We start from the raw sequence: 72,089 nt of genomic DNA on the forward strand, positions 1-72,089 counted from the left end.
ATATAACAACTAATTTGGATGAAATACTTTTCAGTTTGACAGGGTAAAAATCTGCCATTTAGGATTGAGTAACATATGCGTATCTAACTGGCAAATTTTCGTTACCGAAGCACAGTCAAAATGACTACTCAGTTAGGCACATTACCGCTGCATTTAGACTTGTTTAAGGAAGGAATAAAAATGCTGATTTTTACACGTATATTTTGAAAACTTAAAAAGTTGTATGTATGTATGTACTATTTAATTAAGTTGTTTTATTTGTCAATGAAATTAAAACCGTATTTACGTTTTATATCATTTCTTTTTCCTCTAAAAATATAATGGTTATTACATGACAATATAGACGTCCGACACAAGTACAAAGTAGTCCCAGATAGTCGATATCGTTACGTCGAACTTCGGATAGGTCGATGCAATTTTTACAGTCCCTTGGATATCGAGGTAACGGTATTCGACTGTAGTTGCTAATCGTCAAATAAGAATGAGTCAAACGGGTATGGCCTATTCGACAATGGGAAAGAACAACCTCCTCCTTGCGGACAGATCTGTTCCCTGGGTGCCATTCACCTTAAGTAGGTTGCTTTGATATCATGAAGTTTATTGAACGAAGCATTGTTCCATGACGATTGCCAATTAGATAAAATGTATTTGGTGATATTTGGCCTAAAGTCAATACATGTTATTTCAAATTTGATTTCATAATTGATTTATGAACCTGTAATATTTCACGAAAAGAGGATTATGAGGCAGAATCTCAAAACGATGTTTAATATATCTTCTGCTTCGTAGGAAAATATTTCAAAAGAAAGCCCTACTCATCGTTATTTTACCGTGTGAACCGTGTACAGATATTAATCAAGATTGTACCGGGTAGTGTGGAGTTAAGTCTAAACAAAGTATACTATCGATTTCCGGATTTGGAAAATCTTAATAGTGAGTGAAATTCTCCGTCTGTATATTGCTATTTTCTTTTATTAGGACATTTACCAAGCACAAAAACGAGGTATAAATTTATCAGCAATATCGTTACTTTCGTTTTCGTAGTATAATATAAAGCCAGTGTATCTACTTTCGTTTTCCTAGTATGATACAAAGGCAAATTTTGTACTTTCGCTTTCCTTGTATCTCCACTTTTGATATTGTCAAATAATATATTAGCAATTTAGCTACTTCCGATTACCTAATATGATTTATAAGCAATATATATACATACTTTTGTTTTCCTAGTATAATGCATAAGCAGTTTACCTACTTTCGTTTTGCTGGCATAATTAACTGCTCTTTAGTACATATTAAGCAGTTTACATATTTTCGTAAGCCTAGTATAAAACTGTAACAATTTACTTACTTTCAATGTTGTGGTATTGTACATAATTGTTTTATCTATTTTCGATGTTCACTGTATAGGTATTTCAGTGACATTTTAAGATAAAGATTTTTCATTTCAAAAATGATGCAGATGTATTCATTAACATTATATCTTTCATAATAATACAGTATTTTACCATTTAAATTGTTTTACAAAAAAAATATGGCACTTTTAACTCTCGCCTCCCATATTTAATAGGTTACATTTTTCATAAAAAAATGGTGTAACTAATTAATTTCAACAACAAATATTTTGATTCTTGTATTTTTCCTCTAATTATGTGTTTAGGTATTGAGCATGTCATGGTTTATCATTCCAAGAGTTAGCAGTTTCTCAGAAATTTTCATGTAGACGAAGAAGGAATTATTAGAAGTGGCCCATTTTTTCTAATTTTTAACTTATTTTGGATAAAAAGAATTTCTGCAAAGTTGCATCACCAAATTTAGAATATTATTAAGATTAATAAGCAAAGTGTTTTGGATGAATTTATTGATTCCTGACTGAGCTAAAGACACTTCCCACTTTAAAAACTATTGTTGACAGTAGGGGTCAAGGTCATTGAAATACCTACACTGTAGCAATTTACATATTTTCGCTATCCTTTTATAACACTGTAACAATTTACCTACTTTAAATTTCGTGGTATAGTACATAATTGTTTTATCTATTTTCGATTTCCTGGTGTAATACATTAGCAATTTACCTGTTTTTGTTGTCCTAGTAAAACTGTAACAGTTTACCTACTTTCGATTTCGTGGTGTAGTACATAATTGTTTTATCTATTTTCTGTGGAATACCATGATAGCTGTCTTATGATGTTGATTTAGCACTTTATGATGTACATACATTGTACATCAGTATATGAAGTGCCTCTACTTGTATGTGCAGTGCTTATACATGTATATGATGTGCATAACACTGTATAGGCGGTGCTTCCAACTGTATTTGCGGTAATTTTAACTGTGTTTACGGTTGTTTCAACTGTAAATGTGGTGCATTTAATTGTATATGCGGTGATTCCATCTGCATTTGTGGTCTTTTTAACTTTATATGCAGTTCCTTCTACTGTATATGCGGTGCATTCAATTGTATTTGTGGTGCTTTCAACTGCATATACTGTATTCATAACTCTATATCGAAATTTCTTTATGTGCGGTAATTATATATTTATATTCGGTGCCTTCAGCTTTATATGCGGTGCAAATAACATTATGCGTAAACCATTGTAAACTACATTATGAAAGTCCGTCTTAGCGAATACCATAATCCACCGCGCGATTGCTAATCTAAAAACAGCCAGGTTTCCCAAAGAGAAATGTAGCCAGTTTAAACCTTGGTATTGAATGCATATAGTAAATTGTCTTATTAATTCTGAAAGGATCGTTCAATCAACTAGTTAACATAACATGTTAAACCTACAACTATGAAGGTTTAAACAAAACACAACTGATAAGTGCTTCCAGTCAGCTATATTGTCCATGTTGTAGAATACGTATAGAAATCTAGATCTACTGGTAACTTACTATAAATCATCCTCTTTCTACGCAGGTATCTAGTATTGTAATTAAGTATAACTAATGACTTTCCATATCCATAGGATAAAATTACTATATCTAATGTATCGCCATCAATTATTTTTTCTAGCACATTCAACTTGTTTGGGTTTAAGAATACTTAATTGTGTGAGTTACTTTCTATATTAAGGCAAGTCAATGCATATTTTTTACAGAAATACCTAATTTTTGTAAATTCCATCTAGCAGCCGACAAAAATCAAAGCGCTGAAAGCACAGAAAGGTTGAAACCTTTCGATATGCTGTAAACAAATTATAATCTGAAGAAATACATGTTTTTTCTGGGAAGAAGTGTGTATGTAGCCTTCACTTTCAAAGGGACTGGTATTAAAGGAATGAAGGTAGTAATTCGCCGGATATGCCACCGTGGTCTACTCAACTGTAGTCCATATTAATATATAGTGCAATTTTCCCGACTAGTAAAGGCTATTTTTATGTCAAATATCTGCTTTATTGATGTTCGATTGTGAAGAAGAATTCTGTTGACGTTTTTAAGTTACGTAATATGCTTCAAAAAGTTAATCGAAGCTGTTTGGTAAAATGAAAGTAAAAGTATGTATTTCCTGATGTCTACCTACACAATATTAGCGTTTCCATCACGTGTATCTGTCACGTGACCATGGCTTGACTCCCATAAGTAGTCAGATATTTTTCTACACAAAGAGCTAGGTTTAACATGTAATGAAATAGTAGAATATATCTCCGATATCGATCTAGAATCTGAGTAGACGATGTAATGAGAAAAATAGAGGGTAAGTCAATGTCTGTCAATAATACTGTTCCAAACCATTTTGTTTTCCAAAATACACCTTATGTCCATTTTTGATATTTATCGGTATACCGTTATGAAAAGTACCCTTGTATGAAATCCTATGTCGGATGTTCGTAATAAACTGGATCTCTTTATGAGTGTCTACTGATCGTATATGTGTAATGGTATAAAATAAATTTAAATTCTAGATATAAAACACAAAGTATGGCTTATTTTCGCGAAAATAATCTCAGTCGGATGTTTTCGGAAATATTCGTTAACTTTCGTATAAATATTCCGATCTCATAATATACTTTGCACGTAATGTTATTTGCACCGCATATAAAGTTGAAAGCACCGGATATAAATATAAAGGTACAGCATATATATTTAAACTAACCGTATATACAGTTGAAAGCACCACATATACAATTGAATGCACCACATATACAGTAAAAAGAACTGCAAAAAAATGTTAAAAAGACCACAAATACAGATGGAATGACCACATATACTATTAAAAGCACCGCATACACAGTTAAAACAACAGTATACGCAGTTAAAATCACCGCAAATACAGATGGAAGCACCGTCTATACAGTGGTATGCACATCATATACATAAAATGCATAAAATGCTAAATCAACATCAGAAGACAGTCATGGCGTTCCATAACTCCATATACAGTTAAATCCGCATATAGTTAAATGCACAGCATATAACGATAAAGGCGAAGCATGTAAAGATGAAAGCACCGCATAAACAGATGAAACGATCGCATACAAAGTTAAATATACCGCACAATCAGATGAAAGCATTGCATATACATCTGAAAGGACCGCATATAAAACACCGCACATACTGATGAAAACACACTATATACAGTGATAAGCATATCATATACATGTATAAGCACTGCACTTACAAGTAGAAGCACGTCATATACAGATGTATGCACATCATTAAGTGCTAAATCAACATCATAAGGCAGCTATGACGTTCCATAATTTTCGATTTCCTAGTGTGTTACATAAGCAATTTGCATACTTTCGTTTTGCTAGTAAAAATATACATTAGCAATTTACTTTTTAATTTCCTGTTATAATACGTTTGCAATTAACCTATTTTCTGTTGATATTTTGTTTTATGAAGTGCTTGGGATGAGCTATTGTGTTCGATCACCGTCCGTAAATTCTGTCCGTCTGTGCGTCCGTCCGTCCACACTTTTCTGCAGACGACATCTCCTCTTAAACTTCTGACAAGAATTGCAACAAACTTGACCAGTAGCAGCCTGGCATGGTCCTTTGAAAAATTGGAACGTTTCAGCTTGGCCCCACCCTTTTAGGGACAATCACAGCTAAAAATAGGAAACCCTTTAAATGACTTCTTATTAAACGCTTATTGATTTTCATTAAACGGGGGCGCTTGTCTCCTTTAAGGAGCTTAGACGTTAAAGTAAAAATACATTTTTAAAATGAATTGTTCTCATGAACTACAAGAAGGATCTTCTTCAGACGTGATCTTCAGCATCATTATAAGGTCCTCTCTCCATTTTATTCAAATGAAGGCGCTTGGCCTCTTTCAGGGGCCGCAACAGGTAATGAAATACGAATATTTCTTATGAATCGCTTGATGGATCTTTATCAGAATTCATATTTAGCTAAATTTATTCAAAATTGGAATGATGGCACGTCACCCTGTTTAAGAGCCGCTAAAGCTAAAAATAGAAAAACATTTGAATGACTTTTTTTTTCATAGATCGCTTGCTGATTCGTCATAAACTTTTACCTGTAGCATTAATATAAGGTCCGCTTCCAAATCTATTCAGCTGAAGGGGAGGGTCTTGGCCCCTTTTAGATAGCACTAGAGCTCAAAATGGAAATACCTTTTAATGACTTCTTCTCATTAACAATTTGATGGATCTTCATCAGACTTGGTCTGTAGCATTATTGTAAGTTCTGCTCCCATATTTGTTCAAATTGGGGCATCTAACCCCTTTTAGGGCCACTCGAGCTAAATAAGGAAATATCTCTCAACACTTCACCAAGACTGGTTTGGTAGGTCTTTATCAAGCTTGGTCCGTAGCCTCATAATAAGGTTCCTCCCAAGTTTGTGCAAATGGGGGCACCTGTCCCTATCCGGAGGCCGCTACTGGTACTGATGATAAACCCGGACAGATGATAAAGTCGACCATCTTGGAAGTATTCAATTGCAATCAGTTATCTATAAAATTGAACACACCATCTAATAGTTTCTACTTACAACAGCAACTGATGTAAATAAAAACAAAATTGGTAAATATTCTGTAGAAATAAATGACTTACATTTACCTGTATAAAAATTATTTATCCAAAATTACTCGGGAATAGGGTGTTTTTTGTGCATGCTCACTGTCGCCATTTGAAGGCCTAACATTGGGTCACTTTTCACTATTTGATCAGGAATGACTGTTGCAGCTGTTTGAGGAAAGTTTTAATGTAATACTACGAAGAAAATTTTGTAAATGACAAAGTGGTCGAATTTATCATCAGTCAACCTTCGTACAGTCACCATTTTACATACCCCTTTCAGGGCCTCACTTCGTGTGAGTTTGCTATCTAAATATAAATTTGAATTATGTAAAGTTGTCAGCAAATGTTAAGCTTTATTTTGATACCGACCATTGATTACAAATTGCAGATAAAAAGTTAAAGGTAGGAAACTTCATTTTCTGTTCTGGTTTATCATCAGTACCAGTAGAGGTAAAATAAACAATTATAATTGTCGTTACAAAATAACACCAACCTGCTCAAGTTGTCTCTGTGTGTTTATTCCACCAACTTCTGAAGACCTAAGAACCAAATAGTGTTTGAACTGTTTGCCATCAGTCACACTGATTTATGTAATTTACTTCTACTGCCTCTGGAAATTGTGACACCTGGAGCTTATTATGCCCTCTTCCAAAGTTGTTGCGCATTCTCTAGCCTATTTAAGCTCTGGAATTCGGGTGAGTGATCTAGGGCCATGATACCCCCTTGATGAAGTCCGCAAACTATCAAAATATGTGAAAAGATCCTTCGGAAGCATAGAACGTAACCAAAACAAAATTATAGCAGACTCAGATTGATTGAGTTTCTTCATGAGTAATAATGACATGTGCACCACCTCTAACGCCACCTAACACCAGCTTAAGCGAAGTACTATTAAAACCAAAAATGAAAGTATGATTCCAAAGGACCAGAACATACAACAACATCGAGGCCAACCTTAACCATATTACAATTTTTTTATTTTTCCATATAAAATATTAAATTTAATGTGGTATTTAACGATACAAGTGAAGGCTGCAAATATTAATATTATGCGTTTCTCCATCCTTTCCATATATTCTTAACTCCTTAACACTGATGTAGCATGGCATACCAAAACAAGTTCATGATGCCATTTTTACGTTGCAGTTTTCATTTCGTCATTATAGCAGACTCGGTTTGATTGAGTTCGTTCATGAACGGTAATGAAATGTGCACCACCTCTAACACCACCTAGCACCAGCTTAAGTAAAGTTCTGTTACAGCATAAATGAAAGCACGCATTGGTCCCAAAGGACCAGAAAATACAACAACATCGAATTTCGTTTTGTAACCTTGCAATGAAATTAGCGGATGTAGTTGACAAGTTTTCACATTCACAATCATTCTTTTTAATTTTAAAAGTAGTTACATCTGCGAAATATATGAATCATAACATAAAACATCATTTGTTGGTCTTCATCACAAACAGTTCTTTGTATGTTGCTTTTTACTTAGTACAGAAATCTTTAAGTCACATCACCTATTTTTTCTGTTTGAGTTGCAAACAAAAAACCAAATTTATAGTTACATTCCTACTTATGCCTAACCAGTCTAGAAACGGACTACCGTTTTTTACTTAGTACATATATAAATAGATGTGGACATAAAAAAGACGACAATCTACGGCAGAGTGAACCCTTTTCTGTATGTCTTGCTACATCAGACGACAATGAGTACTTATCTTAATCTTCAGTCATAGAAATTAAAAATAAACAGAAAGGATAATTATGCACCTAGAAACATCCCGGAAAGTATCCGTTTTGTGCGGAAATTGAATTGTAAAACATGGTTACTATTTTGTTCGTCAGTTTGAACCGATACTGCATGTTCAATAGCTTTTCTTACAAACAAAGGTAAACATGTTGGTCCAAAAACTGAGTGAAGATAATTTGTTTGACCACAGACTGGGCGCCTTCGTTAATAATATACAAATAGTCAACATCGTACATTGACGTTTTTTATTAAACGACCGCTTCTACAAAAATGACCACACAAAACCGGCCCAGAAAATACAGTTATCTGCAAAACATACCTCTTAAATGATTGTGCGAAACTCCCCTTTAAGCATTCTAATTTGTGAATATGTTTGCACATGTATTCAGAAAATAGGCACCCAAAACAAACATCAGATTGTTTTTAAATGCCAACCAATAATAGGACAAAGAAAATCTCTAAATACTGTCATGAATCATTCGCAAATGGTTATCAAACGTAACATCTTTTATACGTACTGATTATGATATATTTCAGTTGTAGAACCGATCGTTTTGAGTGTATACCTGCCTGTTCTATATGGTCATTGATCGTCTTTGGTAAAAGCAAGAGAAAATTCGAGCTCTTGAGGTAATCTACCACAGAAACCGACTATAAGCTGTATTTATATTATTATGTTTAACGACCGGACATCAAAGTCGACTCGGTACATTGTTTTCGTTGTCACTTTGACATTGTAGAGACGTATGATAGATTTCAATGAAATGAAACTTGTTCAATATGTTTACAGTAACATTTTTGCAACTGAGGATGATCTGGTATTTAAGCAGATTATGTTAAAACACTATTCTATTAAGCAACCACATTTTGATAGTCCCTCTAATGGTCGTTTAATACAATATCTACTTTGATTACCACTGAAAATGTGCCCTCTAGTATGTCAAAAAGAAAACAAATATCACCATTTCGAACAGCAACTAACATTCGTCCCGCTTCAAAACAGCAGATGACAAAATAGCAAATTAGCCACAGTGTAGTTGTCAATATAGCTATTTTCGTTTTACTGGCCTAATGCATTAGCATAGTTGCAACTTTGGTATTCCTAGTAAACTGTGCATGTACATATCTGGAATTTCTCTCATTCTATAGACATACAACATGGCGACGGGTGGACAACTTGGGAGGTCTCAAATCGATGCATCTGACGCTTTGCATGATTTCTCCTGTACTCCATGTACTGAAGACGGCAAAAATACAGAAGCATTGTTTCAGTGTACTGATTGTCAGATCTTCTATTGCCAAAGATGTGTGTCGGGCCACAACAGGTTCACAAGAAACCATAAAGTTCTTGAAAAATCGTCGAAACTATTCGGACAAAGTCAAATACAACAAAAGTCATCTTCTACAAGTGAGCTACCGACGGATTTGTGCGAGGAACATCATGGAGAAGTAATCAAGATGTTTTGTGGACAACATGACATAGTTTGTTGTACTGTCTGCATTGCTGTTAAACATAGGTAATTATTGATAGTGCATACTAAATGCCCATCTAATAATTGTTTCCATATTGTTTCGTATAACAATTTCAGCTGCATTTATTTAGCTACATTTTGCCCGTAGTTAATTAGTATTTATTTGTTTATAAGACAAAATATACTCTCTTATTAAATAAAAGGCCTAGGAGAATTAGTAAATGCAACAAATATATAAATTTTGGTATTTATATAGTCTTTGTGTAGTGTGTAAAAATTATTCTTTCAACACCATAATTGTTCGATCACGGGTTCATATAATAGCACGCTCGATCCTAAAGATATATCTTCGGTCAATTCTCGATATATAGTGAAATAATACTCCTGATACAGTCAAAAATATTGAGCACCAAAACGCAAATGTCGAACTAATATGAATATTAACGTAGATTCTTCTATAAATTTAAAACCTTAAATATTATTTACGATTAATAAGAAAATTGATATTCCATTGAATTTTCATCTTTACTTTATTCATGTATTACTTAAATCTAATGCTTTTGTTAAAGTAATAAATAGGAGTTTCCATCACAAAAAGCAACAAAAGACCTTTACGCAAAAATTAAACATGTCAAATAGCAACTGTTTAAAAATCTGGCCTAAATTTCACAAAAAACAAACTTAAGTAATTACTAAGTTAAGTCTGTTATTTAACAAGAGCACCGCCTTGCGGGTGCTGACGCTCATCTGATTTTTTGTATAACAGAAATATTGTCCTACCCACGATTGTCCAAGTCTAAAAAGGGCCATCATTTTTGCAAAAAGCAGGATAGAGTTATGTTATGTTTCTTGATGTACAGCGTCCGCTTATGATGGTGAAAAACTGTTGCAAGTTTTAAAGCAATAGCTTTGATAGTTTATGAGAAACGCTGACTTAAACATAGACAACTGATTTTCTAAGTCCAAAAGGGGCAATAATTCTTGCAAAAAGCAGGATGGAGTGATGTTTCTTGATGTACAGGATCAGCATATGATGGTGAACAAGTGTTGCACGTTTCAAAGCAATAGCTTTGATAGTTTAAGAGAAAAAGTTGAACTAAACATAACACTTAACCAAAAAATCTGATATTTTCTAAGTCCAAAACGGGCCATAAATCTTGCAAAAAGCAGGACGGAGTTATGTTTCTTGCTGTACAGGGTCAGCTTATGATGGTAAACAAGTGTTGCAAGTTTTAAAGCAATAGCTTTGATAGTTTAGGAGAAAAGCTGACCTAAACATAAAACTTAACTAAGAAAACTGATTTTCTAAGTCCAAAAGGGGCAATAATTCTTGCAAAAAGCAGGATGGAGTTATGTTTCTTGATGTACAGGGTCAGCTTATGATGGTGAACAAATGTTGCACGTTTCAAAGCAATAGCTTTGATAGTTTAGGAGAAAAGTTGACCTAAACATAAAACTTAACCAAGAAATCTGATATTTTCTAAGTACAAAAGGGCCCATAAATCTTGCAAAAAGCAGGATGGAGTTATGTTTCTTGCTGTACAGGGTCACCTTATGATGGTGAACAAGTGTTGCAAGTTCAAAGCAATAGCTTTAATAGTTTAAGAGAAAAGCTGACCTAAACATAAAACTTAACCAGGCAACGCCGACGCCGAAACCGACGCCGACGTCGACGTGACGCCGATCAAGTGATGAGAAAAACTCATCATTTTTAAAAAAAAAACATCAGATGAGCTAAAAATCATGCAATCGCTTAAGTAATTGTTATTTAATAATAATTTTCTATAGCAATGTATTTATAGCTAAATTATGCAATGGGTAGTATTGCCTGTAGTACTTATTTCAGTCACGTAAATATGATATTTCTATTTAAGCACGATATAACGAACTTAAGTAATTACTTATATATATATATTTCTTCTTTCCGTACTTTCTTTTCTGTAAACTTCAGAATTTGTGTGTTTTGATTTATGAAAACTCAACATTGAAGACACATAAAGGGCAACAATAAGCATTTGAAGTAACAGCCTTAATTAAGCAATTATTCAAGTTTTTTCGTGAAATTAGGGCCTGGATATCTCGGCCGGGTTTTGAGAAGGAAAACAGCATATCATTTTTAAAACCGTGGCGTCTTCTGAAGTCTTCAATTACCTGTAAGCATGAAACGAGTACGGTTCAATTATGTGTGATGCCATTTATGTGAAATCTGGTACCATGACGTCAGAATGATATACGCCGACGTATACATGCAAATTAAGTGGTGGGAATATTCTCATTTGTATACTGCAGCGCCATGTGGTTTTCGCCGCGCACATGTATTGAACCTCAATATAATTTTAGAAACATTTTTTGTAAAGTTTGAAATTTAGACACAATATAGTGTGTGTGAAACAATTACAATCGGACTTCAGTAAATTTATTTATTCTAAGAGTGTGCTATTCACTGGGACAACCCTCGCATTTTCTGATTTTGTCTTGCTTTTCATTTAAAATTATATCCTAATATTTCTGATTATCTACTTGTACCGACAGTCTACTTGCTATTTCGTGTTTCTTTTGTTTCAGATCGTGTGAAGGTGTAGAATATATCCCAAATATTGCCAAAAGACTTCTGAAGAGTAAGGCAGGGGACAAAACTAAAACATCTTTAGAGAAAGTAAAAGATGAACTGCAAACTTTCAAGTCGAGAGTGCAAAATGAGCTGACAGAGTTGAGTGCGCAACGTGATGATATACTTGATCACATACAGAACTTGAAGAAAAGCATTATTTCAAGAATTGTAGAATTGGAGAAGAAGTCAGTTAACCTAGTGAAAGACAAGTATAAAGTTATAGCTGATGATATGTATACCAGTATCAAGAAAATCAATGGCATGCTGAAAGATGTTGAGCTGCAACTGGACAAACATGATCATACTGAAAATGACAATGAAGCTCAGATATTTGTAAATAAAAAATACGGTGAAAAACAAATTTTAGAGGCAAATGATTGCTTAAAGCAATCCAGTGGAAGACAGAAGAAAACTTTGGTATTTGAAGCGAACGAAAACCTACGGACTTGCTTCCGTGACGTACAATATATGGGAACAGTAAAAGATAGCACGTCAACCAGAATAGCTGAACCTGGTAAAATATTTAATAAAAATAAATTGATTGAGGGTATTTGTTTGTTTCAGTGTGTGATGAAAATATCTTTCATCCAAATGACACTGGTCAGCTGCAATATTCTCTCGAGTGGGAAGCCATGTAGACTTTGGTAGTTTGCCTTACTGTAAGGAATTTATTCAGTAATGTCTAAACAAACAGATCTCGTTAGTCAATACCGTATTGAAAGAATGCAAAACAAAAAATGATGACAATTCAAAACAGATTCAATAGATGAACAATGTTAATCTTTTATCAATTTATCTGCCTTAAAATTTCAATTCTTTTATTTTTGAGCCTCCAAAGTTTCAGTTCTATGATTTTACAGCCACTTACTAGAATAGTTAATTCAGGTTTCATAATCAAGAGTGGAGTTCTTTGGTAAATGTGTTATGGACTGAATGAGACTGCGTTAAACATCTGGTTGTCTTTAGTAGTCCGAACCTAAATCTACTTGTACTAATGAACTACCCTGTGCAGGGGATAAATATGTTCGAATAGTGGAAACACTAGCTTGGTAATGTGAAACATGATTTTTATTTGTCTGTTATAGAAGAACTTTAGCAAATTGCACAATGGAACTGTGGTATTTTCATTAGAGCTTTTTCTGCGGTTTTATTACAATTTTCAATTGTTAAAGGAATAGGGTTCAGCTGGACTAGCACAAATCGTAACATTGCGAGCAATGTACTTATTCTCTGATGCATCGTATTATTTTCAAACTTTCTAGAATAATGACGAAGATCTAACCAAAGAATATTTCCTTACAGAGAAAATTGTGCGAGATTTTTTTTTCTTCTTCTGTCATTTTACAACATTAGTTGTGCCCGGAGTCATGCTTATATGAATGCATGTTTTACTTGAACATATGTGTATCCACCCCGTTTTCGGTTGGTATTTTATATGAAGATAAATTTACTTTTTTCATGTACGAAATCATACCTGTCTTTCTATGCTGAAGTAAATAAGGTTTCCAATCATAAGTAATTCAGATATATCCACCGTGGTAATAAACCACCGAAAAGGAAAAGGACATAAGCAGCAGTTTAAAAATAACACAAGATCGCTTTTACTATAGAGATTATTATAAACATGTACTTACATTTTCTATCAGGATTCAGGTTCAGCTCTGTATACAGTTATGGTTACAGTTGTGGTGGCAGGGATAGTGGTTACAGTGGTGAAAAGGATAGTGGTTACAGTGGTGACAAGGATAGTGGTTTCAGTGCTGACAAGGATAGTGGTTTCAGTGGTGACAAGGATAGTGCTTCAAGAGGTGACAAGGATAGTGGTAACAGTGTCGACAAGGATAGTGGTAACAAGGGAGACAAGGATAGTGGATGCAGTGTCGACAAGGATAGTGGTTGCCGTGTCGACAAGGATAGTGGTTGCAGTGTCGACAAGGATAGTGGTAACAAGGGCGACAAGGATAGTGGTTGCCGTGTCGACAAGGATAGTGGTTGCAGTGGCGACAAGGATAGTGGCTGCAGTGTCGACAAGGATAGTGGTAACAGTGTCGACAAGGATAGTGGTAACAAGGGCGACAAGGATAGTGGTTGCCGTGTCGACAAGGATGGTGGTTGCAGTGGCGACAAGGATAGTGGTTGCCGTGTCGACGAGGATAGTGGTTGCAGTGTCGACAAGGATAGTGGCTGCAGTGATTACAAGGATAGTGGTTGCAGTGTCGACAAGGATAGTGGTTGCAGTGGTGACAAGGATATTAGTTGCAGTGTCGACAAAGATAGTGGTTGCAGTGGTGACAAGGATAGTGGTTACAGTGGTGACAAGGATAGTGGTTTCAGTGCTGACAAGGATAGTGGTTTCAGTGGTGACAAGGATAGTGCTTCAAGAGGTGACAAGGATAGTGGTAACAGTGTCGACAAGGATAGTGGTTGCCGTGTCGACAAGGATAGTGGATGCAGTGTTGACAAGGATAGTGGTTGCCGTGTCGACAAGGATAGTGGTTGCAGTAGCGACAAGGATAGAGGATGCAGTGTCGACAAGGATAGTGGTTGCAATGGCGACAAGGATAGTGGTTGCAGTGTAGACAAGGATAGTGGTTGCCGTGTCGACAAGGATAGTGGTTGCAGTGTCGACAAGGATAGTGGTAACAAGGGCGACAAGGATAGCGGTTGCCGTGTCGACAAGGATAGTGGTTGCAGTGGCGACAAGGATAGTGGCTGCAGTGTCGACAAGGATAGTGGTAACAGTGTCGACAAGGATAGTGGTAACAAGGGCGACAAGGATAGTGGTTGCCGTGTCGACAAGGATAGTGGTTGCAGTGGCGAGAAGGATAGTGGCTGCAGTGTCGACAAGGATAGTGGTAACAGTGTCGACAAGGATAGTGGTAACAAGGGCGACAAGGATAGTGGTTGCCGTGTCGACAAGGATAGTGGTTGCAGTGTCGACAAGGATAGTGGCTGCAGTGTACAAGATAGTGGTGACAGCGACAAGGATAGTGGTTGCAGTGTCGACAAGGAATAGTTGCAGTTGCGTACAAGGATAGTTGTTGCAGTGGTGGAAAGGATAGTGGTTACATTGGTGACAAGGATAGTGGTTACTGTGGTGCAATTATAGTGGTTACAGTTGTGACAATGTTACATGTTTACAGCAGTGTGTGTCAAGAAGGTGGTTTTACAGTAGTGGTGTGGTACAAGTAGTGGTTTTACAGCAGTGGTGATGGTCAAAGTAAGGGTTGTTTTTACAGCAGTGGTGTGGTCAAAGTAAGGGCGGTTTTTACAGCAGTGGTGATGGTCAAAGTAAGGGTGATTTTTACAGCAGTGGTGATGGTCAAAGTAAGGATGGTTTTTTCAGCAGTGGTGATGGTCAACGTAAGGGAGGTGTTTACAGCAGTGGTGATGGTCAAAGTAAGGGTGGTTTTTACAGTAGTGGTGATGGTCAAAGTAAGGGTGGTGTTTACAGCAGTGGTGATGGTCAAAGTAAGGGCGGTTTTTACAGCAGCGGTGATGGTCAAAGTAAGGGTGATTTTTACAGCAGTGGTATGGTCAAAGTAAGGGTGGTTTTTACAGCAGGGTGATGGTCAAGTAAGGGGTGTTTTACAGCAGTGGTGATGGTCAAAGTAAGGGTGGTTTTTACAGCAGTGGTGATGGTCAAAGTAAGGGTGGTTTTTACAGCAGCGGTGATGGTCAACGTAAGGGTGGTGTTTACAGCAGTGGTGATAGTCAAAGTAAGGGTGGTTTTTGCAGCAGCTGTGATGGTCAAAGTAAGGGTGGTTTTTACAGCAGTGGTGGTGGTCAAAGTAAGGGTGGTTTTTACAGCAGAGGTGATGGTCAAAGTAAGGGTGATTTTTACAGCAGTGGTGATGGTCAAAGTAAGGGTGGTTTTTACAGCAGTGGTGATGGTCAACGTAAGGGTGGTTTTTACAGCAGTGGAGGTGGTCAAAGTAAGGGTGGTGTTTACAGCAGTTGTGATGGTCAAAGTAAGGGTGGTTTTTACAGCAGTGCTGATGGGCAAAGTAAGGGTGGTCTTTACAGCAGTGGTGATGGTCAAAGTAAGGGTGGTTTTTACAGCAGTGGTGATGGTCAACGTAAGGGAGGTTTTTACAGCAGTGGTGGTGATCAAAGTAAGGGATGTTTTTACAGCAGCGGTGATGGTCAAAGTAAGGGTGGTTTTTACAGCAGTGGTGATGGTCAACGTAAGGGAGGTTTTTACAGTAGTGGTGGTGATCAAAGTAAGGGTGGTTTTTACAGCAGCGGTGATGGTCAAAGTAAGGGTGGTTTTTACAGCAGTGGTGATGGTCGAAGTAATGGCGGTTTTTACAGCAGCGGTTATGGTCGGAGTAAGGGTAATTGTTACGGTGGTGGTAATGGTCGGAGTAAGGGTAATGGTGTCGGTGGTGGTGATGGTTGGAGTTAGGATTTTGGTTACAGTAGGCGTTACAACAGCGATTTATGGTTACGGATCTTATAGTACCAATAGTGCCGGACAGATAAGTCCTGATAGCCTAGGATGTACATATCATTACAGAGCAAGCAAGGACAGGAAAGAAAAAATAAATAAACCAATTATCAAGTGAATACAGTGCAGCCATCATTATTTTTGTGATCATAATACTTATAACATGAAATCCATGAGTTTATGCATGGAATGCAATAAATTGTAGCAGGAATGTGATGCATAAATGAAATAATGAATAATATTATATTACTTCTGAATCGGCGTTCATTTATGTTATGCACGGTCCAATTATGTGTTGCCTTAGAGATACATGTATCTGTATGACATATATTTTTGTATATATTTAATTCGTTTTCTCTTTAAACAAAGAATTTAAATCGTTATCGTCATTATTATTATTATCATTATTGTAGGCTTTTTTGGACATCAAATGCAATCTTTCCCAGTATAAGAATTGCTTGTATGTACAATGAACGAATGTATATTTATATAATTGACTAGACTAGCTCATAGATTATGAAATCACGGGCATCTTGATAAGAAAGAGCTCTTGGGCCAAACTGTTTATTCTGTTAAAATGTAATATGTCGATTCAAACACAAACGCTTGTACGTGCAGCTATGAATAGTTGGGAAAATATGATATATTCTTTCGTATAATAATTATTATGGTTACATTTTTACGGCCGTTTTGAAAATGGCGGCCATTTTGATGTTTTGTTTTTAACAAACCTGTTTATTGCATTGACAATTTGACATATCTATCAAATTTCCAGTTAATTTCAGGTACATTTGGATAACTTTATCCCATCTGCACATATAATGTTGATCTTTATCATTTTGAATATGGCGGCATTTTTAACGAAGTTAGATATTGTATTGTAAACTGTAACGACTCTGTGATATATGTATATATTTGGAATAAACTGCGATGACTGAGCTAAATAATCTAAGAACATCGATCTTCCTAAGAGCAAACTCGACATATGGACCAAATCTAAAACAGGGAAGAAGGCATTTCAAAGAACAAGATATTTTTTTTAATTTAAAATTAAGTTATATATTGTAAATATTTATTAACGGGTTCTATGTAGGAAATCAGTAAGAAATTTCTATGTGTTAATAAATTTCGCTCTTTTTTGCTGATGGCCAGTCCATCCTAGTTCCGCCTCTTTCCATTGGAAACAAGTTAACAGATGAGGAGGTGATAGTAGTTTATATTTAGTCGAGAATTTACTTAAAATGTTTTGCGTAAAGTGTTTGCGGTATCCTTGCCAAATGATAAAGAGAAAAACTGATTAACAACGCGTGCTATTTCAGATTCCAGGCTGAATAGCGTACTCCAAGCAGATTCTCTAATTAGCCTAGGGGGTAAACGCTTATCTCAACCACTGGAAAGGCTGTCTGATTTTCGCCTTAATATGTATACATCCGCCGTATAAAATGAAGTTCTTTGGCGGATTTCAAATAAGACAGACAAAATGACACGTCACGGATCAAAACCACATTATATTTATAACAGAAAGTTACTTGCAATGAGAATAAAATAAGTTCATGTCACTAACAGGTAAGTTTCCAGATTAGATGAACAATTCAACAAACTATTCTCCGTTTATGATTCATGTTATTCTCCCAAGGTTTCAATTCATAAGTCAGTATTGCCTTAATTCTTCGTCTTTAATCATTGCTTACTATAATAAAACATGTTAGGTTAACAATGCACTAAAAGTGTCCTTCCATGTTTAGATAATTGTAAATATATGATAAACAGTTTATCTGGATGAAACAAGTACAAAGTTTGCACTAACTCCCCTGGATACTTAGTCCTCCCTCCTCAATGTAAAAGTTTTGCAATTACCTTAATAAAATGTGGTCAACCGGTTTTGATCACGAGAAATATTACTTTTATCAAATTTACCTTTAGAATTTAGTACTTGTTAGACTTCCAACCATGTCCAAGATATGACATTTCAGCATGATATTACATTTGACAAAATTTAATATAAAATGTGCAGTTAGTGATATAGATAGATTACTATAATTTATTAATTTTACCTTTAGCATTTAGTACTTGTTAGATGTTACAAACATGTCCAAGATATGACATTTCAGTGTTATACTAAATTTGACAAATATACATTGCGGAGTTAGTGATATAGATATAATAAATAGAGATGTCAAAGACTTGAATTTAGAATTATACACCATTAAAAACAGCAAACCAGTAGAAATACAGGTTCCAACAAATATGAAAAAAATTATGTCCCTTTTGTCTTCAAGCAGTTTTAAAGTCATCAGTCGCGTTTAAGCATTTTTTATGGCATTTGTTTTCTGGTGTGCCTTTACAAAATGTCGTCGCGATTGTCAAAAAAGGTCGCCAGGGACAATGCTTTTCCTAAATGTACATTTGAACACTTTGTAAAACCGCTTGGTTGATTTCAGCATGATTTCGCAAAATCTTCCTAATATGTAATATTCATTTGCTAAAGGGTCAGGTTGTCATAAACTCTGCCTATGGTCTCTAGATGGATCTGAAATTTCCATATTCATTATTTCAAAATAATTTGAATGACAATGTACCGAATCTGTTTCCTCAAGCGCGGGTTTAGTTTCCATTATGTCCTGAATGATTAGCGATGACTCATGAAAAACGACGCCACATTATTATATCATTGATGAAGTTTGAAACAAGGTATCCCAACAAGTTGCTGTTATACAATAAGAACCTTTCATAGGGAGATTTAATGCTGGATAGGGAAAAATAAAATGATTATATATATTACGTATTACCTTACATCATGTAAATCAGTCAAATACATAAGTTTTTCAAGAGTTTCAATGTCGGTATTGCCACACATTATTCAATTTGTCATATTGATTAACCTGTTTAATATCTTATAGTGACTGTACATATTTCCATGTTACGCATTGCTACAGTTAAGTGCAAAATCAAATTTTTCGAAGGGAACAATTTTCACTTATATGGCGGTTTTTATTATTTTGAGAACATAATTTCTCGCTAAATTCCAAATTTTGATTAAATTCATCGTCTACGTAAAGATTTAACCTTGAGTAATTTGACTGTCTCAAAATTGTGGTTTTTCGAAGATATCTGATAATTGGCATGTTCCTACACATTTGACGCACATAAACATTATTTCTGATTAAAACGCTGAGAAAGAGAGTTTCATGGAAACTAAGGTAGCTCAGATATATTCAATATACAGAACAAGGTCACATGATGACTGCATATTGACTTGTTTAGTTGGTCATTTATCTTTGTTTCTAATCTAAACCACTTATAATGCACCTCTTACACAGACCTTTTAAGATACTTTTAAATTACTGATTAAAAATCTGACAGCCTTTAAAACTTATAAGATAATCATTCAAATGAAACAGTTTTATTTTTTTTCACATTTTCGACTTTTAAAGGCCATATTGTAATTTTGATTAATGTTACATTGTTTCATTAGGCCTATATAGAAACCAAATTAAAAATGTTGTCATCGGATTTGTCGCTGGTATACTTTCAGAAACACATTTTTTTGGTTGTTGTTGGCATGCGCTCTCCTCACTGTAAATGATATCTAGCAGAATATTTTGGTGCACTATTTTATACGGACGTAACAGTGTACAAATGCTTAAAATCCAAGTCCCAGATTGTTCTAATACATACTACGCACACATCGTGTACAATATATCAATAATAGTTATTTCCCCTTAATGCAGAACTTTACGCCAATTTCTTCAAAGTTTACCAACGTTGCTACAATGTCGGACTTATTTCATTGAAAATCGGATGAAAAACATACTAATTTATTTTATAACATCAATTTACATTATTTTGGTAAGGGTAATTATGTATTGGTGCATATCACTTTTCTGTTTTCTATTTTTCCTGTCCAAATGATCAGCATTTGTATACGATAGTGGTTGGGGTAAGAAATTTACATTTTGAGTTGTGATCAGACCAGTTTAGATTTTAAGATTTTCCAATCCTCGAGTAGAACAATGTTAATGCGCGTTAATCTCTATTTCAGACTTTGATTGAGACTTTGTTTAAACAAATTTAGTAGTCATGTGCCTATCTTCAGGGAGTGTGACCTCATCAATTTCCCTATATGTTCTATATAAAGCCGCCATCTTGGTCTCGGAGGAGGGAATTTTCTTCGATAATTTTTTTTTTAATCAATTTAACGTAATTAAAACCGTCTGTTATTTTAATTAAACATTTGCATTGTGTATGTATAAGACAACAAAGGTGAATTACTATTATTTAATGTAGACAATATGGTCAGTCTGTTTTTTTTTAAAAAGAAAAAGATAAAATGCTAATTGACATTCCACAGTGTGAAAATAACATTTTTTTTTTAACTTAACAGCGATAGTTTAACGCTCATTTAGTCAATAATGTAAACATACTACAGCTATAAAACGACTGACGCACTGTATGACACAGAGAACGAAACGGTTCGCCAATTTAGTTTCTACATTTTAAACTTTCCATTTGCAAGTCAATTTAACCATTAAACTTATTTTTTATTATAACAAAGGTAAATCGTTCGATTTTAATGCGGTTGATAATTAATTTCGTCTTGATTTAGATTTAAGTCGTTATTTTGTGTGTTTTATAGAGATTCACCCGTTGTTCTAGTATAATTGCAACCAAGTAAAATACTAAATATAGCAACGAGTATCGGAAAACCCGAGGTTATAAATAGTACCCATATTAGGCGTGGGTTACCGCAGTTAGTAGATAAAACAGCGCGCCAACCCGTTCTCGTCGTTAAATGCCATGCTATTAAGTCAAAATTAACATTATTTAGGGGGTTTCTTGTATTATAACGAAGTGAAAAGTTACCTTTTATAAAAATTTCATAATTAAACCTCTCTTTATATCGAAATGAGAAATTATTCTATATGATTTATATTATTTAAATTACCACCAGTTGGACGATTTATGTTTACATTGAAATGTCACTGGCGCAGGCTTAATATTTTGAACAATCAATAGGTGTTCTTCATCAATTAATAACGTTTTCCGAATAATTCATGTTTATGTCACACGGAAAGAATAAAAGACTGGATAATTGGATAATCGACAAATATTTTACAGGTATGTAATGTTTTACATATTTGTTTGAGGTTTCAATCAAGATATGATCATTTTAATGTAGTTTTATACACTTAAAATGTTTATTTTACCCGCGGGATGGGCGTATGTGGGGCGGGAGTCTATATGTTTGTAACTGATATATTTAATTTAACAGGTAAAGTAGACGAAAGATATTCATATTTTATTTTCTAAAAGCTAAAAATGCATCGTGTTACGTTTTAATATCTTTTAGCCATAAGTGAGTTATTGAAACACATGCTGTAAATACCGTATTGTTCTCTTTTCAGAGCTGCTTAGAGGTTTAGTTGAAGGCGTATATTGGTGAGTGCGTTTTAAATAATAACATAATATAGGGTAGATTTTCTACGTTTATTTATATACTTATAGTGCACACATTTACATAAGATAATATGGGTAATAGTAGTAAAGGTTTTGTATACAAGTGCATTCACTCAATGTCACTAGACTTAATCCAGCTATTGAATTTCTTTGGAAAGTACTTCCATTTGACAAACAATTGCTTCTGTTTTCCTTTGCCTCTTGTCTTTAAAATTGTTTCAATCTTCCACATATGGTCCGGATCAATGTTCACCCTTTGCAGTTCGCTTTGATAGAAACTTCCTTTAATTTCTTCCTGCTGCATGTCAGATAACCTATATATAGGAAGAGTCCCTCTGTAGTAACGCTTGCTTATTTGAAATATCTCTCCGCTGTATGTTTGGTCATAAGCGCGAGTAAATATATCTTTCAAGTGTGTTACTCTTACAAAATCTCCGATCTTATACATGTAGCGTTTCTTCGTAGCTTTAGATATCTGTTTATGAGATGATTTGTGAGCAAAGTAGGTTGATAATCTGACTTCTTCTTCGTTAGCATGATTTACATCAGCTGGTGCCATTCCTATTGTTCTGTGCATTGTCTGGTTATAACTGTCGGCTATGTCCTCCAGGATTGGAATATAATTGTAATCATCCTTATACGTAAAGTAGCGAATGATTTTTGACTTTATGGTCAAGTTGGCCCTTTCTGCTATTGAACTCTTTGTTTCATTCTGTGTAGGTGAATATATGACGCCATGCTTCTTCATCAGCGTTTGTACGGGTATTGCTCTGAACTCCTGACCTAAAATTGAACATAAATATAATCAATTTCTAAAACACACACAGAATTTTATATAATTTTCTTGTCATACAAAATGTTTAGAGTATAGGAACATTACTACTTGTAATATGTACTTTTACATAAAACGGTGTTTCTTTAATATGATGTATTAGAAATCAATAAAACAAATACCTTTATCAGTAATAAGTCGTTTGGGAACCCGACCAGACTTTTTCAGAATGTCTTTGAATGCATCTGTTACATCTTGTCCAGTTTTTTGCTTCAGCGGTCTCAACCATACGTATTTGCTAAAGGTGTCGATTACAAGTAATATATATTTGAATTTTTTGTTCCATTTTTCAAATTTTTTCATGTCTATCAAATCTGCCATCCAAAGATCATCTTTTCCAGCGCTTACGACATGGTTTCTTTGAAATCGTCTTCGTACAGGCTTGTGTAGACTGTATGATTCTTGATTGTGCAAAAATTTTCTGATCTTGTGCATGCCAATATGATATTTTCCTTCATTTTTCACCACTTTGTACAGTTTTTGTGGTCCATTATAACTAGCTGGATGCGACGGATCAAAATAAATTTTCTTTAAATAGTCCTCCCACGGAGCCATGTCCGCACTATCCAAAGTCAACAACATAAATGAATTGAATGTCCACATGTTACTATATTTATTCAGTATCAGTTTCGTCTTCTTCGCTTTCATCATCTGTTTCTTCGTCCGACAATTCTGTCTCAAACAGTTCTTTAAAGTCAGACTTGTACTTTCGCAGCACACGCTTAATTGCCGATTGAGTGCTTACATTCTTCTGTGTCAATGAATGTATGTCTTGTAAAATCTTTTGATGGAGTGTACTGTTTTGAAGTGGCAGAATATACGAATCCAACAAATACTCGTATTTTGTGAAGAATGTGCGTTCATTATACGGCTGAATACGATCTTCTGTCATTTCATGTGCAGACTCCTTGTCTTCTCCGTCCTGTATAAACTGATTATACAATTTGTCGTACTTATCGTCGTTATAGTCTATAGCTTTTTCCCAGAGGGAAAGATATGCCTGATTTTCCCCAACGTCATGTTCCATTTCATCATCACTGCTGTCTTCTATTTTCTTCTTCTTTGGTTGTGTGCTATCGTTATTTTCTGCACACCACCCTCGTTTTACGTGTCTTTGCACGTCATGTGAGGAGTCAAACAAATGTCCACAATCGTCGCAAGCATTTGTATTTTCTGATTGCTGCTCGCCTTTTATACAATTCTGGTTCTGTTTTGTTATGTGATTGGTCAATTCAATTTGCCTTTCGGTTTTCCCTACCCTCCTTGTTACATCGTACTTCAATCTGTCATGTTCCAGTGTAAATGGTTTTAGGGTTTTCCCTACCCTCCTTGTTACATTGTACTTCAATCTGTCATGTTCCAGTGTAAATGGTTTTAGATCCACCAACAGATAGCCATAGGGCTGTTTTGTTGCTTTCTCAAACTTCTTCAAAAAGTAATCAGTTTTACCAGGGTACATCTGCCTCGCTAATGTGATCGTAGCCTGTTTATCTATTGGATTATTGAACAACACTAAGTAATGACAGTTTCTCCTCTGTGTCGGGTCCTTGCTGGCGTACAGATTTTGATTAATAGAAATCACTGACAAAGATCGGTGATGCGATCCCTCTGTGAATAAATCTGTGATTCTTTTGTCCTTTCCAGCCTCCAACATCATATCATCCAGTATCAATAAGTTGTTCAATTTCTGATCAAAAAAGTCATCGTCTTCAATATCCGACGGAATGCCTTGGTGAAACTCAACTCTTGGATAGATTTTTCTTTGAATTTCGGTATACATTGGCTGCCATCTCCTATACAACCAAACTGTCCTTTGTATCTGAGGACAGATCTTAGTGCTGTTATTCTGCAGCCAGTCCTTGACTAGTGTTGTCTTCCCGCAAGCCGTTGGACCTGAAACCATCATGGTAAACGGGTGTTGAAAGACTATATCCTCCGAGGCGTCAGTAGTTTTTTCTTGCGGCTCTGTTTTAAGTAGTTTTCCTTGCGAAGGCGGCGGTGGTATTTGCTGATGTGCGGGCGGCGTTAAGCCCTGCGGAGGCGGCGGTGGTATTTGCTGTTGTGCGGGCGGCGGTAAGCCATGTGACGGTGGCGTCCCCTGTGGCGGCGGCGGCATTTGCTGCTGTGCGGGCGACGGTAAGCCATGTGATGGCGGCGTACCCTGCGGCGGCGGCGGCGGCGGCGGCGGCGGCGACAGCGGATACGCTTCACTGCTCTGCGGATACACTTGACTGATTTCACGGTGTTTGTTTCTTTTGTGTCTCAACATAACATCTCTTCTCGAAAAGTCCTGGGTACAGACAGGACATGTTGCCGGATACATGTTGTTCCAATGCGGACTTAATCGCAAATAAGCCTTATTTTCTATTTTTGTGCTTTTTAAACCCTCATTCATAGACTGCCTTCTAAATTAACCAATTAAAATGCAAGAAAGAGTAGCCAATGAAAACGTCTTTTTAATGCCTGGATGGCCAGTAAAAAGTCTGCTATTCTGACCAATCAGATGCAATTTTCGGTAACCAATTAGATGTTGGAAATAATATTCACTCGTATATCTACAAATTAACTTAGCGAGTATTTCTTTCTATTTCCAGACGTCAAGCAGTCAACATGAAATTTTGTTGCCCCGAGTGTGATTACAAAACAGACAAAAAGAGCGAACTACTAAAACATCAGCGCTCTGCCAATCACTGGGAAAAGTTCAACTGTAATATATGTGGAAAAGTATTCACAAGGAAGGATAATTTAGACAGACATGTTTACAAGCACCGAAATGAAAACAGTTTTCATTGCTCAGAATGCGGATGTGCATTTAGTCGGGAAGACAATCTTTTCAGACATTTGCGAGACAAACATCAAGTTGGTGGCGGTCGTAAGCGGGCAGGAACATCCACTTCAGAAGCATCAGCTCCAAAAATTAGAAAACTTACTAATGCCAAGGAATACTACAATCTGCGTAAAGTCAACGAAAGGATAATAAAAAAGTTTAGGACCAAATCATCGACATACAAGGCCACATTCAAGAACTTGGAAGTTGTGGAATTACAAGACATTTTAACTACGTTACAGGCATTGTTTTCTTCCATATTTAACGATATCACAAAAGGGAGTAAGTCAAATGATCTCGTTCGAATTGTTGTGCAAAGTCCAACATTGGATTACCCTATAGTTATTCCATTTGGACCTGTAACAACCTTAACTGCTGATCGTTTCCTTCAGGAAGTGGAACGTGTTTTACAATCAAATGAGGATTTTGTTATCAATGAGAGTTTGGAATTCGAAATAACATTGGTAGACATGCCAAGCGGCGGTGCTCAAAAACGGTGCAAATTTGTGAACAATGACAGATTTTTACTGGAAAAGAAATGTATTATTCGGATTAAAAACTCGGACAGTATATGTTGTGCAAGGGCCATAGTAACAGCAAAGGCCAGAATTGATAAACATGAAAAGTGGGAGAGCATTAGAAAAAGTTACGAACCGCAGGGTGACCTAGCTAGAGCTTTACATAAAGCTGCCAATGTAAAGGAAGGCCATTGTGGAATAGAAGAAATCAAACAATTTCAAACAGTACTGGCGGGATACCAGCTACACGTTCTCTCTAAAGAACATTTTAATGCTATGATTTTTACTGGACCAGAAGCGGAAAACAAAATATATTTATATTATCACGAGGCCCATTACGATGTCATCACGTCAATGTCCGCGTTTTTGACACGAAATTACTTCTGCACCACATGTAATAGAGGGTACGACCATAAAGACAAACACGTTTGTAACAACATCTGCTCTTCTTGCCGAAAAGTACACGAGAAGAATGACTTGGACGAGTGGATGCATTGCCAAATATGTAACAGATACTTTCAGGGACAGGAGTGCTTTGATCTCCACGCAACGATTACCTATAAAGGTAATTCAACCTGTAAGACTTATTACAGGTGCGCTGAATGTAGTACGACAATCAACAGAAAAATGCATAAGAAAGACCACGTATGCGGGGAGCGATATTGTGACACTTGCAAAATCTTCGTCAGTGAAACGCATCAATGTTTTATGATGCCTGAAGAAACGGCGGATGATACGTCAATGTCAATTGAAGAAGAACTTATAAACGAGGAGGAAACTGCTAAAACGTTCATCTTCTTCGATTTTGAGTGCACACAAGAGGACATGGTAGCCTGTCGTAAAGGATATCTTCCCGACTCATCTGGAATTTGTTCCAACTGCAGCAAAACAATGTGTGGTTCTCTCGAGCACAAGCCCAACCTGTGTGTGGCTCACAAAGTATGTACAAAATGTATACAGCACGATATCACCAACACAAGCCAATGTAACAACTGTGCTAAAAATGAACATATTTTCAAAGGTAGCTCGACCTTAGACGACTTTTGCTTGTGGCTCTTTTCAGAAGATAATTTTAATACCACAGTGATTTGTCATAACTTTCAAGGATATGACTCATATCCTATTCTTCAGTATCTATACCGAAATGCCATCGTTCCTAAGATTGTTCCAAATGGAGCAAAAGTGATGAGTCTTGTTGTAGAGTCATGCAAGGTTAGAATGATTGATTCAATCAATTTTATACCCATGGCACTGGCGAAACTACCAGCTATGTTTGGCATTGAAGAATTGAAAAAGGGTTACTTTCCACACCTCTACAATCGAATGGAAAACCAAGGAGCAGTGCTTGATTGCTTACCAGATGTACAATATTACAACTACGACTCGATGAAGCCATCAGACAGAGAAATATTCTTGAAATGGTATGAAGAAAACAAAGACAAGCCATTTAACTTTCAGTCGGAATTGTTGGAGTACTGTAGATCTGACGTAGATATACTTAGACGAGGTTGTATAACCTTTCGGGATAACTTCATGAGCATAACAAACATTGATCCATTCGAGCAATGTATTACAATAGCCTCTGCGTGTAATTTAGTTTTTAGAACTAACTTTTTAGAACAAGATTCTATCGGCATTATTCCACATCACGGATATAAACCGGAACAAATGCAATCAGTTAAAGCGTTGCAGTGGATTAAATACCTGTCGCATACCCAAGGTCACCAGATTCAACATGCCAGGAACGGTGGTGAAAAGTGCTTAGGGCCATACATGGTTGATGGTTACTACGAGACTATCGGGGGCGAAAAGGTCGTATTAGAATTTCATGGAGATTTTTGGCACGGAAATCCGACAAAGAACTCCAATTCTACAGTGAATCCGGTGAGAAAACTAACCATGGGTGAACTCTACCAGAGGACACTTGATAAGAAGAAATACTTGGAGGAAAATGGCTATACGTATGTATCAATATGGGAGTCAGAATTTGACCAGCAGTTAATCGGAGATCCTGTAATGGCTGAATTTATCAAAAACTGTCAAATTATAACACCTTTGCAGCCGAGAGACGCGTTCTTTGGAGGACGTACAGAAGCATTTACACTCTACAAAGAAGCTTCATCGGTAGAAACAATCCAGTACTACGATGTCACGTCTCTTTATCCTTTCATTAACAAAACCGGAAAAGTACCATCGGGTCATCCTATCATCATCACAGAAAATTTTGAAAGTCTTCAAAACTATGAAGGCCTGATTAAATGCAAAGTCATTCCACCACGTCAGCTGTTTCACCCTGTTCTACCATGCAAAGTCAACGGCAAGTTGTTATTTCATCTATGTAAATCGTGCGCAGACGTTAAGAATGAAGGTACGTGTACTCATACAGATGAACAACGGTCTTTTGTAGGAACGTGGGTGACAGATGAACTAAAGAAAGCCATTGAAAAAGGCTATCAAATCGCGAACATCTATGAAGTCTGGCACTTTGAGAACGTGTCGCAATACGATCCCAATACTATGAAAGGAGGCGTATTTGCTGAGTATGTAAATACCTTCTTGAAACTGAAGCAGGAAGCTAGCGGTTGGCCATCGTGGTGTACAACAAAAGAACTAAAACAGAAGTATATTACACAATACCATGAAAAGGAGGGTATCTGGCTTGATTATGAAAACATACAAAAAAATTCCGGCATGAGAGCCTTAGCAAAGTTGATGCTGAATTCGTTTTGGGGTAAATTTGGACAACGTTCAAACATGTCACAAGTTGAAATCATCGACGATCCTGCCGTATATTTCGATAAATTGACCAGTGAAAAAGAAGACGTCACCTGTGTTAATTATGTTTCAGACGACCTGGTTGAAATGAGATGGAAATATAAAGACGATTTTGTGGACACTAACGCAAAAACAAATGTCATTATAGCTGCTTATACGACTGCCCAAGCCCGTCTAAAACTGTACAGTTACTTAGAGCCTTTAGCTGAAAGGGCATTGTACGCGGACACAGATTCGGTTATATTTGCCACAAAGGAGGGTGAATGGGTGCCTTCCCTAGGTGATTATCTCGGCGATCTTACTGACGAAGTTTCAGGAAACGCTATAATAACTTTCATTACTGGAGGTCCAAAAAACTATGCATTTCGCTTAAAAAAGCCGGATGAATCTGGAAAACAAACACATTGTAAAATGAGAGGAATCACACTCAGTTACAGAAATTTACAAACGATCAATTTCGATGTAATGAAGACAATGGTACTTGATAGTTCCAAAGAATCAATAACAGTCAAGGATCTTTTCAAAATTAGTAGAGACAGAAATAGTACAAAACTTTTAACTATGTCACAAAACAAAGATTACAGACTAGTGTTTGACAAGCGAGTCATTCGTGAAAACTATATGTCTTATCCATATGGATTTTAACTGATATAAAGACAATATTGCTTGTACAGAACATTGGCAAAAAAGACTATTTCCCTGTTGGACAGTGAACAATGTGTTTATTGATTGAGTGGATTAAGTGTTATTGTAAATAATAGGTTCAATGTTATGCAATTAAAAATTATGAAGTATATTGAACTTTTTTCTATGTAAATAGTTTTCATATATATTGTACATTAAGATGTTATAGTTGTGTATCATAGTCCTAATAAAAAGAATATAAACTGTATGCTGTTTCTTATTGAACTGTGTCTTAACATTGATCAACTATACGACTGTACATGTATACACTTGTAACAGAACCGTTACAGTTGGTATTATGTTTATATGGCCCTTGCATCAACCGATATAAGCATACTATATAGAACCTAGACACAACAGCCTACCATACCGGGTGGACATGTACTGTTACTAGTACATTTGGATGGCCCTATTAGCATTCTATATCATGTACGTGTTGCGTGATTGATCTACTTTTGATCTAATTTTAAAACGCATTTCATCAAAACTCCACTCTAATAGCAATTCAATTAACCAAGCAATTAAAAGCCATAAAACATGTAGCGTAGCATTGTTTTACGGTATTGATAACGTCACGCTTTGAATATACTGAAAGTTTCCTCCTCTGAACATTCCCTCCTCCGAGACCAAGATGGCGGCTTTATATAGAACATATAGGGAAAATGATGACGTCACACTCCCTGAAGATAGGCACATGACTACTAAATTTAATCCGTTTAGAAAGTTTAAAGTTAGAACAAAATGCTGTCCATAAGACAGCATGATCGACTTTTCTAAGTGCTGGATTCTGAATTAGAGCTTTGCCAGTAAAAGGGGCATAATAATCAAAAGGTTTGAAAGTAACACACCTATTGGACGCTATATAAAACTTAAACAAAAATATTTTAAGTTAAAAAGGGGCATAACTCTGTCAATATTAAATCAGAGTTATGGGGATGTTTCTCCTGGTGTAGATTTTGACAGTACAAAACTGTTTTTTAAGTTTCAGCTCGAAAGCTTTAATAGTAATAGGGATATTTGACTTTCTCAAAAGCTTCGAAATGTCGAGCGAAAAATGCTACATTATTGTATATTACATATTTTCTAACAGCATTTTCAAAAGCAACATTATTATATTACATTGTACTCAATGCAAATGTTATCACCTTTTCTCACGAGTTCGCTTTGCTGTGCGATTGCAAGTCAAATTTTCTCAATCCCTGGAGAATTATTCTTAATGTAAAATGGCCTTACATTCTAGTTTAAGGTTTTTATTAGTCAATCGAGAGCCAAATCAAGACAAATATATTTCTTCGCTCTTCGCTCGCTCCTGATTTTCTGAAAAGCTATAAAAGTATTTAAATTATTTTTGCGCTCGCCTCCTCAGTTTTTGCTAAAAGATCAAATAAAAAAATAAAAGGTCCGATGAACAACTTTTCAAATTTGGTGTGGCCTTATCAAAATTTTGCCTGTAATTGTTACCGTTGAAACTATTTTCATACATGCATGTACAAATTTATTTATTTTATGGATGATATTCTTTTTTTTTGTTTCTTTAAATCAGTTTTTCCATTTGGTTTCCAAGTTTCTTGTTGTGACTTTGATAAAAAGTTACTTTTCAATTCTCATATATTTTGTATTAAAATGCTGTTAATCAAGTGATTTCAAATTGGCCTTGTTATTTGTCCAGGGGTTTCGTACTGGCCCAAGACCGAAGGCTGCGGGCCAATACGACTGTCATGGACAAATAACTAGGCCAATATTAAATCACTTAATTAATGATGATATCATTATTCAACTTATAAATTCTTGCTCAAACAAGACAAGAATTAAGCCACTTACGCATATTCGTATCAAATTATTAAAGCATTATTGTTTAAACCCTGATTTTCTGAAAACATACTCATTTAATCTATCAAAACAGATAGGTTTGTGAGTAGATAAGTGTGGTTGATTTTACAGATATTGTGATACATCGATTCCTCGATTGAATCAGCTATCATGGAAACTTACCACATTTACTTATTATAATAATAATACTCTTATGATGTTATGAGTAATGATTTTCATGTTATTTCCATGCAGGCTGTAGGTAACGAGACACAAAATTGTACACATATGTGTTGATCAAGTTACACAAACGACCAAGCACATACTATTCTCCCAACGCCTCGTTTTGTTCTTATCCAAAATTGTTACAGCTGACATCGTGTTTGTTTTTCCATGTATGATCCTTTTCCCAGTTTGTGAATCGCTATTGTAATTGCACAAATAATCCAAGTATCAAAATGCATGTTTAAAATCAGTGACATCCTTTTAATTAATCCCAGTTTGGCAGCATGTTCTATATCTTAAAAAACGACATAAAAAATTTTGACAGGAACATATTTTGAAAAATGAACTGCCGAAGCTTCCTATTCTACAGTATCGTTATCATTTACACAGATTTACACTGCATCGTACGTCCGCTCAGTCACAGTTAGTAATTAACGTTGCATTTATCCGAGTATAGAATCGATGAGAATTTGCGCAAAATGTGAAAACTATTACAAATATATACAAAAATGAAGTATTTCAAAATTCTAGCGGAAGTAACTTCTCCGTATTGGCACTCTCACTAGACTCAGTCAAAATGCTTGTGTCCCTTATTGGTTCTGTTTTTTGTTTTTTTTTGTTTTTTTTTTCGTATTGACCCTGATTTTCTCATATTGGCTCAGTTGAGTTTGATATTAGCCCAGTCTATGTCATATAACTTATATAATTTACCTTATATTGTGTCCAATATTTCATAGTTGAATAATACATGTAATTATAAAACTGATATAAATTGTTTATTTTCTTTCCTCTTGACATGTAAACGTCCCTCTTAGGTAATGCTTCTCATCTATTACAGCGTGTCAAGCAGTTCCGAATCATAAGCAGTTCCAGATTATTTCAATTTTATTCTTCACATGTTGCCAATGAAACAAAATGTTTTATCCCTTGAATGTCCCTTAGTTTAAGAAATAATTTCACAAACTTTTTTAGAAGTTGGGTGTCATGTTGTTCTTTCAGGGGAGATAAATGTTAAAAAAGTGTGATTCTGAACTACTTGAATTGAAATGCAGGGTTAACTATTTATTATTACCATCATTGTAAGTTACTTTGTCCAACAGACGTTCAAAAGCAAGCAACTGTCCTAACTTTTTCCAAGTAATAGTCCTGCATTACATAATCATTAAGTACATAATTGGGAGATTACTAAAATGATGTATTTCAACAGTACAAGTTACAAGATATGTCGTTTCTGTATGGTTAATATAGTGATGTTAGTCAACAAATTTAAAAGTGACACTCAATTGACGCTTTAAATTCACAACATAGATCTGAATGATTATAGAAAAGAAAAATTATAATGCTGTGTGATAAAGATCTTATTTTTTGTCTTTTTATTTTGTCAGCCTTTACGGAACATGGCTGATCGTGAATTTTTGCATTGTTTTGTACACGGCTTCAATATTTTGATATTCTACACAATTATGTGGATGCTGCTAATGTATCTGTTATAGAAATACTGTTTGAGAGGTGATTTTGCAATAAGTCATCAGTTTTTGTAAAGGCTAAATAGCTCCAAAGCATAATTCTTTATGTTGATCTTTACATAGCCTAAGGCCTGGTTTATATTTCAGTTAAAGCCTGACATCCGAGAGCTTCAGAGCAATGTATAATGGCGACCAATATGCTGAAAAAGAGGGAAAGAACGATCTGTTTGTTACTTTGCACTAGGTTTACGTTATTGACGTTGTTGATTTTAAAATGTTGCCTTACTGTAAGGAATGTGGTGGACAAATGTATCCGATGGATCTACATACAATATATTATCGAACTACATGTAATTTTGATCTATTGGGGAAACATTCAAGATTTTACGTGTTAAATAAGTGTGGAACATTTTAATTGACTTACTTTTTAGCTCATCTGTCACATAGTGACAAGGTGAGCTTTTGTGATCACCCTTCGTCCGTCGTCAGTCCGTCCGTCTGTCCGTTCGTCCGTCCGTGCGTCCGTCAACAATTTCTTGTCTGCACGATAGTGGTTTCATTTATGATTTTATTTTAACCAAACTTGCACACAACTTGTATCACCATAAGATCTCGGTTCCTTTTTTGAACTGACCAGATCCCATTATGGGTTCTAGAGTTATGGCCCCTGAAAGGGCCAAAATTAGCTATTTTGACCTTGTCTGCACAATAGCAGCTTTATCTAGGATTCGATTTTTACCAAACTGGCACACAACTTGTATCACCATAAGGTCTTGGTTCCTCTCTTGAACTGGCCAGATTTCCATATGGGTTCCAGAGTTATGGCCCCTGAAAGGGCCAGAATAAGCTATTTTGACCTTGTCTGCACAATAGCAGCTTCATTTATGATTTGATTTTAACCAAACTTGCACACAACTTGTATCACTATAAGATCTTGGTTCCTTTCTTGATCTGGCCAGATTCCTTTATGGGTTCTAGAGTTATGGCCCCTGAAAGGGCCAGAATTAGCTATTTTGACCTTGTCTGCACAATAGCAGCTTCATTTATGATTTGAATTTAATCAAACTTGCACAAAACATGTGTCACCATAAGATCTTGATTCCTTAGTTGAACCGGCCAGATCCCATAATGGGTTCCAGAGTTATGGCCCCTGAAAGGGCCAAAATGAGCTATTTTGACATTTTCTGCACAATAGCAGCTACATTTATGATTCGATTTTAACCAAACTTGTACACAACTTGTATCACCACAAGATCTTGCTTCCTTTCTTGAACTGGCCAGATTTCTTCATGGGTTCCAGAGTTATGGCCCCTTAAAGGTCCAAAATTGACTATTTTGGCTTTTGCAGCCATATAGAGACTTCATTTATGGTTTTATTTGATACAAACTTCCAAAATAACTTCAACAACAATAATTCTTTGATTCCATGACAAATCAGATCCAAGCGTAGGTTCAGTTATTTTATATCTGATTACCTCCCCTGATTGTAATCAGAATGGATTTATATCAGTATGTACTTATAGGACTTATTTGAAATTTCATTATTGTCATTAGTTGGACTGAGCCAATCAGGGTAGATAGCTATGGACTGATTTTATGTCAAATTGCCTCCCTTTATTTCAAATTAAAATTGGTATATCTCCGTAACTAATGAAGATACTGATCTGAAATTTTATTTATGTCAACAGATTTATTTGGCAGATCCTTCTTTTGTTATCTTACAATAATTTTTTTTTAAAATTACTTCCCTTTTACGTTACTATAAATAGCTTATTTTTAGTAACTTTTTTATTATTGGCCGTAGGGAAATACTGAGACCACTTTTCTGTGGTACAACATGGATGGTACCTCCAATTTTAGGTGTATTTTGACATATCTGTATCTTGTAAGCATTTCTTTATTTTTTTGGTTAAATTTCTTCCTTTTGTTGTTACTGTCCTTTGGACTTAGATATTTTTTCTAAGGACCTTCTTGACCTCAAGTGCAATGATAACAGGTGAGCGATATAGGGCCATCATGGCCCTCTTGTTAATACATTGTTATTGATCATCAACTGTACTACTACTGATAGTGTGCACAATATCTGACAGCAGATTTGAAATACGCTATTGAATAAGAAGTGAAAACAAGAATGAACCATACAGGTCACAGCAAAAATATGTTCCTCTCTATCAGCAAAAGCATTGTTGCAGTTACTGTATAGTCTACATTTTGCTGCAAAAGAATTGATTAAATGATACGCTTATAATAAGCTAATAAACAAACTTAAACAAAAATAATTTTAACATGTACATTTCGCTTTAAAAACAACGGATCTGTGCCATTGTCAAAACCAGTGTCGAATTTATATATGCATATTGAAAATACTAAACACATGTTCATAGGCGAAGGAGCAGGCGACATGATCGCTCCTAAACTTATAAGACTGTGGGTGTACAGGTTAGGCGGGCGGGACAGCATATAATGTTGCGGAACCAAAATTGCGGTCCCGTAACGTCATTTTATTCAAACAATATGCTTATTATGAGAGTAGCTAAATGTAGTTGATAATGATTTTGACTGCGGTAGATTTAATCTATGCTTGTCCATACCGTTCTTAAGTGCCCTCCTATCGCCTTTAATATCAAAGAAGTTCAGTACTTAGCCAATTCTTGTGAAATTGGAATCTATATCAGAAACAATGTATATATTTTATTTTACCATGACAGAACATCTTCTTTCCTTTGATGTTGCTATTTATAATAAAAGATAATAGGTGAGGGTAGATTTCTCGGAAGCACAGAGCACCAAAAACACAGCCCCAGAGCCACGCATTTACACAGCAGGTCCATAACAAAAAGAAGCTGTAATGGAAAATATTTCAAACATCCAACAAGTACATATTTAAAGGCACTCGCTACAGTTTTTCCGGACGGGTCGATATTTACCCCAACACCATGCCAATTTGGTTTCGATGTAGCTCACTGCAGACTTGGTGCGGTCTTCTGCGCATGCCCGGAAGTGATTATCTAATGTCGTGTACGGCAAAAATTCGCAAATTATTGTATGTTCGCATGCATTTAATGTACAAAATGTATAATATACTGACTAAAGGTAAGGATAAGTATCACCATGGTTACAAAATATATACATTTAAAGTACTTTTAGTTCAAATTGCTTCAATCCGACATATACTGGAGTCTGTTATTTATACCAGCGCTCAAACTCTGCATTGAGTCACAGCTGTTTCTAATCCCGTACTGTACCCGTACCGTACATTCGTAAACTATAGGTTTTGTTAAAAAAAAGGGCGGAAACTTTGATCGTTCTATGCCATCAAAATGCTTCAGAAACACCTTAAAATCCGCTTATTAAGAAATCTGCCGTTTGATAATTTTATATATATATTTCTAAGTCATTTGCTCAAACACTGAATGAGTATTTCGTACCAACCTGCGTTGTATAAATGCCCGCCACACCCCACCTCATTGTAATTTGATTTAAGCGAAATTTAATATGGTGACCTATCAATTTTCTTTTTGTTTTAGATTAGGTAGACATAACCAAAGGCATGTGCAGAGTTTGATTAAATTCTATTATGTGAAACTCGATAAAATAGCAAAAGTACCAACTTAAAATTGACAAAAATATACAAAAATGGCCCTTGGGTCTGCTGAACAAGTATTCCATTCTTTACAAAATAATGTTCTTTTGATTTCTTTGAGCATGTTTCAAATAAATATATTGTTTTCCGTTATAAAAATGCTTAGATAATCAAATTTATGCTGATTATTGTACTTTACTAAAATATATTTTAGGATTACAGAAATTTTGAAAAATGTTTAAAATAGCACCATATCTAGGGGCAAATTAAATTGAAACAAAGCTGGTGACCTAGTATTTTTATTTCATTTTTTAATACATCATAACATGATCTTTTCATACAAAACATTTCATCAAAATCTATTATTGAGAAAAATTACGAAACTGTAGCGAGCGTCCTTAATTATGCTAAATATTGATGGAGGGGAAGGATACGGCAGGGTGCGAAATGGGGTCGGGGTTGGAGGAGTGTGGGGGGGGGGGGGAGAGGAATCCAAAGGGGGGAAGTTGAACAAGGACGAATATACAAGGGAATGCCATGTTCTTTAAAAAACAGTCGCACTACAACGTAAACCACAATAGTGCAGACACTCATGTACCAGAGACAAACACACAACTACGATCAACCAAATAACATAGAAAAACGAACAAGCAACACATTAGAAAACCGTAGGGCACCGTTAAGGCCGCGATCTCAATGCATGCAAATTATCGTTCACTAAACTTAATCTAATGGACCAGTCAATGCAAGTAGAGAATAAAACATTTACCATTGTCACAAGGAAGTTTTATATAGACATCTCTTCAAAGATATAAAAATATATAAATGTATATATGCCAAATATATTATATGGGAAAATGTCGGTTACATAGCCATATGGATAAACGTAGGATTTGCATCGTGGACGTTAACATATATTTAAATCACGTCAGTGGCATTGGTTTTCGTTTTTAAATATTTTAGCATGAAAATTCATGATTTCCTAACTATTAAATTTGTATCAAAAAGGTATATGAAGATGTGAACCTAGAGTCTTGTATCAGCGAAATAGAACACTAGTTATAAGTGCACGATGTCTGTCTTATAGAGGAGTCGAAGAAGCGTTCCCATCATAGGAAAGAACAGTATGCTCTATCGTTAGGACGAGTCTAGCAAGGACAGCTTAAACAACTGATTATGTAGTAAGTAGGTATCCCACTCGAACTCGCAACTGCCATATTGAAAGGCATATCCTACTTCGTTACAGGGCAGTACAATAATAGTGTTCATGATTGATTTAAGAACCTACAGGTAATATTTAATGAAAAGGATACTTGTAAAACAGATCGAGTCTCAAAACAAAATTTGATTATATTTCCTTCTTAGCGAAGGTAAATATTATTGTATCTTAAATGGCGTTGTTTTACCATTTGAAGTGTACAGATATTAATTAAGATTCATGTACCGGGTAGTACGGAGTTTAGTTTAAACAAAGTAAAGTACCAATTTCTGGACTTAAGAAATCTTGATTGTGAGTGAATGCATACGCTTGTTTATTGCTATTTTTCTGTTAAAGGACATTTTACAAGCACAAAAACAGGGTAAAAATTTATTAGCAATAATTTTATTTTCGTTTTCTTTATATGGTAAAAGAAAATCCATCTACTTTCGTTTTCCTAGTATGATACAAAGGGGATGTATCTACTTTCGCTTTCATGGTAATTGTACACGTAGAATAAAATGTATGAGTAATTAAGCTACTTTCGATAACCTTATATATTTATATAATAACAGTTATACATCAGATATGTTTTACGTTAACTAGTCAAGACATATAACAATACCAACATAAGCTTTAAATGAGTTTTTGACCTACTATGGATAACAAGTTTAAACAAATACAACAAATATAAAAGAGCCGTAAGTAGAAATCATTACATTTATTACACTGTTAAATCAGTTTACCACATAATAGTTTGCACTATTCATTACTATTAAATTTGGCCAAGAGTTTAAAGGTGTTCTTGACCCAAATTTCATATATGCATACATTAAATACTACATACAGTTGGTGTAAACATACAATTATCAAGGTTTAACAGTACCACGCGTTAGATAAAAATAGTAAACGCTTCATACATGTCTAGCATACCAAAATACACTAACATTCTGGACGTTTTCATGGTATGTCGTTTATTGCTGCAGCACGACTTTTAATTATGAAAGTAGTTCTATAGACACAATTAATTCATATATACCTAGTTAAGATAAATATGTTTTATTAAAATGTTCTACAATTGCTACAATATAAACTATTTTGATGAAAGATAACCATCGGTATACAAGTAACTGTTGCTGTAGTTATCATAGAAAGACGAACATTTATCTGATAGTTGTGTGAATCAGTTACTTAATTCACTATCAAAAGTTTTAAGTTGCCTGTAATACATATCATTGTCCATTTTGTTTTATTTAGATTTACCTCATAGGTAATGTCTCTAGTGTCTTTTGGTTTCTCGGTCCTGTGAAGAATGTTTGTCTTTTATGTATGATACAATGCCTTTACCATTTATATTTCTATTGCGCCGTTCAAGTTTGTATCGCAGAACTTAAAAATGTTACTTCGCCAAGTCAAATTTTTTAAATGAATGGCAGGTCGACAATTTTATTGTTTATGAATTTCTACAAATTTGACTTAAGACTATTCAATAATTTTGATATTTTAATCATCAGAAAGAGGAGTCTCTAACTTGGAGATGGGTAGAACATGGTTCACATCCACAAGTCTGTGCCTAATGAACTTCACATTTTATATGGCACAATTCCATGCAGCATTAACGCAAAATAACATGATTGTGTTTGGCAACAAGTTTCTTGCATTTTCAGTACAGGGCCAGGATATACAGAAATGTCTCCATTAATGAATAATATAAAATAATTCTGTAAGATTTCTGACCACAGTTTTTATTTTTTATTTTTATTTTTTTTTATTAAAAGTGGTTGGCTATGACACTGTTATAAATTATAGTACACCGCCCGAAAAAAAGTATAATTTCCTCTGTTGACAAGTGATATTATATAAATAATACATGGCAGTAAAGATGTTATTGATACTGTTATAAAAAAGCATCAACACCCGAAACAATTCGCGAGGGTGTTAATACATTTTAGGGTTGACAATATTCATAACACGATAACTGACATGTGTTTTTATTTTATTATTATTTAATGGCAAGCGAAACAAGAAACTCTATTCCGCAAACCAACCACTGCTTGCATATCAACGATTTTTTATAATCGTCTAACAACGCGGATGTTGAAAAATCTATATCCACTGAAAATAATTGTTGAAATACCATCCACTGATTGCGATGTACAGAGGACAGCTCTGCGCAGGTGTTATTAAAATTGTTACCCTAGGATCATTTAAAACAGGTTTCGCAAAATGACCTACTTTGGGCTATTCTTGTTTACTCCGTCCTTTTACGCCTAAAATGAGTCATGATTTGTATCTCTTTCTGGTGTAATACGAACATGTTAGAATGGAAATGAATTTTTAGTGTTGCGTGTTTTGTTGGCAAATAAACCATGTTCTTTCGTTCAGCATCTGAATTCGAAACCGTGTTTTATTTGCCAATAAAGCACACAAAACTAAAATATATTTCCTAAGTATAATACATTAACAAGTTATCAGCCTAGCATATTGCATTAAAGTGTATTGTTTTAAAAGTTTAAACACCACTCAGTCTGTCAACATCCATTTGTTATCTTTTTATCATCATTATTTTGGAGGCCTCTTTGAAGTCAAAATGGCCACTTCAAATCATGCTATTTTATTTTCGTTTTAATCAAATTTCTAAAACCTATTGTATGCATTTTGTACTTTACATAAATTCTATAGTCGGTTAAACAAGTTCAAATGGAACATTAAATTCTATATGGTGTATTTGAGATAATTTTTGCTTAAAACGAGATAAAAATCGTGTAATTTTACAAATCTAATTACTTCTTGCTATTTTTTTTAAAACGCGTTCCTTTTAACAAAAGTGTCTAAATGAAAGATAACATTCACCACTTAAAGATTATCTATAAAGTAATAAAGACCAAATGAAGGAAAGTAAAAATATTAAAATATGTGTTTGCTTCTTGGCATCATATATTACTAAATTTATTCAATTATCAGTAAATTAATTGCATTTATTGTATGAAAATGTCAAGATAATCATTGTGTGTTACGGCCAGTATTTATCTTTTTAGTTTTTGGAAAAGGGAAAGGACTGAAAATGAAAGAGATATATCAAGATATTTTAGAATGAACATTTATATTGTGCCATGTTCTTTTCCATTGATAAACTTAATCATATGTTAATAAATCAGCTGCAGCTAGGTTATATACAGGGCGTTATTCTTTGACTCTCTCTTTAATAAATTAATCCTGAAATACAAGGAAGTAATTTTAAGACACGTAGTTTTTATCATTATCATTTTTCTTTTGTTTTTCTTTTATTCAATGGTAGCAATCTTAGAGCAATTCATGATTGAATGGTTAATGACGACTTTCAAAACACTTTCCTGTCACTTCTGTTGGGTTGAAATCTTTCATGTGACGTATAATTCTTTGATGTAAGGTAGCAATACAGCTGGATAACCGAAGGTCATTTGATTTACTAAGGCACCCTCCTATGCCTATAATTACCGGAGGGGCATCTACGGACTTCCTTTACCACTCAAATCTGTAACATTACCATGTTCGTAAATTGTTTTAGTGTGTCATAAAACCAAAGAAAACAGATCCTCACGGTCAATTTCTTGAAGGAAATCTTACGTTGTAATTTAAACGTCACATCGACACAGTTAAGGACATATGACAACTTTTTCCTTTAATAATCGATGAAGTCTCAACTTTAACCGCTTGTCCGCGGAGGAACCTTGATAAGTATACTTAATCTATATGACTTGTTAAATTGTCAAAAAAAAACATGCCTGAAAAAAAGAGCGAAAGTAGAAATTTTACATTTTTGACTATGTAATGTAATATTCAATTAGTTTATTATTCAAAACTTAGTTTAAGAAATAAAGTACTGTCACAATAAAAAGGTATTCCCCTTGTTTTTCTTGCTTTAACGGTGTCCAGGTTATAACACATGCAGTAATTATGTTGATATAACAAGTATTCAATCGGTACAACATTCACATTATTTTGAAATCTAGAAAAAGTTCAGGATTAACTGGACCAGGACGAGTGATCTATTATTAGCTCACCTGAGCACGAAGTGCTCATGTTGACGTATTGTGACCACGCTGTTTCCGTCGTCCATCGTCCCAGCGTGCGTCCGGGCGTCAAGTCGTCCGTCGTCCACATTTGTGTTTAAACGACATCTCCTCCAAAACCACTGAATGGGTTTTGATAAAACTTGGCCATGATGTTCCTTGCGTAGTCCTCCACAAAAGTTATTCAAACGGTTCCGCTTGGTTGCACATAGTGGTCTGATTTTAAAATAGGTCCAAACAAATGGTCCTTATGCTACACTCTATCGTGATTGTTCAAATTATTCCGATTTGTCAAAAAACATGGCCGCCAGTGGGCGTGGTCTCTATGTTTATAGAGGAAAGTTTAAAAATCTTCTCTTATGAAACTGCTTTTCCGATTTTAAAATAATTTCACACAAATGGTCCTTGTGTGGCCCTCTACCAAGATTGTTCAATTTCTTTTGATTCGTCAAAAACATGGCCGCCAGAGGGCGTGGTCACTTTTCCCTATATGTACATAGTGGAAACTTTAAAATTCTTCTAGTGTGAAACTGGTTGCCCGATTTTAGAATAATTTTACACAAATGATCCTTGTGTGACCCTCTACCAAGATTGTTCAGATTAGTTTGATTCGTCAAAAAAGCATGGCAGCAAGAGGGCGTGGTCATTTTTCTTTATATGCATATTATGTAAATTTTAAAAATATTCTAGTGTGAAACTGCTGGTCAGATTTTTAAACAGTTTTGCTTAAATGGTTCTTGTGTGACCAAGATTATTCAATTTTTTTCTGATTCTTCAAAAAACATGGCTGCCAGGGGATGTGGTCACTTTTCTCCTCTGAATCAATTGTCAAATTAAATTCAAATTATTACCCTAAGTTCGAAAGTGTGTTTGACATGTTTATACTATAGGCAACCATAGAAGAAACCTAAAGGGTTCTAGAGTTATAGCCCCTGAAAGGACCAAATATTTAGATATTTTGACCTTGTCTGCATAATAGCAGCTTTATTCATGATTTTTTCCAAACTTGCACACAACTTGTATCACTATAGGATCTTGGTCCCTTTCTTAAACTGGCCAGATTCCATTATGGGTTCTAGAGTTATGGCCCCTTAAAGGGCCAAACTTAGATATTTTGACCTTGTCTGCACAATAGCAGCTTCATTTTTGATCTTATTTTAACTTAACTTGCACACAACTTGTATCACCACAAGATCTTGGTTCATTTGTTGAACTTGCCAGATTCCATTAAGGGTTCTAGAATGATGCCCCCTTAAAGGGTCAGAATTAGCTATTGTGACGTTGTCTGCATAGTAGCAGCTTCATTTATGATTTGAAGTTAATCAAACTTTCACAAAACTTGTATCAACATTAGATCTCGGTTCCTGTCTTGAACCAGTCAGAGCCCTTAATGAGTTCCAGAGTTATGGTCCCTGAAAGGGCCTAAATTGGCTATTTTGACCTTGTCTTCACCATAGTAGCTTCATTTATGATTTGATTTTAACCACTCTTGCACACAAGATTTTGATTCCTTTCTTGAACTGGCCAGATTCCATTATGGGTTCCAGAGTTATGGCCCCTGATAGACCAGAATTAGCTATTTTGACCTTGTCTGCACAATATAAGGTTCATTGAATTCAATCAAACTTGCAATCTTTAAGTGCCGTGTGGCGGCTGTAAAAAGTCTCCCCGTACTTGGATTCAGTGTTGATATATTTTCTGGTCCTTTGGGATCATGGAGTCCATTCAACATATGTGTAATAAGAGTTCCGCTTAAGCCGGTGCTAGGGGGCGTGAGAAGTGTTGCACATTTCATCACATCTCATGAACAGACTCAATCAAACAGAGTCTGCTATTATTTTTCTTGGTTGCATTCTTTGCTTCCAAAGGACCTTTTAACATATTTTATTGCACAAATCTTAGTCAGCATAAGATCTCGGTTCCTTTCTTGAATTGGCCAGATCCCGTAATGGGTTCCAGAGTTATAGCTGCTTAAATGGCCAAAATTAGCTATTAGCACAATAGCAGCTTAACTTATGGTTTTATTTTAACCAAACTTGCACACAACTTGTATCACCATAAGATCTCGATTCCTTTTTATACGCCCGAAAGGATGTATTATGTTATCGGCTCGGTGTCTGTCTGTCTGTCTGTCTGTCTGTTGGTTAGCAATTTCCCCTTCCACTCTTGAACCCCCTAAAGGATTTCAAAGAAACCTCACACAAATGTTCACCTCATCGAAACGACATGCAGAGTGCATGGCTCACTTCAAAGTCAAGGTCACTCTTAGGGGTCAAAGGTCATTATGACTTTGTTTGGTGTGTATATTGTTCTGCATTTGCGTTGCGTTGCAGTGCTCTTGTTTCTATTTGACATATCCTTCTTTGTTCATTTACAATTTTTAATTACTTCCCTTTTACGTTACTATAAATAGCTTATTTAGTAACTTTTTTATTACTGGCCGTAGGGAAAAACCGAGTCCAATTTTCTGTGGTACAGCATGGATGATACCTCCAGTTTTTAGGTGTATCTTGACATATCTGTACCTTGTAAGATTTTTTTTTTCCTTTTGATATTTTTTTCTGAGGAATTAGATTAATTTTTCAATTATTCCCTTTATTGTTCCTGTCCTTTGGGCTTCATCAGTCAAAATTTTGCTCCTATCCTCTTCTGATGTAATTTTTCGGGCATTAAATTACTGGCCTGATTTGAAAATAACTTTATTTGAAATAACTTTAAGAAAATTGCAACTATATTTTTGATTGATCTTGATTATGATTTTTTACCTTCTTGTCCTTAAGTGCAATGATAACAGGTGAGCGATATAGGTGTATTATGGCCCTTTTGTTATCATGTTTAATTTTAAAAAGGTTTTAAAAGATTTTCAAAGAATATGTTATTATTCGTCTACTATTGATCTGGTTACAGATTAAGAGAAAATCTTTCAATCTGGAGAATCTGGAGTAAACTCTTCTTCATATTAGTATAAGTGACCATTCACTTATATATTGTACCAGAAAAGTTAGTAAAGAGCAAGCACACTACTGTCAAAGTGAGCTCCTTGAAAAGCTATAACAAAGAGGATTTTCAGAAAAATTTAATTAACACTGATTGGTTACCAGAGCTTTTATGTGAAAATGTTATAGATGCATGGTGTAGTTTTAAATCTATATTTTGTCAATAGTTAATCACATTGCTCCATCGAAAGAAGTAAGAATTAAGCAAAGAACTGAGCCATGAGTTTCTAATTAATTTTTACAGTTTATAAAGGACAGAGAAGCTTTAAATGCTTATAAGAAAGTCCAACCCCTTTTATATCTTTTAGAAATAAAACTCAGCATCTTATATGCTGTGCTAAAAGAGACTTTTAAAAAATCTATGGTTGATAATGAAAATGATTCCAAGTCTTTGTGGAAGACACTCAAGAATCTAATTTTTAGCTCACCTGACTGAAAGTCAGGTGAAGCTTTTAGTATGGTCTTTTGTCCGTCATCCGTCCGTCCACAATTGGGCTTGTGTTCACGATAGCGCTTTCATTTCTTATTTGATTTAAACCAAATTTGCACATAACTTGTATCTCTCTGAGATCTCGGTTCCTTTTGAAAACCAGTCATATTGCACGATGGGTCTTGGAGTTATGCCACCTGAAATGGCTAAAATCTGCACAATTGAGCTTGTGTTCACGATAGCGCTTTCATTTCTTATTTGATTTGAACCAAACTTACACATAACTTGTATCTCTATTAGATCTCGGTTCCTTTCGAAAACCAGCCATATTGCACGATGGGTCTTGGAGTTATGCCCCTGAAATGGCTAAAATTGCAGATTTTAGCCTTGTGTTCACGATAGCGCTTTTATTTATTTTTGCATGTTCACCAAACTTGTTTAACTCACCTCACCGAATTTCCAGAAAATTTGTTCAAATTATGGCCCCAGGGTCAAAATTGGCCCCGCCCCAGGGATTACTTGTTTTTTACATAGACTTGTATACGAAAATCTTTAAAAATCTTTTTGTCTTGTTTTACATAGAATTATAGAGGGAAATCTTATTTTAAATGTTTTTGTCTGAAACTACAATGGCTAGAGTTTAGATATTTGGTGTATATATCATTATCTAGTTGACCTCTACCAAGATTGTTCAAATCATGGCCCTGGGGTCAAGATTGTCTCCGCACCAGGGGATACTTGTTTTTACATAGACTTATATAGGAAAAACTCTTGATTAAAAAAAAACATAAAAAATAGAAGACATGATATTTGAACCTGGAGAAAAAAACACGTATTATGATTTTCATCAAGGATTTTCATCAAGGATTTCTTTGATCGAGATGTTGAGGGTGTGGGCCCAACCGGGTTGGCCGAGCCTATATTGCACCATTATCTCCTGTGAAACTGTTGAGCCAAATTTAAGGAAACTTTACAGGAATGATCCTTGGGTGGTCCTCTACCAAAATTGTTCAAATAACTTTTTCAGTCATTAACTTGTTCTCCTACAACCATAGTGCCTCATTGGCTTGTCAGGTGAGCGACCCAGGGCCACTTGGCCCACTTGTAAAATAAATAAAAGTTGTTCTGGAAATATTGGGTTGAATATTGATGGTGACATTGATTTTGATAAGTTAAATGTTGCAAACCGTTTCAGAACTTATTTTACAACTGTTACATCAAATCTTGTCAGTAAATTTCCAAAACAATTGGGACAGTTTAGTAACGATTTTGTTGCTAATTTCTATTTTAGAAAAAGGTAATGCCAACAATAGCTGTTCTCTTTCCATTGTTACAGAAATCAAAGTTTTGAAATACCTTAACAAACTTACTGTTAGTAAGGTCACAGGTCTTGCTGGTATTTCATCACGTTTTGTCAGAGATGGGGCATCTATTATTACTTGTCCACCTACACATGTTAATTTGTCTATAATACAAGTAATGATTTGAAAGCTGCCCGTTTGTTCCCTTGTATAAAAACGGAGGTAGGAAACTACAGACCTGTATCAATTTTATGTATTATATCTAAAATATTTGAAAGAATTGTATATGACCAACAGGAAAGTTATTTGAGTAAATAGAATTTACTATGCGAGTCTCAATCAGGGTTTAGAAATGCTCGACCCGCTCTACTATTGTACATTCATTTTCCAAGTATAATACATTATCAGTGCACAATTTTGTGGCCAGCTGTTAAGGACCCAACTTTGATATTACAACAGTATGACTAAGACAGTATATACTTTATATACTTTCTTTTTTATTTCTTGTTGTATATTGTGAAACAACATTTGATATTTTATCATACATTGTTGTATGTTATCATGTGTATATGTTCCGTCATTTATTACTAAATGACCTATTCATTTGCACATGGTATTTAGTCTTTTTCTCTTTCGTATATCAAACAAAGAAAACTTTGTACAATCAGTTCAACTTAAAGGTAGACATAAAATACATTGTCAGTGTAGCTAAAGATTTCCTTTTATAATACAGCTTCGGATTTCCTTGTAAATTGCATCAATGCTTATCGTTTTTTTTTCATTCGATAGACATAAAAGATTGCGGCTGGTGGAAAACTTGGAATTTCGCAGATTGGCGCATCTGACGCGTTACATGATTTCACCTGTGTACCATGTTTCGACGATGGCAAAAACACGGAAGCTCTGTTCCAGTGTACTGACTGCCAGATCTTCTATTGTCAAAGATGTGTGACAGGTCACAACAAATTAACCAAAAATCACAATGTAATTGATAAGGCTTCACGACTCTTTGGTCAAGGTCAGAGACAACCAAAATTACCTTCTTCCGGTGAACTGCCGACGGATTTATGCGAGGAGCATCATGGACAAGTGATACAGATGTTCTGTGGACAACATGACACGGTGTGCTGTACAATATGTATTGCTGTGAAACACAGGTATTCAGATAACCTATTTATTATCAGTTCGATACTCCAACAACAGTTATCGCGTACGTATGGGGTGTGGGTTATGTTGGCCCTCACACTGTGCGCATAGAGGACGACATATACTGTTCAAACTTCTTCTATCTTTTAATTAAATAGAAAAAAAAATACTTCAGGGGGTTAAAAGACTGTTTAAACTTATTCCATTGCGATGCAGTTTTTTCACTTGGTTGCCAAAATTGGCAGTTCGGTCCTCCCTTGGCATCTTTTGAAAACTTTCCATGCCAGTGTTTATATTGATTAAGTATATTATCACATTTGCAAAAACAGACGGGACATACTTAAAGGTTATATATAACACACTAAATATCCGTTCGTCTTTAGTCTATATAAAATTGACATATTTCAAATGGCTGTAGCACACATCAGGACCCATTTTAAATTGCTGTTACTTACACTGTGTTGAAGAATATAGTCAGTGCTGAATAAAAATCAAAAGAAAAGTAGGGGTCATGTTTGATTCAAGATAAATATTTTCAATCCAACACACAAACTGTAAAACCAGCTAAACAAATTGTAGTGGTGGTGTACGATCTCAGTTTGCATGGCGAATTCTGTCATGTTATTAGCTCTACGGAGCAGAACAACTATTTGAATCCGCCATTTTGCGACTACCATATTTTCGCACAGTCTTCCCATTTAGTGTCTGACGTATAACTAAAAGAGGCTGCAATGTTACTGATTAATATTGCGTAAAATATTTAAAATATGTGAATTCACTACTTACTATTATTTTATTGTCCATTTAAAGAGAGCAGACACACTTTATTTCAAATGTTCAAACTTTAAGATACTTCTGCATGTCTAAAATTAATGTTCTACTTTGTTGAATTTTATTTAATCATTCAAGGCATTGTTGTATCCAAAGGAAATCCAGCCAATAAAAAGATGGGGTTGTGTTCTTGATTTTTGTCTGAACGATTTGAACAAATTAGTCCTTCGGTCAGTTTTCACCATGGAAAAATACGTTCAACAGTGTAGAGTTTGAGCCTTTACATTGCTGCTTATTTTCTGTTAATATTAGTCACTATGCTGTATCAAAAGCTATAAACTATCAAAATTCATCTTATAATATACGGGATATAATACATTCCCGGGACAATTATCTGTTCGGTTACGTAGGAGGACCAATTCAGGTATAACCCGTATAACGGATACTAGGCATTATCCTTGGTTAAAATGACATTAGACCATCACTTCCGGTTAATCAAATATTCTTTATATTGTAGACCAATAGACCATGTGTGTTACGACGGACGCGTATGAATGATGTATTATGGCGAACATAATTTAATGTCTCAAAACTCCACCCTGCTTTTACTTCATTACTGTTCTAATATCCCGTCTATTAACAATATTTCTATGAAAAAAAATGTTCTGAATCATTGTTTTCATTGTTTATCTTTTTTTTTACTATTTCCTCTACCTTCATTAACTTTGGCTCATTTTAAACATTTAGAATGTATTGTTTGCTTTTATATATTTGATATTCATATTTATCGTTATCATTGAACTATTAGATACAAAATTCCTCTCACAGTCTGATGTAGGCCACCATTTTACCGTTCTATTTCACTAATAAAGTAGAAAAGGAAACTTCTGAGCTTTTAAAGACAACTATTAATCTTGGTATCATATTTTATATTACCACTTTAATTTGAATTTCAGTGTCATTATCATAATTTATAATATTTGGTTTGTATGAACCAAAAGAACTACATACATGAGTCCTAAAACTGTCTGAATTAACAAAATCGAGCAGTTCATGACAGAGCTTTAACAGTGTTTGTTTATTAACACGCATTAGCATAATGTTGCAAAAAATATGCAGTAGGAAGATGTATTAATTGTAAGAAGTAAGACAATCGTAACTGATGCAAAAAAGTTTCAATCAACCAATGCTTATTATCCCCCGCCGAAGGCGGAGGGATATAGTTTTGGCGTTGTCCGTCCGTCCGTCCGTCCGGAGACATATCTAGGAAGTGGTTGGAAATATTTAATTAAAACTTCATATACATGTTCACCACTATAGGGAAATGCGGCCCGTCAATTTTCAGTCAGACTGCACAAGTAACACCAGAGTTATGGCCCTTAGAAGTTTCTAGTGTTAACGATATAGGGTACTATAAATATGGCAATTTCTGCTTCATAGCTTGTGACATATTTGACCTAGAAGTATGAAACTTAAACTGAATTTAGGTCACCATAATATGGTAGTGCACGCACAATTACCTCAGGATTTCTCTAGTAACTTCAGAGTTATTGCCCTTTAATTGTTTAAATATCCACATATTTGTACATAACAAACTAACAAATTGGTGTGTGTGTGTGTGTTCGGGTTTAACGTCTTTTTCAACAATTTTTCAGTCATATAAACGACGGTGTCTACTTGTAGCAGCGAGCACAATGCCCAACTTTATAGTGCTGTCTCACTGGAATATCACGCCGTAGACACGTGGCATGATACCCCACCCAGTCACATTATACTGACACCGGGCTGACCAGTCCTAACAAATTGGTAGAATTTCATTAAACTTCTTTCATTTTTTTCCAGGAACATTTATTATCAACCCCCCCCCCCCCCAACCCCCCCCCCCCCCAAAAAAAAATTTTTTTTTTCATTCCTTTTTCTTTTTTTTCAAACCTTCCATGAATACTTAGCAACATGCAAAGTTGTACCATCCCCCACCTCGCTCCTCCACCACCCCGATCATGCATCCCCCCAACATTTTTTTATTATTATTATTTTCCATCCAATATTGTGAAGTTTAATTTGTACCCTCACCCGGTCATCCCCCATCCCCACACCGTCCTTTTTAATTTTTTGTTCAAACCTACCATGAATATTTATCAACATGTGAAGTTGTAACCATGGACCCCCCCCCCCCCCCCCCCCCCCCCCCAAATCCCCACCCCCGTACCACAATCACCACCTACGTTCCAGATTTCTTATTTGATTGTGCTCTCTTCAGGACATCTGTTCTTTTAAGTTCAAATGTACATGTTAAACAGCGACACTCGGTGCCAAACTACTCGAATACAACATTTACAGTAAAGATATTCCATTCAAAATAAGTTCTTTAGTTAGGATCAACGCGACATACATTTATTATGTACACTTAAAACATTTTTTTCTGTTAAATTTGATCTTAACTAATGAAATTATTTGCTTCTTAGTAATATCCTTATTATAACCTTTTGCCGGATATATATTTTTTTGGCATTCCTCACCACAAACCCTTTCGGCGGGGATACCAATTCATCGAATTTTGCTCGTTAAGATATCCGGCTTCGAAAATTTCTATATACGTCCTTTGTTTTTGTAAATTCACATCTATAACCGATGATCATGTCAAAACCTCAATGATATTCTGAAGTGTGTACCTTTATATGTTTACAATATCAACGAATTATATTTATATTTAACTGACTGCAAATCATGTATATATACGTCAATATATACAAACAGTGATTTAAAATAGATTCCATTTTGCTATATTTCCTGGATTCTTCTTACTATTTTACTTTTATTTGATATAATATTTACATACTTTTTGTCATGTGTATAGTGCCGATATTCATCAAACTTTTCAGTATGAAAGTTAGACTTGGACTTTAAATCACTAACAATTAAAATTGCCATAAATTCCGTTGTAATCAATCTACATTGCTGAAACTTTGCACAGCTTTTTGTTGTAGCATATGCCATATTCATGCCAAGATTCATTTAAATTCATACTCCATGTAGGCCTATAAATATAGGAAAATAAGTAATTTTAGCATTTCAAAGTATAAGTTTCAGGCTTAAAATGACGATGAATACAGGCCTAGCTGTATGTTAAGTGATGTTAAAAGACAAAAGAATAGGGAACAAGGTTGCTATCATATATCGTTTATTTCAGGTCCTGTGAAGGCGTAGAATATATCCCAAACATTGCCAAAGGACTTTTGAAGAAACAGGACAAAGACAAAACTAAAACATCTTTGGAGAAAGTTTAAGATGATTTGCAGTATTTGAAGTCCAAAATGCAAAATGAATTGAAGAAGCTGAATGTCCAACGTGATGGTATACTTGATGATATACAACCGTTTAAGAAACGCATTATAGCCAAAATTGAAGAGTTGGAGAGAAAATCAATAAAAGAGGTACAAGACAAGCACAAAGAGTTTGCAGACAAAATAACTACTAGCAGCAAGAAAATCGATGACATACTGAAAGATTTTGAACAACAACTTGACAAGCTCAAACAATTCAGAAGTAACAATGAAGCTCAGGTTTTTGTAGACATTAAGGTTGGTGAAGAGAAGATATCAGATGGGAGTGATTGTGCCAGACAAGCTACTGCTGAAAGGGTGGGAACTATGGTATTTGAGGTTAACAGAAGCGTAGAGACTTGTCTTAGCAATGTACAGTCTCTAGGTAAACTAGCATTCCATATTCCGGAGGACGATATTGGTAATGAATTTATTTCATTTATGTTTATCTTTATTTTTGTGGATTGCATTTCACTGCCGGTCATATAGTCTTTCACTTTGCATTAGTGAAATTAAACACCTAAAATAGTTAAACTAAATATATATTTATCAGACTGTGACAGCATAAAATCAATATTATGAATGGTAAGATGAATGACGGATGTATTCAATCAATTCACAATTACTTAGAAAAATTGCGTCTTGTAAAGTAAGAAAAACTCACAAAAACATGTAATATTTTACAATAAATATAACCTTTGTTAAAAAGTCTCAGCGCAACATTTGACTATATTTATGTAGTCTTCGACACTTTATACTAATTCTTCTGCCACCAAAAGGTTTATCCATGGCATCAATATTGCGAAAATGTCCTTAACACTATCTTTGGATATATCACAGTCATATAATGTATATTCCATATTCCTGCATTTCAGGTCGTGAGCAAAGTTTATCATATATAGGAAAGGAACATAGCGACAATTTACCTGGCAGCGGGCAGACGAAACCTCAAGATAGATATGAGCCATTTAAATGTAAAAAATGTGGGCGGGAATTCACAAGCAGTATGGGGTTAAGTTTCCATCAAGCTGTTATGTGCCAAAAGTAACCATGATACTATAACAGACATTCCAATATACGTTTAAATGTATAGAATATTTATCACTTATCATTTACTATTTCGGAGATTAGTAGATTGAACTTTGACGTTAGTAGTATAAAATGTTTCTGTTAATTGCTACAGATCTGCATTTGGGAATATTGTCACAACAGTGATCCTTATAAATGTTTTAAAACATTACATTATCTGAGTTCTATGATTTCCTTTGTGTTCAGTTATGCACGTAATTAAAGAAGAATACGAAACAAAGATAGAGTCCAAGATTTAAACAAACAGTCCTGGTTTCTCGTATATATTAAAACATCGGACGGTTTGTTTTTAAGGGAAATTGCAGTAATGATACATTGGTATCATTTTGGCTGCATGCAAATATGAACCATCAGTCGTGTAAGCAGATGTTACTTATATGCACTCTATATAATTTTATGCACCATGAATGTTTAAGCCATGTTAGATATGTACATCAATAATATTTCGCACGCACGCAAGCACAAACGCAAGACAAAATCGTCAACTAACTAGTGTAGCGTAGTGGTTTCTGGAACGCTCCATCATAAAGGTGATCATATTTGAGCAACATTTTACGACAATGTTCAGTTCTCATATATACTGCCTGAGATTTATTTCAGGAAATAAAATAACCATTACATAGTGTTAGATCTATGTTGAAAAATGTATATTTTATTACTTTTTATGAAATTTCGTAATTCCCTTTGATATAAAAGTAATTATAAAATGTTATTTGACTATTTCTTTTATTTTGATATATGTTTTAGTCTGAAATTTGCATTTGATATATATTGAGATATTTCAACTACCTGAAACAAAATGCCAGTTTTAAAACAGCGTAAAGCTTTGGAATTCATCTGTTGTTTGTTTTTTTTTTCAATCTGTCATGGTTGCGCAAACGGGAAAGACGAAAGGAGTCAATGATAATTTTATAAACTTGCATTTCTAATTAATCTGTGCACAGTAGATAAAGGTGTCATTGGTACTTTATCTGTGCTACTTGAAGCGTGATCACTGCCCGTGAAACTTGTGTTCCAATTAGTTTATTCGAATATACAGAAATACGTCCGTCGAAAATATCGTGTGTACGGGCCCTCCATAAGGATTTTAATTTACCCAACATACAAAACTTTTTCACCTATATAGGAATACATTTTGGCAACAAATGGAGGTTTTAAATGAGGTCGTAGAAATTTAGCGGTGTGCCGTAACCATGGAAATGACTACTGAAGCTGGTAATCGCGGAAACTAAAACTCTTTCCTTGTGTCATATTTCAAAAAGTAATGGTATTAGAAACTTGATTTTTTCATAGTTTTATTAAGTTATGAATACCTATTGTCTGCAGTGATTATATTCTAAATATCTTATTAAATTTCTTAATTGTCGTCAGCACGTGCAATTTTAGTTATTAGCACGTGCATTCAGTTGTGAACCAACAAGGTGCCTCTTTTAATGAGAAAATGTTTTCTGGACTTATTTACACCTATGGCTGATTTTTGGCTTGAAAATGTTGTATAATAAGCATGCAATTAAAATTCTAAAAATTTTGATACGTCAGTTTAACACCATTTCATATAATAATGCAGCGGATTACATACCATATACGTTATTCCGTTATTCATTCACTTCCTTTTTCAATACACACGGACAATGAAGTTAGGGAATAACTCGTTGAATCTCGGCTTGGAATATTTAACAGATATAATATGAAAAAAAATGTTTCTCAAATTAATTGTTGGAAAACATGTGAATAAATTATGTTTTTTTTTTCTTTTTCTTATTGTTTTTTTTTTTTTTTTTTGTGACATTGTTACCTGTCAGTATTGTATTGATACGCTTAATATATATTGCATGCATAAAATTGTTCTCATTTTCGTTAATATTTTTACTATTACTGTTACGAATTCAAATTTGTTAGATTTCATACTTCTATCACTATAATAATCAATCATCTTATCGGACTTCTCTCCATAATTTAGCGATACAATAATGGGAGTAAACTAGGACTAGAGTAAAGACTTCCAGTGTGTGTAGAGCGGTTCTACCGAAGTGATGCTAATGTACATGTTTATATGGAAACCTGGTGCGCCATGTTATTTGTCAATTGCTAAATATCAGATAACAATGCTAAATGCCAAACACCTTATGCAAAATGTTTTGAAAATCAAATAACATTTATTAAAACTATGGAAGGCTATGGAAAGCCGGTGTGCCATGCTAATTGCCAAATGCTAAATGACAAACAATTATTGCAAAATGCTATTTGCTATATGCTTAATGTCAAATATTGCCTGTGAAATGGTAATTGTCAAACAATAAATGATAATTGTGAATTGCAAATACGAAACAATAAATGCCAAATGCATATTGCTAAGTACTTATTCAGATAAAGAGCTGAATATATCAGTGTATAAATGCATCCTGTAAATAGTCATTGGCCTTTGTAAAATAACTTTGTCTTTATTAAAACATTTAACATTTTAGAGTGAAAAGTTTCGATCATGTCATCTCAGAACGTGTTATTGCTTCAAATCAGGCTGATAGAATTTCATATGTTTTCACGTGATTAAAAGTAACAGTCATTAGTGTGAGGGATACAGATCATTAACTCACAAAGTTAAAGCATTTGACGAGTAGCATTTGTCATTTGGCAATAATTATAGGCATTTAGCACAAAGGATATGGCATATGGCATTTGATATGTATTGAAGGCCGGTGCGCCATGAATATAGCCAAGTGTTAAATGACAATTATTTAATGCAAAATGCCAACAACTTAATGCTAAACACCAAATTATAAATGCTAAATATCAATCACTTAATGCAAAATGCCAAATACTTTATATAAAATGCAACATACCAAATGCGATATGCCTGTGGAAGGTCAATGCGCAATGGTAACTGCAAAAATGTTAATGCAAAATGAAAAATGCTATTTACGAACTGCTTAACTTCAAATATTGACTTTCGAACGGTAACTGTCAATGATAAATGCTTTTTTATTAAAACAATAAATGTCAAAATGCTCATTGCTAAGTTTCCATTGAAATAAAGAGCTGAATATATCAGTTATATAATCATTGCCCTTCGTTACATAACTTTATCTCTGTTACATATCTTAGTCTATTATATAATAAATATTTTTTGCAGCAAAATGTTTCGGTTCCATGTCCCTGTAACATCTGCAACGTTATTGCTTTAAATAAGACAGGCAGCACATTCATTATTTTTCCAAATGAGTAAAAGTTACATTTATTAGTTGAAGAGATAAATATCACAAAGATTGAACATTTGAGAATGACCATTTATCATTTGACAAAAATAATTTGTTTTTATCATCTTCTTCTCGTTCGCAACTACATTGTCAGACCAGTGGCCTTGATGAAACGTGTGGTTTGCCGCAGATCCTCAATTCCTCCATACAGTTTCAGGTGCATTGAGGTATCTATCGGCTCCGCAGTCTGATCTTCCTCACCACATGAACAAGTTGGCGATGGTGCCAGTCTGTATTTCTTGTACATGTGAGCATTGAGCTTGTTGTGCCCCGAGCGAAGCCTGACCAACATCACTTGTTCAGACCGATCAAGGAGATGAAAAGCATCTTCCTCTATCCTTGGTCTCGTAAGGCATTGATGATGGTGACTTTCTTCTTGTAACTCACAGGTTTTGTTGATTGTTCTGACTGAGCTTCTAGCTTAGCCAGTTTGTCTGCCTCTTCATTGCCTGTCAAGTTCACAATTGATGTAATCCACTGAAGTGCTACTTTGCAGGTTATACTCAGGCTCTGCATTCTTCTGGCTAGTGCGGAGCTTTCTTGTTGATCGGAACTTCCATAACAGACAGTGCATATGTGAAAAAGACGACTGAGGAGCTTTCTTCTGCCAAGTCTTCAACCATTGAGATGGCCTTCATGAGTGCTTCAGTCTCTGCCTTGTAATTGCTGCAATGTTTTCCTGTGGCTGCATGTAAAAAAGTTTTTATGACATTTAGCATTTTGTATACGGCATATAGTATTTTGTATGTAGCATTTAGCATTAAGTATGTGACATTAACATTAAGCTATTGACATTTAGCATTCGGCAGTTAGCATAGCGCATCGGTCCCCACTAACTGCGCAGGGACAATGAGCCCAAGTGTTACGAAAAAAGAAGTTCGCCAAGCATTTAAGATGATGTTAGATGATCTGTTTTTGCAATTCAAAATGTAGTTCCATTTTGTTGATGAGATCTTGTATATGAGTCAGATAAGGATGTGACAGTTATAGCTTTGGCTTAGCTGTATTGCTTATTGTACTGAGAAAAGATCTGGATCACTTTCACTGTGATTTTCCATGTCTACATGTATACGGGTTATCGCTAAATGACAAATCTCATTGGAGTATTTTCAGATGGTGATGTTTTCCAGACAGATAATGTTTCTTTAATATATGTAACCTAACATCTCAATATATATTTTTTTCATTTTGGTGAGAAGACATGTTATATTTAATGGCTATATATATGTTTTTATATCGTTAACATGCTGTAAAGCACTGAAAATTCAAGATTTAATTGTTTATATGAAACAAATGAAGAATGTAACCTTGTACTATTTCGGTATTTTCACTCAAAGCAAATTGATTCTAATATAGTGTGCATATTGATAAGTACCGGAACAGACGTACAAAGTTGCAATAAAGAATAAATCCTAGCACTTAGACGTTTATGATTTTTTTTCAAGTTCAATTTGAGTAAGTGGTAGTGCGTGAGGGTGGGGGATCCGGGGATTGGCCATCCACAGTTATTCATTAACACTTGAAATTCGTCCTTACACATAGTTCTATACTTACGTACTGTTTGTTTTTTAAAACGAGATTATGGTATATGTATGCTTTTCAATGTTTATCGTAGTATTTCATTTTTTTTTTAAGTTTGTCAATAAATTGTAAAGTGTTTAATATATAAAATAACAGGAAATATGCGACTTATTGAAGCAACGGAGCCGGAATGAAGATGTTTAAAGTTAACATTTATTGAACATCCTTTTGCAAACTGTCACTTTAACATATGTATTTTCTTCGTAACCGCATGCAGAGGATTATATTGCTACTACAAATGTGCATGAAAGAAATACAGACATACACTAGTAGTAGAGGACCTGACTCTAGGCGAGATTTTACCTTCTTTGTCTATATGAAGCCGCCATCTTGGATCGGGAGGAGTCAATTTTCGGGATGGGACTCAATGACGTGGATTGGGTGCAGTCAATTTTCGGGGTGAAACTCAATGACGTCACGTTAATATGTTTATCCTTCATTTTAGATATTGGAAATAATGAAAAGATAAGAAACGATACCGCTCTGTTCATCTTTTATTTTTTGTATAAATAACATACAATATATATATACTCAATATCCATACGGCTAAGATATACATCCATCACTCACTCTCTTATCAAACACAATCCTATGTTTTTTCTTTTGCGTCATCGTTAAAAGCATAGCGTGATCACGGTCTCTGCATATTTTTTGAGAATCTGTCACCCTCACAATAATAGTAAACATTACCTTCTATATCAGGATAAGTTTTCGGTGACTAGAGCGAGTTGTTATTTATACTCTGCCTCATTTTCAAAACATGAGTCAGTCTTTATCCTCGAAAAATGCATCACTGTAATCTGGGTTTCTTCATTGAAACAAGCGAAACAGCACCATAGGGGGAATCCTGTATCCCCCACGTGGCCTCAAAATCCATTAATTTATCCTCGTCGGTAAACGTTTTTCGCCATCATCTCTTACGTTGCTGTTATATTTTCTATACTGTCCGCATGAATTCTAAAGTTAAAATGATTTAACTAACGTATTCGCGTTTTTAAATACACGCCAAAATAAGATTCTAGTTTTCTCTGGATTAAACCGGTAAAAACCAGACAAGAGGCACTTATACGCTTATTTTCAATGATTGTTATTTAAAGGACACCTATTAAACTTTCCCTGTGGTTTTATCTCAGTATTGGAAAACAAAATCGATCCGTGCTATCGCTTGTCAAAATTCTGCTTCCTGATTGGCTGTAGATAGTGAAGTGTTATATACTATACTCCAGTTCTACAGGTAAATATCATCCGGTTAAAGGATCTGGTAGAGTGCATATCACGGTTTATGCTGTATGAACGATTAAATTAAATATTTCTGTTTCGTTTTCGTATCAGGTAAATTAAAGAAATTAATGACATTTTGCTATAATCATTTCTATACTTATGTTTATGTCACGATCATAAAGCGTTAACGGCGCTCTTTAAAATCAATATATATATGTAGCGCGGAGTAAAGCGATACGGGTCTTAACATGTCAGGTGTATTGGAAAAGTGTTACCGCTTGTCAAAATACTGCATTCTGATTGGCTGCTGGTAGTGAAACGATATTTCTATTCAACCATCTAGAGTTTGATTCATTAGGCGAATTTATCCGGGAGAAAGCGCATCACGGCCCATCAAACCAGGTTGTGAGGGTGACAGATTCTCAAAAAATATGCAGAGACCGTGATCAGGCTATGCTTTTAACGATGACGCAAAAGAAAAAGCAGGATTGTGTTTGATAAGAGAGTGAGAGATGGATATATATCTTACCCGTATGGATATTAAGTATATATATATTGTATGTTATTTATACAAAAAAATAAAAGATAAACAGAGCGGTATCGTTTCTTATCTTTTCATTATTAACGTGACGTCACTGAGTTTTACCCCGAAAATTGACTGCACCCAATCCACGTCATTGAGTCCCATCCCGAAAATTGACTCCTCCCGATCCAAGATGGCGGCTTTATATAGACAAAGAATGAAAAATCTCGTCTAGAGTCAGGTCCTCTACTACTTACGTTTTCAAAAACATCGTATTTTCCTTTCATTTTTCCATCCGGTCTATATACAAAATATATAGTACTGATAACATACCAATGGTGAAAATATCTCCAGAAAGTGTATTGCACAATACGAGATTTCAACAGAGTAACAATAAGTGACCCACCACGAAAATTATTATTGTTTCGCAAATTTCATTGCACATAATGGTTCCGCTGAATTATGAAGAAAAGTCCGGTACTATGATTAATTATTAAACAATAGAAGTATCAAATCTATTTGATTTCGTAACAGTAATAGTAAAAATATCAACGAAAAAGTGAACAATTTTATGCATGCATTATAATATGTTAAACGTACACGTCTATACAATACCGACAGCTAACAAAAGGCAATGTCACAAAAAACAGTCCACATGTTTTCCAACAATTAATTGGTTTTCATATAATATCTATTAAATATTCCAAGCCTATAGTTAACGCATTATTAATTAACTTCATTGTCCATATGTGTTGAAAAAGGAAGCGAATTAATAGACCTATATGGCATGCAATCCGCTGCATTAATATACAGAATGATGTTAAACTGACGTATCACATTTTTTAGAATTTTAATTGCATGCGTATTATACAACATTTTCAAGCTAAAAATCAGCAGTTGTAGTTGTAGTTAAGTCCAGAAAACATTTTCTGATTAAAAATAGGCACCTTGTTGGTTCACAATTGAATGCACGTGCTAATAACTGAAACTGCACGTCCTGACGACAGTTAAGAAATTTAATAAGATATTAAGAATATAACCACTGCAAACAATAGGTAGTCATAACTTAATAAATATATGAAAAAAATCAAGTGTCTAATACTATTACCTTTTGAAATATAACACAAGAAAGTTTTTTGAGTTTCCGCGATTTCCAGCTACTGTAGATGTTTCCATGGTTACGGCACACAGCTATATTTCTACGACCGATCTTAAAAGTCAGTTCTTATTTTACTTAATTGTTTTATCTTAATAAAACAGTTTTGTATGATGGGTAAGTTAAGAGTGGCATATATTTTTGAAAGATTCCTCGTATAAAAGGAATATTGTCAATTATAGTTTAAGTTAGTATAGATAAAGTTAATTTTCACGTTTTGAACGATTTCGTAATATGTTGACGTAATTAAAAACGTTGTGTTGGTGCAACATGCGGTTTCCTATATATCGCACTTTTGATAACTCCACTGCACCGAAATAATTGAAAGATGATTGGTCTTGTGGTGCAATAATAGTTAAACGCAAGATTTTTTACATACGCCTATAATTGACAAGAATAACATTAACTAATAGATATGTGTAACGTGTTAGAAAATTGGTCAAATTTAATAAAATAGCGGTTCACGAGTTTGTAACCGACTACACCAGTTCCACGTGCACCGCTGACAGTAGTCACGTTTCAAGTATAATAAACTCTGCCATGATGATATTAAATCGCATTAAATGAATTATGATAATTGTATATAAAATTATATACATACAATGGAGTGTTGCGTTTTTCTTTTTCTTTTATTTTATAACATGTTTGACGCTGTGGGATGAAAAAAGCCATGTCATTTTGACGTTGACTTTGCTATCGTCTCCGATATAGAAAACGTTCAACTTCGTCGAATCGACATTTTTAAATCAGTACAGGAAGAAGAAATTCCGCTTCTTCAGTGGAAAATGTTTATACGTGATAAACTGAATCTTGCATTTTTATCTTTCTTCTTTAACTTTATTAAACTCGATGAACTAAAATGATAAAGATATTATCAACAGGGCCTTGCATTTTTTATATTTTATTCAAAGAGTTTAATAAGACACTCATGTATTTAGTAATTTTGAAAGTTTTTTTTCAAATACTGGAAATGATAATGGGCTTGAGGTACTACCTAAATCCAACAGCATTGGACTCTATGACAGGACTAACCAGTTGCAGCCCCCACAATCGGTGGTGTAAAGGCATGGTTGATGGTTGGATGACATTATCCGGAAGGCAGGCATCAACACTCGGACCGCAGATTCTAAAACTGGCATTAAGACATAATCGGTGTAACTGTTGTTGGACGCCAAGGTATGGGCAATGCCAAAAAGCAGACGAGGAGCTAAGTATGGAGAAAAATGACGAGAGAGCTTGTGCAGTAAGAGGTATGATTATAAGAGGAAGACCACAAACAACAGTCATTGGTGCCCATGGTACATGGACTAGATGGACAACAATAGACCAGAATCTAATCATGGACAGATCTGGCGTTACGATGCACTCTGCCTTATCTGTCTGTGACCAGTTGTTGTTTCTTGCATACATATATACCATATACTACAAAACCTTCCAAAGTATTCACAATGTGACAAGACAGGAACCACGGATCATGTACTGTCAGAATTCAAGACAACCTTTAACCAAGGACACTACATATGGATATTGCAAATCCCATAGAGAGCATTATATTTGTATTTGTTGAGTTTAACGTCTCACCGACACAATTATAGGTCAGATGGCGACTTTCCAGCTTTGATGGTGGAGTAAGACACCAGATACCCCTCTGTGCATTATTTCATTAAGGACGGGCACCTGGGTAGAACCACCAACTTTCCGTTAGCCAGCTGGATAGCTTACTCACATGAAGAATTCAATGACCCGAGTCAGGCTCGAACCCACATCGATGAGGGGTATCAGAGACTTTAGCCGCTCGGCCACGGAGGCCCAACCCACTGAGAGCAAACCGTTGGGAAGATGATCTGCATCACTGGAAAAGAAGCGAAGGAAGACTGTCAGAAACCTCGTGTTACAGCTGAAGAGGCATCACCTGGATGTGAGAAGAGCCGGAAGCCAACAAATGTCATGTGGTGAATAATAATCCGCCTGGAAAATGTCCTTAGATAAAAAGGGCCGTACCACTTGTTGATGGATTTAAGTGCGTTTATATAATATAACACTTGAATTCGACATACATCATAGCTCTTATACAAAGGAAAGTAATACAGAAGTTTATTGCATGAAAAATAAGTTCAGTCACACTGACAAAATGTTAGATATCTAAATGAAACAATGGTTAAACCCCGAAATTGGCATGATTAATTTAATATTGTTTCAAGACAAATTGATGTTACTTGCAGCCTTAGCAAGACGTCATTTTGACACCGACTGTTTACACTGATGTTAGACTAGTAGTTTGACTGGTTTCACACATGAATCCGTGTTTTCTGTGACCATTCTATTTGTTGTTAAGTTATAATTAAGGTATTAGACCAGTAATAAAAAACCTTCTTTTGAAGAGAATTCAATTCCTACCATAAATCTACTTTGACTGAAAATTTTCAGGGTTGGGGATTGGGGCGTAGTTTCAAGACCTACTGGGACCATTTTGTTTTCTTATATTCCTTTTTTCTAGTAAGTTTTTACTTTTTTCAAGACTTACTATTGGTTTGTTTTTGTAAAAAATGGATTTTTTTTTTCATTTCATAAACGCACTGCATGAGAAGTGGAATTTACTTCCAAATAAAATTTTCTTAGATTTCATATGTAAAATATAATTCGAATTTACTGCAAGTAAATTTGAAGTAAACTTGTTTTAAGTAGATTTTAAATGCAGGTAAATTTCACTCAACGTAAATTCCAGAAAACTTTATATCTCACATTTACTTGAAATTAAATTTGTTAAAAATGATACATGTACACAACTCCAACTATGTATCGGACATGTCAGGCGTAATGGCTATGATTTCTTCAACTTACCCATATAAGGGAAGTAATTGAATTACAAAGTAGTTATACAAGTTTTATTCAACGTAAACAGGATGAGATTAACCCATGCGGTAATCTCAAACTGGGCACGGGGCCCTTGTGAGGCATTCTGAACCATCCTCTCTAGTCGGACACCTACACACCTTCATTAACATTATGTATCAGGGACCCAGGTTATCCCTAAGATGGGCACCCCTTAATCTGCTACGCAGGGGTTGCCGATCCTCAGAATGCTTTCTTTTCAAATCGTACAAATCACAAAAGTTCAAAAAGCGACTGATAAAAAAATATGAATTGAATACAAAGAATGGAGCAGCTTTTTATGTTTGACTCATTAGATTTTACGATATAGACATATTGCGTAAAATTTATTTCAATAACCTTCACGTTTATTTGTGTGAAGACTCTAAATTCATATAAATCATCAGGTTTATTTCCCAATTTCTGTTTATACAGACATTGTGTGATATTCTATCAAAGTATTCAAAATTTACTTGCATGAAGATCCATTAAATTCTACGGAAGAGCATTAGTGCCAGGTGTATGTTATTTATTAACTCGAAATGAATGAACTCGAAATTTTGAGTTAATAAACAAGATACACCTAGCACTAATGCTCTTCCTTAAAATTCAAATGAATCATCAGATTTAGTTTCTTAAAATAACAAGTGAATCAGAAATGTCATAATATTTAAGAGCAACTTAAGGTTGCTAACTATCGGGAAAAGAGTGGGTCTAACTAATTTAGATTTGCGGGTTTGTTACAATGCATTTGCCTTGGAACGGAGTATACGACCAGATAGTCAAACTACGACTACGTCTCTTTCATAAGTCGTACGATGCCAAATTCGGTAACAAAATTGGTAATGTTCTTCAAAATCAAGGGCTGCTTCAAATTACATGCGGAGTCCATTTAAAATGTATTAATAGACATACAAGACATGTGAGCCGTGCCATGAGAAAACCAACATAGTGGTTTTGCGACCACCATGGATCAAGACCAGCCTGCGCATCCGCGCAGTTTGGTCAGGATCCATGCTGTTCGCCAACGGTTTCTCTAATAACAATAGGCTTTAAAAGCGAACAGTATGGATCCTGACCAGACTGCGCGGATGCGTAGGCTGGTCTGGATCCATGCTGGTCGCAAAGCCACTATGTTGGTTTTCCCATGGCACGGCTCATGTATCTAGTTCCTGCCACCCTTTAAATTACCTTACTTTTTTTAAAAGGGTGACGATTTACGTTTAAAAATATACTTTAGAATGCTTCAATCGATTGTCTTCATCGTCCTTTGTTGACATGACGGACTACTTTTTAGTTGCTACAAATATGAGTATTGCACAGAGAAATCGTGTCCGATTCCCGCCAAATATAATAAAGGGTAGTTCTTCACGCAGTTTATTTTAAGAGAGAGTTCTTTATCCCGATGATCATTCTCGACAGATGTTATAGATCTAATAACACTATTCTGATGGTACAGTCAGAAAGTATTTCAAGAATAATTAACAGTTTTTGTTGTTTTTTTTGTTTGTTTTTTTTTTTTTGGGGGGGGGGGGGGGGGGGGGGGGCAAACTATTCTACAACATCAAATGAAACCTAAATCATGTGCTTCATTGAAATATCATACTTTTTATTAAACGGTCTATTTAATTTAATAAAAGCCTTCTCGTTCCAATCTTTGTAAAAATTTCTTACTTCCAAGAACATTACATCTGTTGAATAATTTGACTACCAGACTAACCATTGTGAGCCTTCAGTTTGCACGCAGAAGTGATAATTACTGTACAAAATACATATTGCATTCAAACATGATGGAGCTCTATTATATCAAGTAAATGTTATTATGCCAACGGCCTTCATTTAGGGGTTTTAGCATGCCTGCAACTTAAGCCTGACAACAGACCAACTTTATGATATCCGCAGACGGCGTTGATAAGTTTAAATGTTGTAAAACTTTGCCAGACCCCTCGTCCAAGTTATATGAAAGGATGCCTATCTGAACATTTTGCGCACAGTTTAGTGCACCTTACGATTTCCACGAGTCAGTTGGACAGCTTCTTCACAGGAAATATATTCTACATTGCAAATAGCGTTTCGGATACATGAGGTTAGATGAAGCAATTCGGGCACTAGACAGCGACCTAACTAACGGCAGGTCTGGATTCAGAAATATCTTAACTTGATGGGGGGAGGCACCAGTTTAGAACGAAGGTGTCACCAGCGAGACGAATAGCTCCGAGCGGGAGTACGAGTCAGGATGTTCTCCTCCTGCAAAAGTTTGAAATATAGGCATGTAATAGTGAACTCTGGTGGATTTTTGATCTGGTTTTTAAGAAAAATGTTATTGCCAAAATAGTTGGATGCAGCTTTGAAGAGTATAAGTCACTCCGTGGATAAAACATATGCATTACTTTGAACGACATTTCAAGGCCTTCGGATTTATCTCAGAAATTTTTGAAAAACATATCAGGATAAGTCTGTGGAACCAATATGATTATTAATTGTTCAGTTGTTTCTTTACATAATGCACCATATTCATCGAGTGCTTTGATATACAAGTACTCTCAAGAAGTCGCAAAATTTATATAAAAAAATACCGACAACTGAAACTGAAAGTACATTTTGCCTGACTGCCTAGCTGTGTTCCTTTGCTTGATTTTTCCTCTTTGTGAACTTGTAATATTTTGCATTTCCGTACAAGACTGATGATAGACACACGGATGTAGGATTTCTTTTTACACAAGGTCTCAGAAACAAGATTACCTTTTTTATAGTAAACAATTAAGTAGAGCATATTCACAAACAAACAGTGTTAGTGCACAGCATCTTCTGTAACTGACTGTGCTATTAACGATAAAAAGGATGAAAGGGACAACAAGTTTATAAGTAATTCATATTGACTGTTTTATTTTGCAGTGTAACAAATTCATGCATGTCCACAAAAATAAAAGTATATAATCAATACACAATTATGCATAGAAAGTTGTGCTACAAAAGGAACCAAACTCCAACACAGTGCTACTTCCCCTTATCGGTACAGTTTGACAATATTCCTTCACGGAGGATGCAAAGGGAACTAGAATGGTGTCAACAGAAAATGTTTCATTAAATTATGTAGTATACCGACGGCTCAAAAATGTTATTAAGTATAAAAGACATAACTAAAACAACTGAACACAAAACAAATGCGTATTTCTACATGATGTTCATGATGCTTAACAAGTTTTATTTGAAATGAAGAGAAATGTAGGAAACTACAATGTAGTTGTCATAGTCATCAAAGAACGGCCACAACTCCAGACAAAATAATCGATCATAAAAATTCAGGACAACATGTACGTATCCACTTCATGCAGTTGATGTATACCAAATTTCAATTCAGTTGGATGGAAACCGCAGGACTTGTGTTTACAATGTGATGCATTATTTCGAGGTCCAAAAGGGGAACAACTCCAGAAAAAAAAATTAGGCATGAAAGTCCCGATGCAACGTTCATGTCCCCTTCATGCTGATGATGTAAACAGAGTTTTGCATGAAATTGACGGCAACTGTATGGGTTATGAGATATAAAAGGAGTTTGTTATATATCAACACTATCCCGTTTGGAATAAGTACGCTTAATAAGTTTTCCTAACGTAGTAAGCTGGTTTCATTTACCCAGTTTAAATGGAGCTTCTATATACAACACTGATCTTTGAGCGAGAAGTCCGAGTCATAAATTTTACATGTCATCTTGTTATGACGTTATGTGAGCTGCAATACATTCATAAAAGGTTACAGACAGAAAAGGTTTAATTTTTGACTTCTTAATTGTGATCTTGACTATGATTTGAATCTATCATGAGTCAAATCGAATGATAGTTACCGCCCAATGTCAGTTAAAAGAGCATTTTCATATTTTTGCTGTCCCAAGCCTTTATTTTTAAAAGTATGCTACACACGGTGTCAGCTTGAGCATTTATTTGCAGAACAAGACCAAGTTTATCAGTATATATCGTTTTTACTAAATTAAAAACTGATTTTAATGAAATATTTAACAAAAAGTATTCCAAAAAATGTGACATTTTCAGTGTCCTGGCTGTGGGGCTATTGTGAGTACGAGGTCAACTGAGTATAAACTGGTTATTTATGACACCGTTTTATCCTAAGATTAAAGAAATAATGTTTGGAAAACATACTAATATTCTTGTATAGACTGTAATTGTGATAATTTGATTTTCATATGTAATACTTGGGTGTCCCTGAATCTCACGTAAGATACGTTAACATATTTTGTGCCCATGAGTCTCGTATAAAGTAATGTCATTTAAACATGGATTATACGTATATGACATTTGCTTTGGTGATATTGAATGTCCACAATAGTTAAAGAAGTAATTCTTTTTCAATTAGGACAGTGAGAAGTCAACAATTTCAAAAGTTCAATTGTTGCGTTCATTTTACGTAAGATACGTTAACATTGAAGCAGCTGGATACAAAAGAATAGCATATATAGCATAATTCAGAATAGGGGCGTTTGGTCACTTTCTCTTTATGTATATTGTGGAAATTTCTTTTTTGAAACAGCTTACCCAATTTTGAAATACAGCGGAATCTCTCTAATCTGAACAGTCATGCTTAAACCAGGAAAACAGCTCTGATTTGAAGGGTTTTTTTTATTAGAAAGCTTCTTTTATAGACCATAAAATTATACTGATTGTTGTACATGATGTGTACATCCATCTTCTAATGAACAGATTCATAAAACATAATTGAACTTTAGCAACATGTGGAATAGTTTAGTGTTATTTCAATTTTCATGTTAATTTAACTTTTAAATATTAATAATAAACATAAAATTTACCATTCCTGTATTCACAAAAGGTAGCTAAATGGATATTTTGCTTCCTGATAATTGCAGTGTTCCATTTTAGCACAACTAAAATGGAACAAAAAGGAAACAATTGAACACAAATATGTAAGGACGGTGCAGGATAAACAAATTTATTACACTGGCAGTACTGGGTACAAATTAATATTTTTTGTTACCTGCCTTTTTCGAAGAAAATTAGTTTTCTCCCCCGTCTTTCAAAGAAATATTGGGGGTGGGGGGGGGGGGGGGGGGCGGGGGGGACATAGAAATAGGCTGCATCCTTTCATCCGTTATTTGTTCGTCCTTTCGTCCCTCACACGTTGTGTCCAGTCCTTAAGGTATTGGACCCCTAATAGTAATGTTTAAAAAATGGCATTTGCTTGGTATGTTCTTAAAGTTGACCATGTTTCACACTGTGTTGCAAATTTTAAACAACTTTTACCGTGCAAATTTTGTATAATTTGTGGTATTTCTCCACGCTCAAGAAGAGACAAAATTCAATGTGATGGTCACTATCTAAAACGTTTCCAGAGAATTCATTACAGCATTAATTTTAACTATTGTTAAACAATTATAAAACACAAAATAAAACTGTAAAAATCATTTTTTGTCTAGGGTGCCTCAAGTAAACAGATTTAATGAAACAGAATTCTAACTCAAAAATTAAGGTCGAATCCTGTGGGTCTGTTTTGAATTTTGCTCACTTCATTCAAAAATAACCTAGGGGCAATAGTAAAACCTACCTTCATTTCTTTCACAATATGTCATCTAAAGAATGAAGGCAAAATAGAACTTTTACCGCACGTAACTCAGTATTTTTAAAGATGTCTAACTCTATCCCTGCTGATTCAGAGGGAAATTCACATTGAACAGCAAAAAATCGCTTATAGAATGAAATTTTTCCACTTTTGTACAATTCATCCATAATTAGTCTTGAAAGAAGCAAAAACGTAGAAAAAAAGGAAAACATGGAAAATGGAAAAACAAATTGGTCCTAGTGGGGTTTGAACCTACACCCCCCTGAAAATTGCAGTCAACGTAGGTTCATGGTAGGTATTGAATACTCTTCAAAAAGGAGATACTGTATTATGGGTCCAATACCTTAATTCTGCCATCCATAAAAGGATTTTGAAATAACTTGGCATAGTTGTTCATCATAATAAGATTACTGTCATGCACAAGACCTAGACCCCTAGCTTTAAGGTCAAGATCACACTTAGAGGTTAGAGATTAACATGGCCTGTTTCTTTTTAGGTCAATATATCAGCCATTCATGAAGGGATTTTAAAATTATTTTGCATAAATTTTTCATATAATGAGGTGACATGTCATGCGCAAGACCCAAACCCCTAGTTCCAAGGTCAAGTACACACTTATAGACGTGTATAGGGAAAAACTTCTTGACCAAAACTACAGGGCATAGGGCTTTCATATTTGATAAGCATCATCATGTAGTTAGCCTTTGCCCAGTTTGTTCAAATGAGCCCCTTAGCGATAAATATGGACCAGCCCGGGGGTTATAAAGACTTGAATAGAATAAAAATAAATAAACATGTTTTTGTCTGAAACTGCAAGACTTGCTTTAGATATTTGGTATGTTGCATTGCCTAGGGGTCCTCCACCGCGATTGTTCAAATTATTACCCTGTGGTGAAAAGAAGCTTGACTTGACTTGGCTATGCCCTGGGGGGTCCCTAGTTTTACATAGACTTATACAGACAAGTTTCTTCAAGTTGTCTGAAACCGCAAGGCCTAGGCTTTTGATATTTGTTTCATCGCCCAGTGGTCCTCTACCAAGACTGTTTCATTATTGCCCCGAGTTGAAAAAAGGCTCCATCAAGGGGATTCCAAGTTAAACATAGACTTATATAGTAACAAATTGATACTGCAAGGCCTAGGCCTAGATATTTTGCATGTATCATTGTCTAATTGATCTCTAACAAGATTGTTCGATTTATGCCCCTAAGATGAAAAGAGGACCCGCCCAGGGAATCAATTGGTATATGAGTTATATAGGAAAAATTATCAGATCATATTTACTAGACTATCTAATTATAATTACCTGATTACCCTAAGTGATGATGGTCAGTCGCCTGTGCCCATGACCTACCGACCTACTTACTTGGCTTTTAAGATACATCATTCAAATGTGGATTTTTCACACCAATCCTAAAATTGACTTTCAGTGACCTGGAATGACACTTACTGACTTACTTCCTTGTTTCTAAGATATAGCCTTGAAATTTGGATGACATGCATAGTTATGCAAAACTATTTTAAAACTGACTTTTAGTGACCTTGAATTTAACCTATTGACCTACCTTCTTGTTTATATGATATACTCTTGAAATTTGGATGACATGTACTGTTTTGCACACCAATCTTAAAACTGACTTTCAGTGGAAATGACTGTGACATATTGACTTACTTTCTTGTTCTTCAGATACAGCCTGGAAATTTGGCATACATTTTTAGTTGTGCACCCCAATCTTTAAACTGACTTTCAGTAACAATGAATGTGACCTACTGACCTATTTTCTTAATATTTTAGCATCAGTTTGACAATTGAAAAATGGCTCATATTACGGTTGATGATCCAGGGTCATCATGACCCTCTTGTTATCTCCCAGGACCTATGTCATCCTTAGCGGGTACCCGAGTAGAACCATCAGCCTTCCGTCAGCCGTCAGACATATCGAATTTTCTACCCCACAGCGGTGAAAGGTGGGTGATTCGAAGACAGGGACCATAACTACTCGGCCACTTAGGCAGCCATGAAGCGTTCGAAAGTTCAGATGGTAAGTATATAAGTAATATATATATATATACCATTATGTTTATAACTCGTCTGCTAAAGGATGAATTTTATATTTGACATGTTTATAACTCGTTATAACGAGTTATAAACATAATGACTGCTTTGTAGAACTAATCTTCGTACAGTATCTCTATTGCAGAACAAGACCACATTCCTATCTTCTACACAAAGTAAAGCATATGTTCAAGACGATGCAAAATCAGCTTAATATGTAGTGTTTCATAGATGGGAAGAGTAGAATGAAGATTTTGTTTAACTCGGCCTTTATCAAAAGTAAAAATAAATAAAACGCATCCTAAATAATTTGAAATTTGGTGCCTGCTCGTGATGAAATAATACCCGGAGAGGCACCTGTTTTTTTTATCCACCATCAAAGCTGGAAAGTTCCCATAGGACCTATACTATAGTATCCGTGCTAATTCAAAAGAGGGATGGCGAAAGACCGACAAATGGTTTGACTATTGACCAGCAGGCCATTCCTTTTTTTTCACACTGTGAAATTTCCTCGCTAAAGCTCTATTGTTGAACTATAGACCAAGCAATAACATAAACTATGGGCCGGATACTGATATAAGGGATGTTAGTCCGGGTTAAGTATCTCTTTCAACAATTTTAATCATATAAACGATAGTGCTGCCTCACTGGAATATCACATATTAGACACGCTATGCTACACCTAGTCACATTATACTTACGACGGGCTGATCAGTCATAGAACTAACTTCTTAATGCTTAGTACCAAGCGAGGAACTACCAGTATCTTTTCACGTTTTTGATACATCACGGTCAGGGAGCGAACCATAGAACTCCTCGACAGGAAACGGATGTTGTATGAAGAGTCCTGTAATAATAGCCACTATCGCACTGGCAAACAAACAAAATAATAGCAGACTCTGTTTGATTGAGTCTGATCATGAGGGAACATGAATTAAGTATTCAAACTGCAATGAGATTTTAAAAGATTTATGTTTAGATAACGTCACGTGTCTACTTGTAGCATTATGCTCAATTTGATAATGTTGCCACTGAACCCACGACCTTCCGCACCGGAGCTGGTGTTGTATAAGAAGTCTTGTAATTATAG

General features: G+C 35.1%; 4 protein-coding genes and 1 long non-coding RNA gene across 6 annotated transcripts; 4 read left to right on the plus strand and 1 right to left on the minus strand.

Annotated features, from left to right (window-relative positions):
- Window positions 1-863: 863 nt before the first annotated feature.
- LOC123538783 (dentin sialophosphoprotein-like) lies at window positions 864-14,835 on the plus strand. The gene is made up of 5 exons (XM_045323161.2): window positions 864-933; window positions 8,274-8,366; window positions 8,886-9,253; window positions 11,774-12,333; window positions 13,466-14,835. The coding sequence occupies exons 3-5, from the start codon at window positions 8,895-8,897 to the stop codon at window positions 14,833-14,835; spliced, it is 2,289 nt and encodes a 762-aa protein (XP_045179096.2). The 5' UTR covers window positions 864-933; window positions 8,274-8,366; window positions 8,886-8,894.
- A 110-nt stretch (window positions 14,836-14,945) lies between these two features.
- Window positions 14,946-16,227, plus strand: LOC128550580 (loricrin-like). Its single transcript, XM_053529841.1, has 2 exons — window positions 14,946-15,001; window positions 15,450-16,227. Exons 1-2 carry the CDS (start codon window positions 14,946-14,948, stop codon window positions 16,225-16,227), a joined length of 834 nt encoding a protein of 277 aa, XP_053385816.1.
- A 4,627-nt stretch (window positions 16,228-20,854) lies between these two features.
- Window positions 20,855-29,777, plus strand: LOC123564310 (uncharacterized). Of its 2 annotated transcripts, XM_053529638.1 has the most exons (3): window positions 20,855-21,387; window positions 21,675-21,708; window positions 25,153-29,777. In XM_053529638.1, the coding sequence occupies exon 3, from the start codon at window positions 25,169-25,171 to the stop codon at window positions 29,321-29,323; it is 4,155 nt and encodes a 1,384-aa protein (XP_053385613.1). In that variant the 5' UTR covers window positions 20,855-21,387; window positions 21,675-21,708; window positions 25,153-25,168; the 3' UTR covers window positions 29,324-29,777. The 2 variants fall into 2 exon arrangements, with proteins under 2 accessions (XP_053385613.1, XP_053385615.1); XM_053529640.1 differs by lacking the exon at window positions 21,675-21,708.
- On the minus strand, window positions 21,836-23,700 carry LOC123538220 (uncharacterized). The gene is made up of 2 exons (XM_045322187.2): window positions 22,681-23,700; window positions 21,836-22,509 (listed from the first exon to the last, which is right to left on the minus strand). Exons 1-2 carry the CDS (start codon window positions 23,207-23,209, stop codon window positions 21,836-21,838), a joined length of 1,203 nt encoding a protein of 400 aa, XP_045178122.2. The 5' UTR covers window positions 23,210-23,700.
- Window positions 29,778-37,903: 8,126 nt separating the features above from the next.
- LOC123538537 (uncharacterized) lies at window positions 37,904-52,084 on the plus strand. The gene is made up of 3 exons (XR_008368321.1): window positions 37,904-38,025; window positions 47,212-47,579; window positions 51,530-52,084. It is a non-coding gene; the product is annotated as an uncharacterized LOC123538537 (long non-coding RNA).
- Window positions 52,085-72,089: the final 20,005 nt, after the last annotated feature.

The sequence above is a fragment of the Mercenaria mercenaria genome, chromosome 18 (assembly GCF_021730395.1).
Source record: "Mercenaria mercenaria strain notata chromosome 18, MADL_Memer_1, whole genome shotgun sequence".
Lineage (NCBI taxonomy): Eukaryota > Metazoa > Mollusca > Bivalvia > Venerida > Veneridae > Mercenaria > Mercenaria mercenaria.

Bases quoted from the DNA above. Each gene is read 5' to 3' on its own strand.
- LOC128550580 (XM_053529841.1), top strand. From the start codon at position 14,946: ATGTTACATGTTTACAGCAGTGTGTGTCAAGAAGGTGGTTTTACAGTA. The intron at 15,002-15,449 runs GTACAAGTAGTG...TGGTTTTTACAG, and splicing joins GGTTTTACAGTAGTGGTGTG to CAGTGGTGATGGTCAAAGTA.
- LOC123564310 (XM_053529638.1), top strand. From the start codon at position 25,169: ATGAAATTTTGTTGCCCCGAGTGTGATTACAAAACAGACAAAAAGAGC.
- LOC123538220 (XM_045322187.2), bottom strand. From the start codon at position 23,209: ATGATGAAAGCGAAGAAGACGAAACTGATACTGAATAAATATAGTAAC. The intron at 22,510-22,680 runs GTATTTGTTTTA...GTTCAATTTTAG, and splicing joins ACGACTTATTACTGATAAAG to GTCAGGAGTTCAGAGCAATA.
- LOC123538783 (XM_045323161.2), top strand. From the start codon at position 8,895: ATGGCGACGGGTGGACAACTTGGGAGGTCTCAAATCGATGCATCTGAC. The intron at 9,254-11,773 runs GTAATTATTGAT...CTTTTGTTTCAG, and splicing joins TGCATTGCTGTTAAACATAG to ATCGTGTGAAGGTGTAGAAT. The intron at 12,334-13,465 runs GTAAAATATTTA...ATTTTCTATCAG, and splicing joins AACCAGAATAGCTGAACCTG to GATTCAGGTTCAGCTCTGTA.